At 45.2% G+C, this 71,588-nt stretch overlaps 4 protein-coding genes and 1 long non-coding RNA gene across 16 annotated transcripts; 1 reads left to right on the forward strand and 4 right to left on the reverse strand.

The window, feature by feature from the left end:
* Positions 1-28,193: 28,193 nt before the first annotated feature.
* On the reverse strand, positions 28,194-33,241 carry LOC125512899 (protein neprosin-like). The gene is made up of 7 exons (XM_048677967.2): positions 30,494-33,241; positions 30,301-30,387; positions 29,876-30,088; positions 29,515-29,712; positions 29,342-29,389; positions 29,058-29,204; positions 28,194-28,962 (listed from the first exon to the last, which is right to left on the reverse strand). The coding sequence occupies exons 1-7, from the start codon at positions 30,611-30,613 to the stop codon at positions 28,591-28,593; spliced, it is 1,185 nt and encodes a 394-aa protein (XP_048533924.1). The 5' UTR covers positions 30,614-33,241; the 3' UTR covers positions 28,194-28,590.
* A 522-nt stretch (positions 33,242-33,763) lies between these two features.
* On the reverse strand, positions 33,764-38,187 carry LOC125515234 (uncharacterized). 12 transcript variants are annotated; one of them, XR_007286887.2, is made up of 9 exons: positions 37,556-38,187; positions 36,131-37,448; positions 35,974-36,042; positions 35,712-35,837; positions 35,337-35,638; positions 35,150-35,237; positions 34,653-34,831; positions 34,160-34,234; positions 33,764-33,988 (listed from the first exon to the last, which is right to left on the reverse strand). It is a non-coding gene; the product is annotated as an uncharacterized LOC125515234 (long non-coding RNA). The 12 variants fall into 12 exon arrangements; XR_007286884.2 differs by having other exon boundaries at positions 36,131-37,463; XR_015608962.1 differs by having other exon boundaries at positions 36,131-36,573; positions 37,323-38,187.
* Positions 38,188-41,498: 3,311 nt separating this feature from the next.
* Positions 41,499-44,285, reverse strand: LOC147966514 (F-box protein At5g03100-like). Its single transcript, XM_087530854.1, has 5 exons — positions 43,994-44,285; positions 43,327-43,912; positions 42,699-42,716; positions 41,643-41,851; positions 41,499-41,537 (listed from the first exon to the last, which is right to left on the reverse strand). The coding sequence occupies exons 1-5, from the start codon at positions 44,174-44,176 to the stop codon at positions 41,499-41,501; spliced, it is 1,035 nt and encodes a 344-aa protein (XP_087386980.1). The 5' UTR covers positions 44,177-44,285.
* Positions 44,286-49,409: 5,124 nt separating this feature from the next.
* LOC147966515 (F-box/LRR-repeat protein At4g14103-like) lies at positions 49,410-52,407 on the reverse strand. Its single transcript, XM_087530855.1, has 4 exons — positions 51,767-52,407; positions 50,074-50,494; positions 49,656-49,808; positions 49,410-49,571 (listed from the first exon to the last, which is right to left on the reverse strand). Exons 1-4 carry the CDS (start codon positions 52,405-52,407, stop codon positions 49,410-49,412), a joined length of 1,377 nt encoding a protein of 458 aa, XP_087386981.1.
* A 15,118-nt stretch (positions 52,408-67,525) lies between these two features.
* Positions 67,526-69,890, forward strand: LOC147966516 (uncharacterized). The gene is made up of 3 exons (XM_087530856.1): positions 67,526-67,621; positions 68,302-69,085; positions 69,331-69,890. The coding sequence occupies exons 1-3, from the start codon at positions 67,526-67,528 to the stop codon at positions 69,888-69,890; spliced, it is 1,440 nt and encodes a 479-aa protein (XP_087386982.1).
* The last annotated feature ends 1,698 nt before the right edge of the window (positions 69,891-71,588 follow it).

Here is a 71,588-nt window from a genome sequence, read left to right on the forward strand (position 1 = left end):
GGGGCGGCGGCCAAAGGGAGGACTCCCTCCTCCTCATGGCACCTAGGGGGTGCCTTCCCCCTTTGGGACTCTTCCCTTCCTTGAACCCTAGGCGCATGGGCCTCTCGGGGCTGGTGCCCTTGGCCCATATAGGCCAAGGCGCACCCCCTACAGCCCATGTGGCCCCCGAGGCAGGTGGCCCACCCGGTGGACCCCCGGGACCCTTCCGGTGGTCCCGGTACAATACCGGTGACCCTGAAACTTGTCCCGATGGCCGAAATAGCACTTCCTATATATAATTCTTTACCTCCGGACCATTCCGGAACTCCTCGTGACGTCCGAGATCTCATCCGGGACTCCGAACAACATTCGGGTTACTGCATATACATATCCCTACAACCCTAGCGTCACCGAACCTTAAGTGTGTAGACCCTACGGGTTCGGGAGACATGTAGACATGACCGAGACGACTCTCCGGCCAATAACCAACAGCGGGATCTGGATACCCATGTTGGCTCCCACATGCTCCTCGATGATCTCATCGGATGAACCACGATGTCGAGGATTCAAGCAACCCCGTATACAATTCCCTTTGTCAATCGGTATGTTACTTGCCCGAGATTCGATCGTCGGTATCCCAATACCTCGTTCAATCTCATTACCGGCAAGTCACTTTACTCATACCATAATGCATGATCCCGTGACCAGACACTTGGTCACTTTGAGCTCATTATGATGATGCATTACCGAGTGGGCCCAGTGATACCTCTCCGTCATACGGAGTGACAAATCCCAGTCTTGATCCGTGTCAACCCAACAGACACTTTCGGAGATACCCGTAGTATACCTTTATAGTCACCCAGTTACGTTGTGACATTTGGTACACCCAAAGCACTCCTACGGTATCCGGGAGTTACACGATCTCATGGTCTAAGGAAAAGATACTTGACATTGGAAAACTCTAGCAAACGAACTATACGATCTTGTGCTATGTTTAGGATTGGGTCTTGTCCATCACATCATTCTCCTAACGATGTGATCTCGTTATCAATGACATCCAATGTCCATAGTCAGGAAACCACGACTATCTGTTGATCAACGAGCTAGTCAACTAGAGGCTTACTAGGGACATGTTGGTGTCTATTATTCACACATGTATTACGATTTCGGATAACACAATTATAGCATGAATAAAGACAATTATCATGAAGAAGGAAATATAATAATAATTCTTTTATTATTGCCTCTAGGGCATATTTCCAACACGAACGTCCCTTGCTGCGCTGCTTCGATATCGTGCTTACGCCTCTTGACTGGTATTTCCATTTGCTCGTCCGTCCAAATGCACTTCCCTGATACAGGGTCCAAGGTTCCGCCAGCCCCGAAGAACCAAGTCTGGCAACGGTCTGGCCAGTTAATTGTCTCTGGTTCGATCCCTTTATCAACCAGATCATTCTCAGTCTTGGCCCACTTAGGCCGGGCTGCGAGGTAGCCACCTGACCCCGTGCGATGGTGATGCTTCTTCTTTGTAGCATTTTGCTTGTTTGTCACTGACATCTTCTTACTCTTTTCCGATGTCTTGTGGGCCACAAATGCGGGCCAATGATCTCTGATCTTCTCATATTTGCCCTTGAATTCTGGTGTCTCTTTATTTTCGACAAACTTATTCAGCTCTTTCTTCCACCTCCTGAATAGTTCTGCCATCCTCTTAAGAGCAAAAGACTTGATTAATTGCTCTTTAACTGGCTTCTCCGGATCATCCTCTGGCGGTAGGGTGAAATTTGACTTTAGCTGAGTCCAAAGATCATTTGTCTGCATATCGTTGACATAAGACACCTCAGGGTCTTTTGTAGCCGGCTTTAACCATTGCTGGATGCTGATCGGGATCTTGTTCCTAACCAGAACCCCGCACTGAGCAACAAATGCGCTCTTTGTCCGGATGGGTTCAATCGGTTGGCCGTCGGGCGCGATTGCTATGATCTCAAACCTTTCATCCGAGCTCAACTTTTTCTTCGGGCCTCGTCTCTTTACCGAAGTTGTGCTCGATCCTGAGGGCTAGAAAAAAGAACAAATGTAGAACTAATATTAATTAGTGGCCTCGACGCTGCTTCTCTAGGGTTTGGGGTGGCCTCGATGCTGCTTCTCTAGGGTTTGGGGTGGCCTCCACAACGCTTCAAGGAAAAAAAAAGAAGAGGAAGAAGAAAAAAAAGAGGAGAAGAAAGAATAGAGGAGTAAGATTACTCCTCTATTCTTTCTTCTCCTCTTTTTTTCTTCTTCTTCCTCTTTTTTTTATCGGGAACGAGGGTCGTCGAGGGTCGCCGAGCGGTAGAGGAAACCCTAAATAGCAAGTATCGTGGGTGTGAGATACATGTGGTCGTCGGTATCGGACACTACATCCACGTCCCACAAGTGATGTGGGCCACGTCACTTGTGGGACATGGATGTAGTGTCCGACACCGACGGCCACATGTATCTCACACCGACGGCCACATGTATCTCACACCGACGATACTTGCTATTTAGGGTTTCCTCTACCGCTCGGCGACCCTCGACGACCCTCGTTCCCGATAAAAAAAGAGGAAGAAGAAGAAAAAAAAGAGGAGAAGAAAGATTCTTTCTTCTCCTCTTTTTTTTCTTCCTCTTTTTTTTATCGGGAACGAGGGTCATCGAGGGTCAGGGTCACCGAGCGGTCGAGGAAACCCTAAATAGCAAGTATCGTGGGTGTGAGATACATGTGGCCGTCGGTGTCGGACACTACATCCACGTCCCACAAGTGACGCGGGTCGAAGCCCGCGTCACTTGTGGGACGTGGATGTAGTGTCCGACACCGACGATACTTGCTATTTAGGGTTTCCTCTACCGCTCGGTGACCCTCGACGACCCTCGTTCCCGATAAAAAAAAGAGGAAGAAAAATAAAAAAAGAGGATAAGAAAGAATAGAGGAGAAGAACTCCTCTATTCTTTCTTCTCCTCTTTTTTTTCTTCTTCCACTGCTTTTTTATCCTCTTCTTCTTCTCATGTTCGACGACCCTAGAGCCCCTCTCGACCCTCGACCCCCTCTCGACCCTCGACCCCTCGGCGACCCTCGACCCCCTCTCGACCCCTTGACGATCCTAGAACTTTTTTTCTCCCCGATAACATTTTTTTTCTCCGAGAGAGTTCATATGAATATACAAAAATTTGCATATTTACAATAATCAATATCACAAAAAAAATCTATGAACAGAAAAATACTATTTTTTCTAAAAATCTATCTTTTGCATATATACATGAACATATGTATATATACACAGAGAACATATAATCAGGAAAAAAACATCTATATATTTGCAAAAAAACAGGGGGAAGAGGGGGCGGTGCCGGCCCTGACCAAAGCGAGGCAGAGGCGACGGCGGCGCGGGGCAGCTGGGGCGCGGCGAGGCAGAGGCGACGGCGAGGCAGAGGCAGAGGCAGGGCGGCGACGGCGTCGGGGCACGACTACGCGTGGCGGCGACGGCGTCGGGTCGCGACTACGCATGGCGGCAACGGCGTCGGGGCGCGACTACGCATGGCGGCGACGGCGTCGGGGCGGCGCGGGGAGGCAGAGGCGGGGCGGGGAGGCGCGGCGAGGCAGAGGCGGGGCGGCAACGGCGTCGGGGCACGACGCGGGGCGGCGACGGCGTCGGGGCACGACGCGGGGCGGCGACGGCGTTGGGGCGGCGCGGGGAGGAAGAGGCGGGGCGGCGATAGCGTTGGGGCGCGACGCGGGGCGGCGACGGCATCAGGGCGGCGTGGGGTGGTGACAGCGTGGGGCGCGGGCGGCGACGGCGTCGGCGGGGTGTGAATCGGGCAGTCTGGCGGCGGCGTCGGCGCGGGCAACTGCAGAGATGAAATGAAAAACACAAAGTCTTTGCCTATATAGCAAAGCCATTGGTCCCGGTTCGTGGCACAAACCGGGACCAATGCACCCTTTAGTCCGGTTGGTGGCACCAGCCGGGACTAAAGGGGGGCATTGGTCCCGGTTTGTGCCACGAACCGGGACCAATGCCCCCCTTTAGTCCCGGTTGGTGCCACCAACCGGGACCAATGGCCTTGCGCTGGCACGGTGGTGGGAGTTTAGTCCCACCTCGCTAGCTGAAGAGCTCCCGCACCTGTTTATAAGCCCTGCTCTGTGTTCCCTTTCGAACTCCTCTGAACAGCAGGCTTACGGGCCTAATGAGACACTGCAATGCCTATGGGCCTACTGGGCCTGCTGCGGGCCTGAATCCTGGCCCATGGTTGGGTTTCTAGTCGTATTCAGGCCGTGCTGGCCCAGTAGGTGACATTGTTTTTTTGCAATTTATTTTTTCATTTCTACTTAGAACTAAATACTTATAGTTTTTTAGTGATTTCTTTTTTCTTTTAGGTCACAAAAATTATAAACTTTCTGTTAGTGCCATTAGTTTTAAAATTTGAATATTTTAAATTTGAATTTTTTAAAATTTGTGTGAATCACTAGTTTATGAATAACTTTATTATAAAAATTGATTTTTGAGTCATTCTTTTTCCTGCTATTTAATATTACTGTTTGTTATCATTATACTCAATTTGGTAATTTTAGTTAGTCATAACAAATATTATAGGCATTTTTTATTTTTTGCTATTTATTTTTTCATTTCTACTAAAAACTAACTACTTATAGTTTTTTATGATTTCTTTTTTCTTTTAGGTCACAAAAATTATAAACTTTCTGTTAGTACCATTAGTTTTCAAATTTGAAAACACTTTTTTAGTTTTTTTGCTTTTAGTGCCTATTTTTCCCAGTTTTTTGTTTTGTTTTCTGCATTATTTATTTTCTTTTGTTTTTTTGCTTTATTTTTTAATTCTTTTTGCTTTTAGTTTTAGAAAAATTATAAACTTTCTGTTAGTGCCATTAGTTTTCAAATTTGAAAACACTTTTTTAGTTTTTTGTTTTCTTTGTTGCTTTATTTATTTTGTTTTGTTTCTACTTACAACAAAATACTTATTGTTGCTATTTTTATTTTTTTCCAGTTTTTTTGTTTTGTTTCCTGCATTATTTATTTTCTTTTGTTTTTTCTTTATTTTTTAATTCTTTTTGCTTTTAGGTTAGCAAAATTATAAACTTTCTCTTAGTGCCATTAGTTTTAGAAAAATTATAAACTTTCTGTTAGTGCCATTAGTTTTCAAATTTGAATAGTTAAAATTTGAATTCTTTGAAATTTGTGTGAATCACAAGTTTGTGATTAACTTTACTAAAAAAATGAACATAGATGCACCTATAGAGAAAATTCGACCTAAATTCATAGTTTTCAAATGAACTCTGAAAAAGTTGGCATAGCATACTCGTGTGTTACAAAGTTGACATGGTATCATCATAATAGTTGCGGGAGAAAGTCTTCACTTTTTCTTTGCTTGTGTCGTTTGCTTATTGCGCCGTAACCATGGATAATCTTCATCGTTTATCAGGATGCTTGGATCAGCCTTGACATTGAAGGGAGGAATTTCATGAAACTTTTCATAATCTTCAGACATGTCTGTCTTGCCCTCCACTCCCAGGATGTCCCTTTTTTCTGAAAGAACTATGTGGCGCTTTGGCTCATCGTATGATGTATTCGCTTCCTTATCTTTTCTTTTTCTCAGTTTGGTAGACATGTCCTTCACATAGATAACCTGTGCCACATCATTGGCTAGGACGAACGGTTCGTCAGTGTACCCAAGATTTTTCAGATCCACTGTTATCATTCCGTACTGTGGGTCTACCTGTACCCCGCCTCCTGACAGATTGACCCATTTGCACTTAAACAAAAGGACCTTAAAATCATGTCCGTAGTTAAGTTCCCATATGTCCACTATGTAACCATAATATGTGTCCTTTCCGCTCTCGGTTGCTGCATCAAAGCGGACACCGCTGTTTTGGTTGGTGCTCTTTTGATCTTGGGCGATCGTGTAAAATGTATTCCCATTTATCTCGTATCCTTTGTAAGTCAATACAGTCAAAGATGGTCCCCTGGAAAACAAGTACAGCTCATCACAAACAATGTTGTCACCTCTGAGACGTGTTTCCAACCAACTGCTGAAAGTCCTGATGTGTTCACATGTAATCCAGTCATCGCACTGCTCCGGGTGTTTGGAGCGCAGATTGTTCTTGTGTTCATCGACATACGGGGTCACCAAGGTAGAGTTCTGTATAACTGTGTAGTGTGCTTGAGACCAAGAATATCCGTCCCTGCATATTATTGAGTCACTTCCAAGAGTGCCTTTTCCAGTCAGTCTCCCCTCATACCGCGATTTAGGGAGACCTATCTTCTTAAGGCCAGGAATGAAGTCAACACAAAACTCGATAACATCCTCTGTTTGATGGCCCATGGATATGCTTCCTTCTGGCCTAGCGTGGTTACGGACATATTTCTTTAGGACTCCCACGAACCTCTCAAAGGGGAACATATTGTGTAGAAATACGGGCCCCAGGATGACAATCTCGTCGACTAGATGAACTAGGACATGTGTCATGATATTGAAGAAGGATGGTGGGAACACCAGCTCGAAACTGACAAGACATTGCGCCACATCACTCCTTAGCCTTGGTACGATTTCTGGATCGATCACCTTCTGAGAGATTGCATTGAGGAATGCACATAGCTTCACAATGGCTAATCGGACGTTTTCCGGTAGAAGCCCCCTCAATGCAACCGGAAGCAGTTGCGTCATAATCACGTGGCAATCATGAGACTTTAGGTTCTGAAACTTTTTCTCTGGCATATTTATTATTCCATTTATATTCGACGAGAATCCAGTCGTGACCTTCATACTGAGCAGGCATTCAAAGAAGATTTATTTCCCTTCTTTCGTAAGAGTGTAGCTGGCAGGACCTTTATACTGCTTCGGAGGCATGCTGTCTTTTTCGTGCAAACGTTGCAGGTCCTCCTGTGCCTCAGGTGTATCTTTTGTCTTCTCATACACGCCCAAGAAGCCTAGCAGGTTCACGCAAAGGTTCTTCGTCACGTGCATCACGTCGATTGAAGAGCGGACCTCTAGGTCTTTCCAGTAGGGTAGGTCCCAAAATATAGATTTCTTCTTCCACATGGGTGCGTGTCCCTCACAGTCATTCGGAACAGTTAGTCCGTCGGGACCCTTTCCAAAGATTACGTGTAAATCATTGACCATAGCAAGTACGTGATCACCGGTACGCATGGCGGGCTTCTTCCGGTGATCTGCCTCACCTTTGAAATGCTTGCCTTTCTTTCGACATTGATGGTTGGTCGGAAGAAATTGACGATGGCCCAGGTACACATTCTTCCTGCATTTGTCCAGGTATATACTTTCAGTGTCATCTAAACAGTGCGTGCATGCGTGGTATCCTTTGTTTGTCTGTCCTGAAAGGTTACTGAGAGCGGGCCAATCGTTGATGGTCACGAACAACAACGCCTTTAGGTTAAATTCCTCCTGTCTGTGCTCATCCCACGTACGTACACCGTTTCCATTCCATAGTTGTAAAAGTTCTTCAACTAATGGCCTTAGGTACACATCAATGTCGTTGCCGGGTTGCTTAGGGCCTTGGATGAGAACTGGCATCATAATGAACTTCCGCTTCATGCACATCCAAGGAGGAAGGTTATACATACATAGAGTCACGGGCCAGGTGATGTTATTGCTGCTCTGCTCCCCGAAAGGATTAATGCCATCCGCGCTTAAAGCAAACCATACGTTCCTTGGGTCCTTTGCAAACTCATCCCAGTACTTTCTCTCGATTTTTCTCCACTACGACCCGTCAGCGGGTGCTCTCAACTTCCCGTCTTTCTTACGGTCCTCACTGTGCCATCGCATCAACTTGGCATGCTCTTCGTTTCTGAACAGATGTTTCAACCATGGTATTATAGGAGCATACCACATCACCTTCGCAGGAACCCTCTACCTGGGGGCTCGCCGTCAACATCACCAGGGTCATCTCGTCTGATCTTATACCGCAATGCACCGCATACCGGGCATGCGTTCAGATCCTTGTATGCACTGCGGTAGAGGATGCAGTCATTAGGGCATGCATGTATCTTATCCACCTCCAATCCTAGAGGGCATACGACCTTCTTTGCTGCGTATGTACTGTCGGGCAATTCGTTATCCTTTGGAAGCTTCTTCTTCAATATTTTCAGTAGCTTCTCAAATCCTTTGTCAGCCACAGGATTCTCTGCCTTCCACTGCAGCAATTCCAGTATGGTACCGAGCTTTGTGTTGCCATCTTCGCAATTGGGGTACAACCCTTTTTTGTGATCCTCTAACATGCGATCGAACTTCAGCTTCTCCTTTTGACTTTCGCATTGCGTCCTTGCATCGACAATGACCCGGTGGAGATCATCATCATCGGGCACATCATCTGGTTCCTCTTGATCTTCAGCAGCTTCACCCGTTGCAGCATCATTGGGCACATCGTCTGGTTCCTCTTGATCTTCACCAGCTCCCCCCGTTGCAGCATCACCGTATTCAGGGGGCACATAGTTGTCATCGTACTCTTCTTCTTCGTCATCTTCCATCATAACCCCTATTTCTCCGTGCCTCGTCCAAACATTATAGTGTGGCATGAAACCCTTGTAAAGCAGGTGGGAGTGAAGGATTTTCCGATTAGAGTAAGACCTCGTATTCCCACATTCAGTGCATGGACAACACATAAAACCATTCTGCTTGTTTGCCTCAGCCACATCGAGAAACTCATGCACGCCCTTAATGTACTCGGAGGTGTGTCTGTCACCGTACATCCATTGCCGGTTCATCTGCGTGCATTATATATAATTAAGTGTCCAAATTAATAGAAGTTCATCATCACATTAAAACCAAAGTACATACATAGTTCTCATCTAATAACATATAGCTCTCCAGAGCATCTAATTAATTAAACCATACATTGAAACTATGTAAAACATTTCAATGCGAAAACAAATGCGATCATAATCGCAACCAAGGTAACAATTGATCCAACGGCATAATGATACCAAGCCTCGGTATGAATGGCATATTTTCTAATCCTTCTAATCTTCAAGCGCATTGCATCCATCTTGATCTTGTGATCATCGACGACATCCGCAACATGCAACTCCAATATCATCTTCTCCTCCTCAATTTTTTTTATTTTTTCCTTCAACAAATTGTTTTCTTCTTCAACTAAATTTAACCTCTCGACAATAGGGTCGGTTGGAATTTCCGATTCACATACATCCTACATAAATAAAATCTATGTCACGTTGGTCGGCATAATTTTCATAAACAATAAATGAACCAATAGTTATAAAGATAATATATATATACCAGATCCGAATCATAGACAGGACGAGGGCCGACGGGGGGCGGATACCAAAACCATCGCACTATATAAGATGCAATAATAAAAGTAAGAAAATAATACAAGTATCTATGTAAACATACAAGTAAGAATATTTTTTTCCTTTCAGAAAGAAGATAAGAACAAGAGGCTCACCACGGTGGTGTCGGCGATGAGCTCGGCGCGGGTGATCGACGGCGGTGAAGACGGGGACGGGGCGTGACGGACCGCTAAACCTAGAAAAATATTGAGGAAAATGGAGCTTGGAGGAGAAAGCTTAAGTAGTGTGGCTCGGGCATTCCATCGAACACCTTGTGTGCATAGGAGGTGAGCTAGAGCACCACCAAGCCCTCTCCCCCTCGGCCAGAAAAAAACAGAGCGGTGTGCTCTGCTCTTACGCGAGGGGGTATATATAGGCACCTCATTGGTCCCGGTTGGTGGCATGAACCGGGACTAAAGGGGAGCCTTTGGTCCCGGTTCAAGCCACCAACCGGGACCAATGGTGGTGGGCTAGGAGTGAGGCCCATTGGTCCCGGTTCGTCCCACCAACCGAGACCAAAAGGTCTAGACGAACCGGGACCAATGGCCCACGTGGCCCAGCCGGCCCCCTGGGCTCACGAACTGGGTCCATTGCCCCCATTGGTCCCGGTTCTGGACTGAATCGGGACTAATGGGCTGACCCGGCCTGGACCTTTGCCCCCTTTTCTACTAGTGTGTGTGCAGGAGTTGTTCACTAGGATTTGTGTGATTCTCTTATTGATTCGATAACCCTGGTTCCCACTGAGAAGAATACTTATCAGCTACTATATTGCTTCACCCTTCCTCTTCGGGGGAAATTCTAACACAACTCACAAGTAGCAGCTCCTACGAACAGCGGGGAGAGGCATTGGTAGCGAGAGCGTGATGGTAAGGTCGGGTGCGAGGATGCCATGATGCTACATAGCCCATCCCAATAAATCCACGCATGTGATATTGGCTCCCATTACCTACCAGGATAGGCACGATGGAGTGGGTGAGGTCAAGGGCATGTGGTGCCCTGCTGCCATAGGGAGAGGCGGTGCGTCGTTTGACGGCCACGGGATAGTCGACACTTCTAATGCATAGGAAGGGGTGGTTCTAGACTGGGAGGAGGAAGAATAGAAGAAGACACTGTTGTGCCAGACCGATGTGAGAGAATAAAGCGATAGGGTGGGGCCTGTGCAGCTTGTGGAGTCCATGAGAAATATCTAATCTAGTCTAAACCAATGAAAAAAATAGTGCGCTATAGCAAAATAGCACCACCTTTAAAATACACTATTAGCGAGACATTAAACACTAATTTATTTGCATTGCTCAGAATGCTATGGCATGCTATTTGTCCCGTGGTCTAAACACGCTACAAAATCAGAAGTGAACTGTGTTCAAACATCAACAGTGAACCAGAGGAAAAACCTGACACGCATGTCGCTCATATACACTGATTTATTTAGTGAGGCAAGTGGGGTATTGCACAAAACACTATAGCATACTATTTGTGGTGCTATAGTGTGTTATTTCTTCCAGTGGTCTATGCATAATATAAAACAGGGAGTGAATTGTGTTAAATACCAAACTAAATGGGACACAGGTGTCATTCATAGAAGAGCTTATGGCTATAGCTCCAAACTCACCAAAGGCGCCGAAGCTTAACAGCTTTAATTCTCTTACTATCACAGTTAGTGTTTTTAAAATTTTGTTTGTACTTTCGTTTTCAAAATACATTTCATATGGAAATAATGTTAACAGGAAGCTTCTCGGATGTCATCTCAGCGTGAAAACTTACATAAACCTAGAAGGGTCTCTTGTCTTTGATGTGTAAAAATCTCAGTTTTTCTAAAATTTTGTTTATATTTTTTGTTTTCAAAATTACTTTTCATATGGAAATAATGTTAACAGAACATTACTATTCACCCATAATTACTATTTAACCACAAACCTTTACATGATTAATTTATTGACACAATTACTGTTCAGGGCACTGTTCATTGGCTGCCATATGTCAAATTGGTAGAGCCCTTGAAAAAAATCAAAAAAAGAAAGGAGGTCCTAGCTTAGCCGGTTTAATATAGTAGTATATATGCAGTGTTTTGGTAAAGCCCAAAAGATCAAAGCACGGAAGTCAAACTCAAAAGAAGAACCGCCGACGTCCGCCCGAGGGCCGCACTTGCTAGGATAAAAAAATCGTGACCTAAACTACTAGCCGGAGCAAAGACACCGCGATTATCCTCTCTGTCACCGGCCGCCGAAGCGGCAGCCAGAGGGAAGGCAAATTCACGGGTTCACTAGTGAAGTGTGAATGGAAAAGTTTGCCCTGGCCGCCTAAGATTAGGGAAGGAAACAAGAGTTAGTCCCAATCTGGGAGATTGCTCACGATTATGAGCGATGCAAGTACTGTGCAATGATCAAATATGAGCAAATAATATGTATTTTCCGTTTCAGTTTCTCCTCTAGTTTGTTAAAGCAACGACCATTGGGGATTCCCCCTCCTCCTTCATTCTCAGGAAAATATTTATTACTGTAATTTTATAAATATGTGTATGAGGGGTTATTATTTTCAAATTTCTCTATTCTGAATAATTCCGGTCTCCATGAATCCCAGGTGCCCACCATGAAAATTTTACTTGATCATCAAAAGGCCATAGAGCAACTCGCCAAACTGTCTTACTACGACGATAATTTTACCCTTACGTAAGTCTCTTCTACCTTCCGTACTGCCTACATACATTAGCGCAGACTAGCTGGCTTTGCAAATCCTGAAACATTCCTGAAACAACAGTAGGCAGTTCACTGAAACATCTTAACAAAATACAGGCATTCAGAGGGCAAACAAGTTCTTCAGGCTGCACCCCGAGTTTAGGAAATGGGCATATGGTGACCCTTGAACATGTCCTGGCTGAATCCAAGGCAACAACAACTATCAGTACACGAAAAGCAGCAACCACATGGACCATGGCCATAAAGACTGAACAACGAATTACAACATAGACCAGCTGTACTGAACACCTCCATCTCGAAAAGGAACCCTGCATAAACAGCCAAGTACACAGTGAGCATAGGGAAACTGGAAGAAATGCAGGGAATGTTAAAATCCAGTTGGTTAAACAAGCTGGAACGATCAGTTGGTTGATCTAGATATTTGATAGGCATCATCTTGGGTAGCACTTGCATTAAACAACCCATCGTCACTGTCCCATTACAACGAAAAATAATGTACACTTAAGTTCTCTACCTTCAGAACTCCCTACATTAGCACGGACTAGCTAGCTTTGCTAATAAGGTATACAGTTAAGGAACTTAATACTTTCTGTTGCAGTGCTAACTGCTAAGCTTTCGGCCTTTGCTCGTTGCCACCATAGGAATGCTGCTGCCTGTAGCTACAAAGCACTTGTTGCAGCTCTAGCTGTTTCCCCAGTGTTGCTGTTGGGTCTCATCTGCACCTATCGTGATGATAAGCAGCATCAATGGCGCCATTTAAGGCAATGTTGTGGGGCCAGGTATTGGCCGGTGTTATGGTGGGCTAGAAGGATGTAAAAAGTTGTGCAACAGGATATATCATGCTACTCTGCTTGGGTCTAAGCTTGGGATTTTTATCCAAGCATGTTATGTATAGGTTGACTACTGAAAGATAATAATCATGAAGAATGATAACAGATACTTACAGGCGAGCAGAAGATCTATTCTATCTCGATCCGCTCAGTGGGCACTCCATGGTTACATACGATCTTTAAAATATGGTGAACTATCACATCTTCCTGCGTGCCACGTATAATTTTGACTACCTTGAGATGTTCTGCTAGCAATGAATGTTCACTTGAGTTGAACCTTTCAGCAGTTTTGCTCAAATGATATTCCTATAGCAAACATAACATTTTTCTTAAGTCAAAAAAGGTAAATGGTAACTTTAAAGACAAAAGCTGTCATACTTGGAGAATATAGATACCTCAGAAGTTTCAAGATCAAGCTGAAGTGACAGCGTCTCAAGAATTGGTGAGTGCCGGAGAAAGTAAACCAATCTAGTGAAATCATCACCCACACACCAGTGGTTGAGCAATAAAGTTTTTAGCTTGCTAAACATAGGAAAACATGTCAAATCCTTTCTGAAAACAGATTACCGGATAAAACGAAGAGGGTTAAACAACAACTCAAGATCTAACTTCAGAAGTACATGATGCTTTTAGAGATACAGAAGTAAATGCTTTGAAAGCTTTCTGGTGGTTCTTAATTTTCCACAGTAATTAAGTGTTAGCAAATACCGAGATTTAGAACCCAAGCTGTACTTCAATCTCAATCCTACATGTATGAATAGTACACATTACTAGAGTATCTAGTGGCGGTATGCATAATAATAGCAAGAGTGTTCAAGAAACATCAAGATTCAAGTAAACCAAACCAGTGAAATCATCACCCACACACCATTTATTTAGAAACAACGTTTTTAGCTTGCTAAACATTCGGTCGACATGTCAAGTCCTTTCTGAAAACAGATAGCTGGATAAAAGATAGAGGGTTAAACAATTGAAGTATATGATGCTTTTAGATATACATAAGTACATGCTTTGAAAACAGAGATCTGGTGGTCCTTACTTTTCACAGTAATTAAGTGTGATCAGATGCTAAGGTTTATAACTGAAGCTGTACTTCTAATCTCAATCCTACATGTTTGAATAGTAAACATGACTCAAGTATCAAGTAGCGGTATGCATAATAGCAGAAACGTTCAAGAAACATCAAGATTCTAGTACTCCCTCCGTTTCTTTTTACTCCGCATATAAGATTTGGTCAAAGTCAAACTACACAAAGTTTGACCAAATTTATATAAAAAAAATATGAACATCTACAATACTAAAACTATATAGTATGAAAATACGTTTCATGGTGCATCTGATAATATTGATTTCATATTGTGAATGTTTATATTTTTTAATATAGAGTTAGTCAAACTCTACAAAGTTTGACTTTGACCAAACCTTATACGCGGACTAAAAAGAAACGGAGAGAGTATATGATTAGTGAAAACATGCAAGACATATAAGGAGCTTGTTGGATAAGCTTCTATTGACCGATAAATGAATACAAACATACATGTGATCCGGCGGATGACAAACACCAATCGGGGTTAGCAAAAGCGGGAGCTTACACTTCTTGGTTCAGATGTTGTCAACTTCAAATTCTTAGCACCTGACAAACCTTTGAGGACCGCAGGAATAGGATTGCATCCTTCTACCTCACATGATAGACTATCACAGTAACACACTTCGGGGCCTCCACTTCTACCCTCTCAAACACCTCTAGCACCTTACACCTCTACCATCTTCGGGTTTGATTCCTTGGTTCGGAGTCACTCACCCACCAGGGGAAAGAAACTCAAAGCACCTGAACTTGACACGATAGATCATACCAGAGCCACGGTTCCATGTATCGAGAAGCCTCATAGGCCCAAGTGAGGTAGGCCTGATGCTCATAGCACCATTGGAAGTCGTCATCCATGTCAACATCATCAGGGAAACATATGTCACATACATTCAGACGCGTCGGGTCGCGCAGGCGAAGCATCTCGTTGACAAACGTGTCGGAGTCGACGTTGTTGTAGCTGTGAGGGCCGTCGAGGCGCAGGGCAGGATAGATCAAGTTGGACGCTAACATCTGGTATCAGAGCCAGCATCGCCATGCCTTCCTGAGGGGCTTCTCAGGGGGATGGGATGTTAGGGCTGCTGTCCACCAGTAAAGGCTGGCTTGGTTTAGTCTCACCTCGCTTACGGGAGGAGGCCATGACCAACTTATAAGGGAGAGTATCCCTCCTCCTTTCAGTCCGGGCTTTTGGGATGGAGTGGGCTCTCTGCTGAATGTTGGCCCATGTGCGCATAAACGTCCAGAATGTAAGTAGTGCGGGATAGATCAAGTTGGACGCTAACATCTGGTATCAGAGTCAGCATCGCCATGCCTTCCTGAGGGGTTCTCAGGGGGATGGGATGTTAGGGCTGTTGTCCACCAGTGGAGGCTAGCTTGGTTTAGTCCCACCTCGCTTACGGGAGAAGGCCATAACCAACTTATAAGGGAGAGTATCCCTTCTCCTTTCAGTCCGGGCTTTTGGGATGGAGTGGGCTCTCCGCTGAATGTTGGCTCATGTGCGCATAAACGTCCAGAATGTAAGTAGTGTGGGATAGATCAAGTTGGACGCTAATAGCGGGCACAGACTTCCAGAGCGTGCGCCAGCACCAGGCAAGCACACACGTCTGCACGGCCTCGCGTGAGGGCGGGAAGGACATCAGGTACTGGAGGAGCTCGTCCGGGAGCGCGCCGATGCGGTCCTCGCCGCTGGCCATGGTCTTTACCATGTTTGCCCCGTTGTTCAGCCTCCTGAGCATTCCGTCGAACAGTTTGGCTGCGCCGAAGCTGCAAAGACTATCGGACAAATGTGAGCAGGGCAAGAGCATCCAGACAGATAGAGTCATGGAGAAGGAAGGTAGACAGATTACTCAAAGCTCGACAAGAATCCAAGATCATCACCTGTGTGCTGCTCCTCCTCGATGGTCTGAGCAGGCCACTACTCCGAGCAGCCCTCCCCTGCTCCACTCGTGAGAGTTTGTCACAACGACAACATCACCTTTCCAACGACGGCTAAATTTCGTGTTTTGACCCTTTTCTGAAACCTATTCGAGATTTGACCCTAGTTTGAAAAAAAATTGAGATCTGACCATTTTGCTACCACCAGGAACCATGGCGGTAGGGTATAACAGCCTACCGTCAAGGTCCCTGACGGTAGGGTTGCATGCCCTGCCGCCAAAAACCTCCTAAGTATTGAACACAGTGCGTGCTCGTGCCTATCGCCAAGCACCTTGGCGGTAGGGTTGTGCAGGCTACCGCCAGCCCGGTTGGCGGTAGCGATGTTTCCTACCGCCAAAGTCCCTGGCGGTAAGCTGTTAGACCCTACCGCCATGGACTCTGGCGGTAACAAAAGGGTCAAATCTAAAAAATATATTCAAACTAGCACTACTAGGGAAAACCCTAGCAGTAGCGCTGGTTTTGTGCTCACTAGTAGCGCGGGTAGGCGCACTACTAATAAGTCGCTACAGCTATTGCTTAGCAGTAACGCGTGCCCGCACGCGCTACTGCTAGGACAAATAGCTGCAGCGTTTGTTCACTCCCATGCTACTGCTAATGTAACTACTGGCAGCGTGTTTTCTCTCCATCGCTACTAGTATTCTTTTTTTATTTTTTATTTTTAGTGTATTTATGCGCCACCGTACAAATATTGGTACAATAACAGTTATGAGGTTTACATCATTATGTCCATAACAGTGTGTCAAATGAAGGTGGATTAGGTTCAAGTGGAGGCAATATGTGGTGCATGTCAAAAGTATACTACTAATCCAAACTTGATCAGTTTGGACTAGTAGTACTTTCGATGTGCACCACATGTTGCCTCCACTTGAATCTAATCCGCCAGCACAAGCTATTTAATCATCATCATAGTCCTTACCACCAACAGTATTTATTTAATCACCACTAACACTAGCTAATAATAATCATCATAGTCATTACCACCAACACTAGCTATTTTATCATCATAGTAATAGTGTAGCACATCATCATCCTCAAACTCATTTCTAGCTAGCTAATCACTCATGTTGCTCTCTCTTAGGTAAAATAACATAAAACATGTGTAGCTCTCCTCCTTGATCAAGTTGGAGCATGCAGATGAACCTGTCTCCTAATCGTGGGTAGCGCATCTGTTTGCTGCCCCCTAGTACTTCTTTGCGCTTCTCCATCACACATTTGGTCCAATCTTGCACTATTAAGCATCCGTCGCTAATCTTGAATGCACTAAAGTAATCTGTAGGATATCTTGGCTGTAAGCTAATAATACTCATGGTACCTTTAGTCTCGATCCCATAAGGCACAACATTCATCGGGAGTCCCTGTTGAAGAACATCGTACGGTAACATACTTAGCAATGAAGTTTAACTTCAAAAATAATGTATGGAAAAGATGCACTGAGGACAAATAGTAAAAATCTTACCATCCTTCCTAAATAGATGTGACCGTAGTTCATTACGAACACTATTGGTCGCACGTTTTCAGTACTAACATTTCTAAATGCAGGAAGAAAATTTGTCTTGACAGTATCAAGATTCTCAAGCCATGAAACATAATGACTTAGCTCCTCGCAGTTTAGTTCAGCCTCGGGACAGCAGTAGGTCCTGTCTACCAAGCGCTGGACATGTTTGCTTGCACCAAAATAAGCTGACAATACAAATTAGTTGTCAACTATTTTTGAATAAATAATATCAAAGACATAAATATGGTTGAGAAACTTACATAATGGTATAACTGGAGGCGTCTGCACATCGACCCAGATGTCGGTATTACCTTCAATATCATCTTCCGGACGAATATCAAAGGTGATAACCATATCAGGCTCAAATGTATAAGTCTTGCATAGTGCTCGCCATGTTTTACATCCAAAATAGGTGTAGTCATCTGAATTGTATAATTTTGCGTGGAAAATATAACCATGCTCGGTCTTCCAGTAAACTTTCTTTTCCTCCATAGTACGACTGAAACCTATCTTATCCAATACAAAAACTCTTGCATGGCAGGGGATACGCTAGTAGAATAGTAAAAAAAGACTTGTCATGCTTAAATTATAAGTTGAAGCAAATGTCATGCTTAATTACGAAAAAAGACTTGTCGTTGTGACTTACTGTATCCACTTCGAAGTTCTCGTCCAGCTTGATGCTGAAGCGCCTATCATCACCTAGGAAGATTCTGTCGCACAGGCCGCGCTCGTCTTCGCAGTATTTGCAAATACTGAAATCCTTTTCGTCGTCAGACATTTCCTATGTTCATAGTTAAAACATTAATTGCAAATCGATCGAAGACAACTACCAGGATACCCAACACACAAATCCGAGGCACTCGATATTTCCTACATCTTCTAGCACAAGTCATGCCAAAATTCACAGAAAAATCCGGCATGACCTTTGCTAAAATAGGACATATCGAGCGCCTGAAATTTGTCGGAACGGAGATGAATCAACACTCCGGCAAAACATAGGCCACTCGAAGGTGTAACCTGCAAACATGACCGGCCACTTGGGCAAGCACATATCCTATTTGAGAAACACAAGATATACATTTCAGAATATCTTATAGAACTCAAATTAGCATGCATTCAATAAGCAAAAGTAAATCATCTCATGCATTCATACATCGTCGAATATTATCACTAATACATCCCGAATAGTGTCATACATATAACATCACTAATACAACTAAAACCCTAGCACACGACGGGTATCGGCGCGGGCGGTGGACACACACAGAGAAGGAAGCATCACGGGATCATAGCTCTAGTGAGATCACTGGAGAACCTGCCAGGTACCGGAGAACCTGTGCTCCAACGCAAACAAGTAGTGACGGACGTGCGCGTCTTCCTCACTGACACGGTGACGCACCACCTCCGCGGGGTCCTCGAGCCTCTGGACCGTCACTGGCCCACGCGGCCGCCACCAAAGAAGGTTCGGGTCAACGACAGGCTGGCTCCTCACCAACCTGCGCCCCCCGGTAGGTAGCGCCTCCCAGTACCACCCTGTGATAGGCATCATCCACGTCGATGAGGGAAAATTTGCTTTAACTAAAAAAATAGCAACAAGTTCTTACTAACTAGTTCTATTAACTCAACTAGTTCTTATTAAAAATAAACTTACTATAAATAAAAATAAACTAGTACCTAATTAGTACCTAGTTCTTACTAACTAATTAGTACCTAGGAACTACTGCCCTAATTACCATCTAATTTAATGAAGCTAGGGGTGGAAAGTGGTAGCGGATATTCCAATTATCCAACTATAAAGTGAAATAAGTGGTCAAATTTTACTCGTTTTATGATTCATCTTAGAAATTTGATTCGTTTCCACCCTTACATGAACCCTAACTCATTTGAGCCGCATCCGCATCCGATTCGTTTCCACCCTTACATGAACTATAACTAATTTGATGCAACTAAAATATAAAGAAACCCTAGGCAGAGGTAGGGGAGAGGGAGGAGCAGGCGTGCTCACCTCGGGTGCCTGCGACGAGGGAGGGGCAGGCGGCGTCGAGGTCGGGGTCGGGGCTCGGGCGCGCGACGGATGGCGGCGTCGAGGTCGGGGTCGGGGGCGGCGTCCGGGGCGGCGTTGAGGTCAGGGGCGGGGGCGGCGTTGAATCTGGGGTCGGGGCAGCGTAGAGGGTGTGCGGAGAGCGCGCGGCGGCCGACGGGCGACAACGGCGCCGAGTGTGGAGAGCTGGATTTGGGGGAAGTGGTCGTGGGGAAGGACGAACCCCGTGATTAAGTCAGAAGTAGCAGTAGCGCGTTCCAGAAAGCGCGCTACTGCTATTCCTTTCTCTTTTTCCTCCTTTTTCATTTAGTTTTCTTCACATTTTATTTTTTTCCTTTCACCTTATTCTATTTCTTTCATTTTCAATTACCTTTCTATGTGCTTTCCATTTAATTTTATATCCTTTAGCAGTAGCGAGTTTAGATTAAAACGCGCTGCTACAAAGAAAGTAGCGGTAGCGCGGTTCGATATAGGTCGCTACTACTATGTGTAGCCTATCGGCTAAGCCGTGGGAATTTTAATAGTAACGTGTTTAGAACAAGATGCGCTACTGCTAAAACTTTATCTACAGCGCAGTTTGCACAGGCGCACTACTGCTACTTAGCACCAGCGGGCTTCTTTGACCCGCGCTACTGCTAAAATTCTGTGTATAAAGTTTTTCCTAATAGTGTAGGGTCAAATTTCGAATAGGTTTCAGAAAAGGGTCAAAACATAAAAATTTGCCTCCAACGACAGCTTCTGCAGCATGTGCTTCGCTGTCCTCATTTACCACTGCCTCAAGCAGGGAGCTAGAAATACTGCGTGAAATGTGTACATGACACGACACAAGACGAGCCGACGTGGAGGACTCTACTTTGAACTCCAAAACTTTTGCAACTGTTAATATAGTATATAAAAAAATTACATCCATATTCTAGATCAGCTACCGATGATTACAAGCATTGAAGCGCCGAAGGCACACCGTTGTCATTACTCGTGCCTCCGTCTCCGCCGCCACCCACCGCTACCACTACTCCTATCACTACTATCATGACCACTATTACTACCATTACTACTACCATCACTACTGCTGCTGTCATAATGCTTTCTTAGTATAATGCTTTCTCATTGTCATGAAAATCTCAATTTCTATTTTTCGTAACCTATGTTTCGCTAAATTCATTGCTAAATAAATAAGAGTTTCAATAGTATTGGTAATGAATCGATGTTACAACCCAAAATCATAGGATCGTAACCTATGTGACATCAGCTCAGGGGTGTAACCTAGACGAACGATCGCTCCCCCATGCAGGAAGGAACAAGTGATCATTTCAGAATTGCAAGGTGAAAATAGATAAAATTGTCGTGCTATCGTAAAGGATTTACCATGTTCTAAAGTAAAATTATCATCTTATATAAAAATATTGTCAGAGAAATTGTCATGCTGTAGAACTGTACTTGTCATGCGTTTTGCGACCATCATTGTAGCATGGAAAATTGGGAGGCTAAAAATGGAAAATGAGGAGGATTGCCCTGGTCAGGATTTGCCATGTTTTTGAAGGGAGTTTCCATGCTACAGCAATTTAAAAAGGTGAGAATTGCCATGCTCTAGCAACATAAGTTGCTATCCCAAATGGGTTCGCTGTGACACCCCCGATTCAATCGTACACTAATCATACACGCAAACGTGTACGATTAAGATCAGGGACTCACGGGAAGATATCACAACACAACTCTAATAATAAAATAAGTCATACAAGCATCATATTACAAGCCAGGGGCCTCGAGGGCTCGAATACAAGAGCTCGATCATAGACGAGTCAGCGGAAGCAACAATATCTGAGTACAGACATAAGTTAAACAAGTTCGCCTTAAGAAGGCTAGCACAAACTGGGATACAGATCGAAAGAGGCGCAGGCCTCCTGCCTGGGATCCTCCTAACTACTCCTGGTCGTCGTCAGCGGGCATCACGTAGTAGTAGGCACCTCCGGTGTAGTAGGGGTCGTCGTCGACGGTGGCGTCTGGCTCCTGGGCTCCAACATCTGGTTGCGACAACCAGGAAGAAGGAAAGGGGGAAAGGAGGGAGAAAGCAACCGTGAGTACTCATCCAAAATACTCGCAAGCAAGGAGCTACACTACATATGTATGCATTGGTATCAACTGGAATAAGGCTATTATATGTGGACTGGACTGCAGAAAGCCGGAATAAGGGGGGGATAGCTAGTCCTTTCGAAGACTACGCTTCTGGCAGCCTCCGTCTTGCAACATGTAGAAGAAGTAGACTGAAGTCCTCCAAGTAGCATCGCATAGCAATAATCCTACCCGGCGATCCCCTCCTCAATGCCCTGAGAGAGAGCGACCACCGGTTGTATCTGGCACTTGGAAGGGTGTGTTTTATTAAGTATCCGGTTCTAGTTGTCATAAGGTCAAGGTACAACTCCAAATCGTCCTGTTACCGAAGATCACGGCTATTCGAATAGATTAACTTCCCTGCAGGGGTGCACCACATACCCCAACACGCTCGATCCCATTTGGCCGGACACACTTTCCTGGGTCATGCCCGGCCTCGGAAGATCAACACGTCGCAGCCCCACCTAGACCAACAGAGAGGCCAGCACGCCGGTCTAAACCTAAGCGCCCAGGGGTCTGGGCCCATCGCCCTTAGCACACCTGCACGTTGCGAACGCGGCCGAAAGCAGACCTAGCCTAGTGGCCTTCCAGTCCAATCCGGCGCGCGCCACTCAGTCGCTGACGTCACGAAGGCTTCGGCTGATACCACGACGCCGGGATACCCATAACTACTCTCGTGTAGATGGTTAGTGCGTATAGACCAAATGGCCAGACTCAGATCAAATACCCAGATCTCGTTAAGCGTGTTAAGTATCCGCGAACGTTGACCAGGGCCAGGCCCACCTCTCTCCTAGGTGGTCGGAACCTGCCCTGTCGCTCCGCCTCAAAGATCCACTCGCGGGTGCTCCTCAAGCCGACCCGTCTTTAGTCACCACATGTATCATGTATAAAGTATATAGTATATACCCGTGATCAACTCCCGAGTGATCACGGCCCGATAGTATAGCAAGGCAGACGGACAAGAATGTAGGGCCACAGATGGAAATACTAGCATCCTATACTAAGCATTAGGATTGCAGGTAAAGGTAACAACAGTAGTAGCAAGGACAGGCTATGCATCAGTATAGGATTAACGGGAAGCAGTAACATGCTACACTACTCTAATGCAAGCAGTATAGAGAAGAGTAGGCGATATCTGGTGATCAAAGGGGGGGCTTGCCTGGTTGCTCTGGCGAGAGAGAGGGGTCGTCAACACCGTAGTCGTACGGGGTAGCAGCGGCGTCGGTCTCGGTGTCTAGAGAGGGAAGAGGGGGAAGAAACAATAAATATAATGCAAGCATATGCATAGTGATGCATGACATGACAAGTTACGACGTTAGAGGTGCCCTAACGCGGTAGTAGGTGATACCGGTGAAGGGGGATAACATCCGGGAAAGTATCCCCGGTGTTTCGCGTTTTCGGACCGGTGAACCGGAGGGGGAAAGTTGCGAGTTTGATAGGTTAGGGATGCGTGGCGGACGAACGGGCTGCGTATCCGAATTCGTCTCGTCGTTCTGAGCAACTTTCATGTACAAAGTATTTTCATCCGAATTACGGATTAAAAGATATGATTTCCTAAAGATTTAATTCATTTTCTGATTTTAATTATTTATTTAAATTAAATTCAAAAATAGATTAATGACATCAGCATGATGTCATGCTGATGTCAGCAGTCAATAGAGTTGACTGGTCAACCTGACCAATGGGTCCCACTGGTCAGTGACACATTTTAATTAACAGTTTAATTAAATTAATCATAATTAATTAGGGGGTGGGCCCCACTGTCATTGTTTGATTAATTATCTAACAGTTAATTAGGTTAATCTAATTGTGATTAATTAACTTAATTAATTCCTTAATTAATTAATTAATTAAATTATTATTATCTATTTATTTATTTTATTATTTTTCTATTATTATTATTTTTTACTAAAACGTTCTGGGGCTGTGCCCCACTTGTCATAGGGCCAAGGCCTTAGTGGATCGGGTGCTACGGGGAGGTTCGGGCGAACGGCCACAGGGCATGGCCCGCCCGAGTGGGACAAAGCCACCGGGCGTCGCGGCCAACCGTGAAGGGGAGCGGGCGCCGGCGCGACGCCGGCGAGGCCACCTCGAGGCGGGGCCGTGGCGAAGCGGGCAGTCGCCGAAGGAGGACGCCGAGGCCGTGGATGGTGCGGCCGGACCGAGCGGCGACGGTAGCAGGAGACGGCGCGGAGCAGGGCGGGGGGGAAAGCAGGGGCGCCACGGGGTCGGGCGCGGTGACCAACGGCGACGACAAGGCCGGAGCGGGGCGCGCCAGCCGTGGCCTGTGGAGAGGCGGCCGTGGGGAGGAGCGTTGAGGTCGGCGCCGTCGGCTGTGGCCGTGGCCGTGTGCAGAGTAGGCGGGGGCACGGGGGGGCGACAGAGGCGAGGGCAGTGGCTGGGGCGCGCCCTGGCACAGCCAGGCGTGGCCACTGGCGCAACCAAAGTGCGGCCGGGCGCGTGGCCTGGACGCGCGAGGGCTCGGGGAAGAGGAGGGAGCTCACGTCGGGGGGGTAGGGAAACTGGCAGCGGGCTCGGGGAAGGTCGGGGACGACTTGCGACGGGGAAGCAGACCGGCAGGGAGGAGGACGGGGTCGCGTCGACGACGGAGAGGCGAGCGACGGGGTCTAGGCGGCGATGGCGGCGGGGCCATGGCACGCAACGGCAGCGGGAGGGGTCGGGGGCGTCGGTTGCCCCCGATCCAGATCCGTTCGTGGGGGGGGGAGGAGCGAGGGAAGTGGGGGACGAGTGGGTGGCGGCTAGGGTTTCGGTTGACCAGGGTGGGGGTTATGGGGGTGTGGGGGGGCGGCTGGGCCGGGAGGGGGGGGGGGGCGGCCCGTTCGGGCGGCTGAGGCCAGCTGGGCCACTTGGCCCAGCGGGGCGGGGGGGCTTTCTCTTTTTTTTGTTAGTTTAGTTTTCTCTTTTGTATTTTCATTTTTTTTATTTCTTTTCCTTTCTGTTTTAATTCAATTTAAAATATTTATGCATTTTATAAAACGGTATCTTCTACACCATAATTATCTATGTAATATTTAGTACAAACCGACATTTTTATTTTAATGTTTGAAAACTTTTATTGTTTTCCTGTAATTAAATTTTGAATTTGTTTCAGTTTTGAATTATCTAGGGTTTATCAACAGTAACCGAGGTGACGTGGCATCATTAGCGGGGGATCACTGTAGCTTAATTATCCGGGCGTCACATTCGCTTAGATTGCCATCCCGAGCAAACCATTTAATGTCGTCAACTTCAATTTTCGGTGAGAGGGGGTGTGTGGGAGTCAAGGCTTTAGCATTCGCACATGGGATCCAAAATTGTCGGACGGCGTTCGTACGAAAAACCTAAAAAATCTGAAGTCAACTCTTTATCGTTCTTGAAATTATAAAGGAAAGAGAAAAGGAGGGAAGGAGCGAGCACCTGATGGAATAAAATGGCGATAAAGCCAACAGTTGTCGGTCGGCCAGTCTTGATCGCCCTAAACTACGTATGAAGTGCCGCCATGCGTTCCGGTGCACCCTACCGCTTGCTTGCAGCTGTCATCAGCTGTGCACCCTAATCTAGCCCTCATGTGATGTCGTCGCTGCTAGTATTGCCCGACTGGCCCTAAGCCATCACATATACTGAATGGGCCGATGAAATGAATGAGTGGTAGATAATATTTTTTGCGAGGCCAATTGGAGAGATAACTGCCTACGTATAAGCATCAAGCCTAGAGATGTTGGAGGCATCGGGCCTATATACCTCACTTAAAGCATCGCCCGCAACGCTCTCTCATGGGCCCAATAGAGTAGTGCTCTAGGAGGAAACACTCATCGGCTCATATGTTCATACAGGTGACCCAATGGAGCTGTTTTCTTACTTTTCTTTATATTACTGAAATACTCTATATATTTCAAAGTTCACTACTTTCACAACATTTGATTGTGGGTTTGAAAAATGTTCATGCAGTGTATCAAAATTGTGCACACAACTTCTAAAATATGTTGATAGCATAAAAAAATGTTCATAACATTTCAAAAATGGGTCACGCATTTCAAAAAATTATTTGTGGCATTTACAAAATATTTATACAATGTAAAAAAAGTTTACAAAATTGAAAAAATATGTTGTGCCATTCAAAAAAAGGTCTTGGCATATTTAGAAAATATTCACATTTTCAAAAATATGTTTGTGACATTTTTTGAAAGACGTTTGTATAATGTAAAAATTGTTTTGTACCATTCAAAAACATGTACAAATGTATTTGAAAAATGTTTATCATGTACTGGGAAAAATGTTCAAAACATGTATTTGAAAATATGTTCTTCATATATTTTACTGTTTATTTACCACTTTCGTACCACCTTGGAGATGTTGTAAATAGGAAAGATCTCAAGTCCGTGAACCCGATTTTCTACGTTGTGCGGCAAAGGTGGGCATCGGGCTACTGCTTGCCTTCCTAGGGCTTATGTTGAGACAAACATCGTCCCGTCGAGATGAAAGTATCACATCACAACCAATTGTCACCGGAAGACCTTGGGGTTAAAAGGCTAAATTTTCCTCATCTAAGTCCTTCAAAACAGATCTTCAAGTTCTCTTCAAGGCTTGCCCCCCCCCCCCCCCTAAAAGTACGTACCTCCGCCTTTGGACCTAAGAGCACTTGTGCACATAGAGTTGCAATGCAACCCATGCTTGTCTTGACAAGAACATGGCTAAGGCATGTTGAATTAGTACTCCCTCCATTTTTTTTTACTCCGCATATAAGATTTGGTCAAAGTCAAACTACACAAATTTTGACCAAATTTACATAAAAAAATATGAACATCTACAATACTCAAACTATATAATAAGAAAATACGTTTCATGGTGCATCTGATAATATTGATTTCATATTGTGAATGATTATATTTTTTAATATAAAGTTAGTAAAACTCTATAAAGTTTGACTTTGACCTAACCTTATATGCGGACTAAAAAGAAACGGATGGAGTATTAGTTAAAAAAATTAGTTTGATGCTTGCCACTTCTTTTTAAGGTTGACTCTATCAGCTTTTCTATCATTGTATGACATTGTTTTAATCTTTTAAATTTTTGTTTGGTAGCAAAAGCAACCGAGCGATGACCCTCCTCACTTCCTACAGGAATATGCATCCTATGGTCAAGGCGAGACGCGTGCACCGCTAAGTCTCATGGGTATGTCTTGACTTTTCTTAAGATGCATACCCGTAATGACGTTCTCTGGCAAATTTTATCCTAAGATTTTGATTATATTTGAATTCTAAATGTTGTGTGTGCACTCTTCATATTATGCTTCAATAGCTCTTAGCTTATATAATGAAGTGTTTGACTTATTATTATGTAAAAGATTATTAGACATGTTACTATTAATTTACTACTTTCAAACCAGCTTGAAAATGATGCCTTCTATAAACAGGATACGATCTCAAGTCCGTGGACCAGATTTTCAACGTTGTTGGCTCAACAATGGCCATCTGGCTGCTGCTTGTCTTCTTGGGGCTGACATTGACACAAACATCGTCCCTCCTGCATAGTGCTTCGAGATGAAGGTGTCGCGTCACCGTCGATGACATGGCACAATTGTGCACGCTGGTAGGCGTGAGGCTGGCGATCGCCATTACATAGTCCATTACTTCGCTATTTGGCGACAATGGAAAGGAGGAGATGGTACCGCGGTGGAGCCAAGAAGGCCGGCCATCCGCCGAGCATGCGCCATCGTTGTTTCTACGTCGCGGGTAGGTTTGACGATCTTCCTTCTGGAGCATGATCCTTGCGGTTTCACTGCGCATGGGTATGATACATTGTTGGACGCAAGTAACGAGGGGTTTGTTGCTGCTCGAGATCCGCATCTCCTCTAGCTTGAGCATGCACGCGGTGCGCATCAACTTGGCCTGTGTATTCAAGACCAACTAATGGTAGGTTTGTTCTAAATTTTTGTCCTAAAATGTGTATCTAATTAGAATAATGTGCATTGTATTGTGTATTAATCAAGCTTTGTCCTCCGTTAATGATATGTGCACGCGGGGGGGGGGGGGGGGGGGGGGCTTGAATACATAGCTCAGCTGTTGTCTCATGTATATAGTTTGGTTTCCTCGCTCTCAGTACTGCTCATTTGAATTTTGTGAAACTATCGAACTTCGAGTGCATGAAGCCATTGTCATTTATTCGTTTTTCACTTTGGTTGCGAAGGTCTGTGCCTTGTTTAAAGTCCCAACTTCTTTTGCAACATGAGGGAGGGTATGACTGAAACTTTGTCACTGCGGTTCATTATTTTAGAAGTAATGAACTTGGCGTGAACTATCTTTTCCAGGAAATAAAATAAAATCATGAGATATAAATGATGGGTTATAACTAGGGTGTTTTCTGTTTACCATTTTAGCTAATTTTTATTTTAGCAAAAGTTATATTTTAGACCCAATAGTGTGTATACCATGATGTTCAACCATGCTTTTCCCTTCAGCCTCCCGATCAGGCTTCTGGATTCAGGTATTTTTCATTTCCTTCTACTCCAACAAGCATCTTGTTGTCCAGGCCTGGACTCTTGGCCTTTTTTGTCCCTTTTCCTTGTATTTTGTTATGTACTGTCATAGAGCAGGGAAGAGTACATAAAACACTGGATGTCTCAAAACACAAAATAAAATGTAGACCATTTCTTATATACTAGAAAACACATTTAGGACGTGGATCTATGGCGCTCCAGCATAGATGCTTGCGTTATCTGTGACAAAGGTAAATGCTTGAGGATATGTGCCTCAGTGTATTCTGGGGAAATACGGCCGGTTATGAAGTCCGGTATTGTGAGCAGTACATGTGGGCCCGTTCTGTATGATGGATCGGGGAGAGGACAGAGTTATGCCGAAATCATGGAGTACTTCTTTCAAGGATCACTTTCACTTTGTGGGGTTACGACAAATGACGCGCTGCATATGCGCACTTGTCCTAGCCGAAAGTTTTTTTCATTTTCATACATATGTTATATTCAAAATGTTTTATCTCTTAAATTGTGCGTCTAATTCTTAAACGCACTGCCCACTAGCTAGGAAGCTTTTGTGCAGGCATGCAGGTAAACAGCGCTTTTAGCTAGCTTAGCTAGGCGGGTCGCTAAGCACAGTTGGCTCCACCGGATCCACCGAATGCAACGTTGATGCCTACAGTGTCGTTGTTTTGGCCGAGTATGTCGACATCATAGCAGTTGGGCGCAGCGTGGACAATGATGTCGGGAATGTCGTTGAAAGGGTTTCCGGCGAGGTTGACAGCCACATAACCCTTAGCAACAGCAGGCTTGTCGTCGCCGTGGGGCCGTCGTCCATTGCCCATGACGGTGTCGGTGTGCTTACCGCCGGGCCATCTGTTGAACACAGAGCCACCCACCAAGTTGGCTGCGGCCTCCGGGAACATCCATGGGAAGATGGGCCGAGGGTAGTAGCCCAGCTCCGTGTCGTTCACCAGCACGTGCCAAGGCCCAGCAGGGTCCTGCACATTCATTAGTGTAACTAGTGGTCAATCAACCTGTCCATCATTATCCCAAATGCAAACAATAATTCTTGCCAAACATTATGTACACGTACCTTGTGTATACTGACTAGCACGTACGGTACATGATCATTTACACCGGATGCACCATTGACGAGGCTAGCACCGAGGACGATGGCTCTATTTGTTTGAACGAACCCTCCGCAGTTCAAGTTGAAGCACACGGTCCTGCCGCCATCGGGCTATATACATCTCAAAAATGTCAAATAAGATCATGTAAGATTCAGATAACTATATATATATATATATATATATATATATATATATATATATATATATATATATATATATATATATAGTTCATACAGCGTACGCTCACCGTATAGTATATGCTTAACTCAGGATTATGGTCTCCTCCGGGATGAGCCTGGATGCGTACAGACACATACGTTCTTATTATCGATCATGTTAAGTCGTAACATATACTACTACCCTAAAAAACTTAATTATATGTATGTATGTATGCCATGGTGCCAGCCCACGTGTACGTACATAGAGGCCAATGGCTATCTGGTTGGTCATGTCCGGCGGTAACACGCCGGGTGAAGGGTTGAAATCAGGATTCACGGTGCCAGCCATGACTAGAAAGGTCGCGCTGCTTTCCAAGTCGCGGACGCGTGCCGGCTTCCACACCGGCAGCAGTACATAAGCTCCACTGTACGGCCCATTCGCAGCAATCGCTATAGCAATCTGCACCAAAATCAAAACCCAAGGCCACAACTTAACTTGTCTCGGGATCAACAAATTGCAAGTGCAAAATATACTTTCTTCGGTTCTTTTTACTTCGGGTATCAGATTTATGTCAAGTCAAACTCTATAAAGTGTATATACAAACTTAAAAGAAGAGAGAGACCTTGGGTCTGGGGCCCGGAGGAGCATTGTCATTGTCATGGAGCGGTGTTGGCAAAAGACCAGTGCGGTCAGGAATGGAGGGGTTCTCCCTTAGGATGGGGATACTCCCTATGGGGCACTGCCTTGTGCTTTTGTGCCATTCCTGCTCCACGGCCGCCGCATGCGTCTCCTCGTCTTGTTGCTCTGCCACGACCCTGGCTATATCTCTCATTATCTGCATGCATCCAGCTTTAGCGTCATGCGTACACAAGTTTGTAGATGAATTATAGATCCACTTCTTAATCTATACACTGCGTCACTTGTTTCAAAAGAAAAAAAGGTGTGTACTATGTATGCACAAAAAATTGGATAGGAAGGACAAAGGCAGAACGTTGCCAGAAAATTCACTGGCTAATTATTTAAATGCATTATTTAAGGATCATAAACCTCGTGTTTGATGTCCTTTAACAATGGGTTATTCAGGCTCGGTTGCTTGTAGATGTCAACGCAATCGATTGTTTCACCATTTTTGCTCTGCAACATGCATACATACAGGGGTATGCACATAGATACAATGGCATGTCAGAAACAGAACAAAATCAAAAGAGAAGGTAAATTATCAGATGGAGACCATATGTACCTGTATGGTCATCTTAATGTCTTTGGGATCGATTTGTACCGCGGCATCAGAAACCACGGCCAGTGCCAGCTCTGCTACAAAAACTAAGTGCAGAAATAAGGAGCACCACTGCAAGGTCATTGCCAGTGTCGCTGAATCTATATTATTTTTGTGTTCTGACTGAAACCTGAGATCAACCAATCGATGGATCCATCTTATATATAGGCCGGGAACAGTACTTCCTCAATTTCACACAACACCTGTTGGTCTTTTTTTTTTACCACTGAATATAGTTGGCTAGAAAATGTTTAATGACCAAAATGTCCCTATTAAAAGCAATTTATACCGCATATGTTGAGATATACAAATAACTCGGAGGGGTATACTATGGCAAATTGGGAGAGTATATATCATTATGAAATACACTCAAGAGACAAACTAGCATATTATCACATACTAGCTGCTAGCTAGGTATGATTTGTAATTTTGTACAATGCAGAATCTCTACTCCTAAAGGTGGACTTGGTATCGTCCCCTTCACGGTTTAATTTCGTCTGTGTTTTTCGCCTGACCTCTCACCATCATCTATTTTGTCTGTATTTTTGCATCACCTCCCACCACCACCCCTCCCACTGGATTTTTTTTCTTTCTCCCATTAAAAAACCAAATCTATACTTCTAAAGGAAAGAACCCAGAAGCAATCCTCTCTTTCTAAAATCAGATGCAATCTTATTAAATTGATTGGCTCTTTATGAGTCTCATGAGAAAATGCGTCAAATCTCTCCCGAGAGAAGGAATCCGGACGCAATCTCCTCTTTCCAAAAATTGGGACACAATCTGATTAAATTGATTGACTCTCCCTCGGTGCCATGCCAAGATGTAGTAAATCTCTCCCAAGGGAAATAATCCATAAGAAATTCTCGCTTTCTTAAAATTAGATGCAATCTTATAAATTAATTTACTCTTTATGAGTGTCATGAGCAAATGCATCAAATCTCTCTGGAGGAAAAGAATTCGGACGCAAACCCCTCTTTCCAAAAATCGGGACGCAATCTAATTAGATTGATTGACTCTCCCTTAGTGACATGCCAAGAGAAGACAAAAAGGAGCACCACATGTAAATTAACTAGTACAATGCCCGTGCGTTGCCACGGGCCTTTTAATTTTTTTATTGCATACATAAGCATAATGCACTTCCAATTTCACATGTATAGAAAGAAATTTACACTAACAATCGAACCTGAGAAACGGTTAGAGTTTGGAGAGGTACCTAGAGGGAGGAGGCCGGAGAGTCCTGGAGGTCATCAACATGCGGGTATTATGCGATCGTGGAATTGCTGGTGCCACGGCGACGAGCGACCTTTCCCCATCACAGATCCGTCATCGCCACCGCTGGCCTCCTCCGACTAATTGCGCTGCCAACATCGCATCAGGTCGTGATACTGAGGGAAATGGGAGATGGTGGTCGGGTGTGGGTATGGGTCGTAGGATACAAAGCAGCCCTCCCAACTGTTATTGTGGTTTTGTGCTTCAAAAATCAATTTATAATGTCCGTGCGTTGCCACGGGCACTTTAAAAATCTTCCTGGTTCATCATGATCATGTTTTACTAAAAAAAGATGATATTCCTCGTTGCAAGTAATGTCGCTAAATTTCTCGATCCATTAAACCATGGGTAAGTGCAAAAGTAAATGAATCTGAGTTGAGTGGAATAAGGAAGGATTAAATGAATGAACAAAGGAAAGGATAAAATGGATGAACAAACCAACCGTACACACATTGTTTATCAGTTCTTCTCCATCAGAAAATGGAACCCAATTGTTGCTGCAGCATTGCATTGCTCCACGAAATCCATCAGCCTCCTCGCTAGCGCTAAGGAACCCCATTTGGCCATTTCTTCCGCCACCGGCCTCAACATCGCCCCTGGCATGTCTCAGCTAACTCTGCCACGATGTCATGTCCTCCATGTTTCACTTCATTCTACATTACTCCCCGTGTAACATAAGTACTATTCAAACATGCATACCAGTCGTTAGATCGAGCACATCCAAACGGTTGCGATCCACCCTTTTCCACCCTTGCCTCCTATCGCGAGACGTCTCCTGCACTGCGTTAACAACGCTCCTCTCATGCACGTGCCCAGTGTGGGTCGTGGCCCCTCATGAGCCACCCTCACCAGCCACCGACCTCGCCGCAGGTCGCACCTTGCCACCCTCATCATCGTCGCAACTCTTCCCTCTTCCTCCTTTCCTGTTGCGTCATGTTGGCCATTTCAGATATGAAATATGCCGATGAAGTCGTTGCAGCACGCACAGGAGAAATGCCCCCTCCCACCGCCACTATAGAATCGCCGACGATGATTGTAGCTCCATTCCGTTGTCGCAACACCGCCGGTAGTGGTGACAGCTCCTACGCCCAAGGTCGCGACGTGGATGCAGCAAAATCCTTTGCCAGTTCCAGCATCCAGAAAGCATCTACGGTGGCAACTTCATCGACGAAGGTTCCAACATTCCGTAGCCTGGTTGCAACTCAGGTAGTAGTCGGTTCTAGCAAACTCGTTTGTTGGTTCCAGCATCCGCATCACCCTTCGCAACATTGCCCAGTCATGGTCACCATCGGGCCTCTCATCTGCAAGGGTCGTAGCAGCCACCAAACACGGTTCCAGCATGATAATTTTCCCGATGAAGTTACATGATAATTTATAAATCATCACTTGATTTTGGAGCGGTCTTCTTCTTCTTTTTCTTTCTTCATTGCTCATGTTGAACCCTCCTCAGACACCCCCCCCCCCCCCAAAACACACACACACACACACACACACACACACTTCTTCTCCGGCACCGACAACCCACCCAACACCCGGAACCATCAGGCCTCCACCTCGTCTCTGCTTGTCACGTTGTGGTGAGCCACTTCATCGCTTGCTCCAGCTCGTTCTTGATGATCCCTCATCAGGATGTCGGGGCCAACCGTGGCCTTCCCGTGTCAAGCTCGGTACTCTACCCCTCATATATTTATCTCTAGAAATTGACTTGCTCTACAATTGATTTCAAGCAACTACCAAATAGCAAACGTGCTTTCATTTTCCTCATCCATTTGCATATTGCAAGAAGACAGTAGCTTTCCTCATGTCTTCCTTTCTCTCTACATGACCAAACTCCAATATACAACACATGCAGACATGCTACACCTCGGTTACTATGCTAGACATGTATATTGTATGCTATTTATTTTTCGTACTTTCTTATTTCTTTTGTAAAAAGTATATCTGAGGCACCATTAGAACACAGTATAAAATCCAATATATTAAATAAGATCAAATTCACTAAATAATGCCAGTAAAGTATATACAAATTTGCACTTCCATTACACTGAACGAAAAATATACGTACATCAGCATTCGCTACTCCTTTCAGACAAGATCACTTGTCCGTCTTTCAACGAACAATCTTTGACTCCTCTAGTGACCGGGGAGCTGCTGGAGATCGCTCCTCAACTGGCCTAGCTGTTTGTTCATCTAAAAAATATAGCTTTTCGTTAATTTTAGTCTTGCAGAGTTGCAGTCAAGCAAGTATTTGGTCTCTGTATTTTCTTGTTTTTTCTCAGTTCCTTGTTTTCTAATTGTCCGATGTATTTTCTTATAGAGTCAGGCTTATTCTACACTAATTTCAGAACATCCGCGAGTTACCTGCCACCGTGGTAGCTCCTCCTCCCTTTTGCCGCTCCATGTGCTAGCCTTGAAAATGTGAATTTATATTGTATCCTGGCATTGTTATGTATGTAGTTCTGATCAATCATACAAATACCTAAAAGCAAAGAAGAAAACTAAAGTAGAATTGCTGGGAAACTGTCAAAAAATCACATACTCCTAGATAAACCATCAGAATATGTGTACCCCATTATGTCTCAAATCATCAGAATATAGTGATAGGCGATGTATTGGGTGATAAAAGACGTTAGCAATAATTAATAATCCTTACTGGTTAAAGAAAACAAATTGGTCATCTTAAGCTATGAATAATCCTTACTGGTTAAAGATAATGGACGCAAGAAGATACTAAGGATAAGAATTGTCCCTCCTTTCAATCTCCATCTTTAGAAAAGAGGATCACCCAAAATGAATAGGATATACTTTTAACAAAAATCTAAAAAAAATAAGGATATGCTCTAGAATATGTTACCATTAAAGTAGATGTTAATTGCAAGCACAACTTTGAGATCAATGCTACACTTTTGTCATGCATCAGGGTAACATGTGGCGCAACTTCTGGAGGATAACATGTGCTCATTGTCCGTGTGCATCCAGATCTCCAAGTATTAGCACAATAAATTGTTTAGTTGTAACACACTCTAGCCATGCCTGAAATAGGATTAGCGGAATGCTCTCAGCGGTAAATTATTACCCACAACATATTGTTTCACCTATTTTGAAAAAATGGATTGGATCTCTTATTAAGTATTTTTGAAGCTTTCATTTTAGGATACTATAGAAACTTGTCCCTCTCACATCTAGAGATGAACCTATTTCTGATAATGTTTATCCCAGCCATGTATATGTAAACACTGATTGAGATTTACTCAATAGGATAGCTAAAACCTTACAGTAGTGATTTTTTAAATGTTAGAGAAGTAATCCAGACCAAAAGAACAAGGTAAGTGAGTGAAAGAGTCAACTTGCCTTTAACAAAATTTCGTCAAATGCCAAACAAGTTTCCTCCCTGAATTTTTAATGAAGCTTCTGGGTCTTTTGGTTCCTCCATATCTCCCTGCAATGAACATATCCCACTGGAAAAATTAGATGTATAAAAAATTAAAATGGCAACAATTACTATTTAATATTGAATAATCAGGCTACTGGAACATACATTGTAATAGCCTATGTACATTGGTGTAGCACCATAAGAACATCCTAAATTGGGATAAAGCCAGCCAAAGTGCACGATCAATATACAATCAGCCTTCTGAACAATAACTGTCAGCAGCCTAGCAATATTAATGAAACGACATAAGACAAAGGAGATCGACTGGCTTCTCTCTGTCACCGATTTCATCGTCGAGTTCGCTCCTTCACGCCAGGTGGCCGAGGATGGCAGCACCATGGAGGTCAGAAACGAATCACCTACCCTTATTTTCATCACACATGGTTGGTTATGTTGCTTTGGAGGTCCTACAAAGAAAAATAAATTTGCTATTATAATGAAGGTGATGACTATTTCAATTGCGTGAGTTCATAGTGTTACCTTCATCACTGCCCCCTTAACCCTAACCAAGATAAAGATGTTAAAATAGATCGAAGTGGAACAAACACATTTCACCATGCCCATAGCAACCAATTTTCCAAACTCTTCATGCTGATTCATAATCAACTGGCACAACAAAACCACACTATCAGCTTTTGGGGTTATCCTCACTATAATATATAATGTCTATTTAAAATGTAATTAGTAATGTCTCTAGCATGGTCATCCTACAGGTATTCCAAGCATCTCTGAGAATTCTTACCAGGATCAACCCCAGATGACCGACCACTCTCCACATATATGTAGATTGTAGCAAACGACACGGATATGCCTGCAGGTTGTGTCATTTAAGCACTAAATATGAAAACAAAAGAAAAATGAAAGGTACAATGTATGAATAGTAAATAGGATGTGTTTACCTAAAACATTTACAGAAGATTTCCTCTGGTGTACATAGTCTCCTTAAAGAACAAAAAAATTTCCAACCTCCAAGTAAATGGCGGACAGTTTGATAAAGTATCTATCTAATATCCAAAACTTGAATTGCAAATATAAGAATCTTCGGCATAAACCTCTTGCATAGTTGCAGTTTCTTTTAGAATGAGAAACTCTGTAGAGAATACAACAGTGTCTGAGACCAGTACCTTGTATAAGAAAACTTGCATATTCCTGATCCAGGAAGCTAGCTGTTGTCAGAAATTAATGCTACAAAGAATGTTGAACAATGAAAAAAAAGGTGTTGGGTGTACTTGATGGACCATCTGTACAAGGTTGTCATAGCCGTCTGTGCCAAAATATTTCAGAAATGAGGTTGAGCTATCACCATGGAGTATAACCAATGACGAATTTTTCGTGTATCTATCTACAGAGGGGAAGTGTACAAATATGCAAAACCATTAAATTTGATCGCTCCATGGTACCCCCATGAACAATAAATAAATAGTAAAAAAACAAAAAGTCTTGCATGCTTGCAAAATTTGGTGCTATATGCACACAAGTTTGAGCACCAATTGTTTTTCTGTATGAGCTCCAAGAATTCTGATTCTCTTTTAGTTAGAAATACATTTAATTTCAGCTCATTGGTTTTTGAGTGTGTTTGTAGTGGAAAAGAACAAAAGATTTTTGAGTGTGTTTTATAACTAAGAGGAAAAGTGTAGCAGAATATGAAAGCAAATAAACAGGAAATCATAGAAACATTTATTTCTCTTTTCAACCAGGAAACTCCTTTTCTATTAATTTCTCAATGGCAATAACCAGTACCATTACGTAGCACAAGAGACATGAAAGTGAGATGCGATTTGAAGTATATACTCATTGGTTTGAGAAGGTGTTTCAACATCAGTTTAATATAGATGTATGACTAAAGATTTAGCAACATCAAGAGCAACTAAAATACAATGGAAAAAATGAGCAGTGCATTGTCTAATCCGGGAATGGCTGCGGATGAGGCTCCAGCTTGACTGCGTCAGGAAATCCGGGATACTACAATCAGCGAGTTCTGGGAGAAATGGGGTTAGCCTATGACGAGAATGATACTGTAGCTGGACAAAAATTGCAGCTCGAATCGGATACATACCAGAAGAAATACTGGATATGAAGATGAAGCAATACCTATCCTCCATGGGCACCGTAGTTGCCGGGATCGGGGAACGAGGCAGCGACCCTCGAACCGGGTTCGTCGTCCCGAATCGAGGGTCAGGGTCGACGAGTGGAATGTCGGGGACGCGATCCCGGTCGCTAGGATACGAACCACTTCAGCGACACCAAACTGAGTCTCGATTCCAATTTACCATCGCAAACAGAAACAGGAGGTACTGCTGATTCTTCGAGACGCTGAGATTTACCAGGAGTCAAACGCGTCCAGGCATTGTGGTTCTTCCTCACCGCGCCGCTGATCCTAAGCAAGTACGAGCTGCTGCAGCGCGCTTGGAGCCTTGGGCCCTCGGCGGCGAGGCGACGCGCTCGGGCAGGGTGAGGGCGACGCGTCCCAGATGTTGCTCCGCTCCGTGGTGTACCTTGGGCGTACAGGTCCTGCAGCCCGACGGGAGGGAGATGCTGTAGATGTCGCCGGCGTCGAGGTCCACCGCGGCAGCAAGCACCCCCATATGCCTTGCCCCGGCACCGAGAGCAGGGGTTGGATCCCGATGCTGACGGCTAGGGTAGGGTTCGTCGCCGGCCTCCATCCGGATGCTGCGGGTGCGGATCCGGCGCCGTCGTGGCCGTAACAGATCCGTGGCCATCTCTGCCGCCCCATCATCCAGATCCTCGTGATCCACGACGGTCGCGTCTGCCCGGATCGGCGTCGGCGGACGCTGCTGCGTATCCTCGGGAGAGGAGGAGCGGATGGAGTGGGGCGGCGAAGGGACGAAGGGAGGCGGCGGGCGAAGGAGGGCACAGAGTCTGGCGACTGTTTCTCGCTCGAGGGAACAAAACCTAGCTCAGGGCGCAGAGTGGGGCAATTTTTTTCGCTGGTTAATTTCCGCCGGCTTTCTTTTGCTGGTTTATTTTCGCTCGGGTCAGTTGGATGCGACGGGAGATTGGGCGCGTGGGGCGGGTGGGGTACTTGGCTGGAGGGTTTTTTTTGGTTAATTGCGGCTGAGCGGGAGGTGAGAGCAAGTACCAAAGAAGTACCAAAAAAAGACCATAATAGATGGGACGAAAATAAAACCCGGAACACGACCTACCAACTGAGACATTAGGAGTAGAGATTAGATTGATGCGGAGAACCACGGTGCCGGACGAATACTCCAATGCGAAGTCGTGCAAGGGCGCGCTTGTCGCCTCCTGGAAGGGGAAGCCCAGGGTTGCGGAGGAGCGGCACTACGGCCTCTGCCTCAACGCCCCGACATCAGAAGTTCAGCACGGGTCGGCGGCCGGTGGCTGAGCTTGGCCAAGAGGGCACATGGCACCGAATCCTGAAGGGGGACTTGGTAGGTTCCCCTCAATGGCTTAATTTTTTCTGGTTTTTAGCCTCACATCCCACCACCATCTTTTTCGTTTGTATTCTTTTGCCTCACCTCCCACCACCCCGTTCCACTAGATTTTTTATTCCTCCCACTAAAACCAAATCTCTACTACTAAAGGGAAAGAATCTAGAAGCAATACTCTCTTTTTAAAATTGGATGCAATCTTATTAATTGATGGGCTCTTTATGAGTGTTGTGAGAACATGCATCAAATCTCTCCCGAGGGAACGAATTTGAACGCAATCCCCTCTTTCCAAAAACCGGGACGCAATCTGATTAAATTGATTAACTCTCCCTCGGTGTCATGCCAAGATGCAACAAATCTCTCCTGAGGGAAAGAATCCGCAAGCGATCCGCTCTTTCATGAAATTGATGCAATCTTAATTGATTGACTCTTTATGAGTGTCATGAGCAAATGCGTCAAATCTCTCCTAATGTCAGGGTTATAAATACAGGGTATGCCCAAATATATAGAAGGCCCGCTGGAAGCCCATGAACTATACAAGATACGGCTCAGAAAACCATGGGCCAAGGGGCGTCATCATTAACCCATCAAGAGGACTAGGAGGGTTACTCAGGACCGCGCTAATTCCCGCTAGCCGAGCACTAGCAGTCGGTCGAAGACGAAAGGAGCAGCCGGCTGGACAACGAATCAGCGGCTACCTAGGATACCTCTTGGTCACAATGTCATAATGATGGAAGTTACACAACAATGGTATAATCTAGTTAAATACGGTAGTTACCAGTAGTAAATGTCATGAAACAGTCGGCCACACCTAAGGCCATGAATAACATTACTACCAGCCCATTATTTACCTTTCCTGGCGCACTCTATATAAGACAGGAGGAACCTTCGGACTAGAGGTTGAACATCCACACATTGTACCTTACGCCAAGAGTTAAGAGCACCACAGGAATAGGGTATTACCTCCACCGTAGAGGGCCTGAACCTATACAAACCTTAAGCATACTCCCAACTGCACAGTTCGGTAGATACGATTGCCTCTACATTCCTTCCCCCTAATATTGTCAGGATTATATTCATGACAGTTGGCGCCCACCGTGGGCAAGCGTATATCGATGATATGGTGCAGTTGGCTTTATCCTTAGTTCTGGCTGGCAACATCCGCTTTGGGGAGCTTGAGTTTCCCATCGATGGATCGGCGTGGCACCCGGATGCCTCGCTGAATAGCGTCGACCTGCCGACACGGGGTAGCATTCACTACACAGCCAATGCCCCAGTGGTGTTTAGCTTGCAACTCCCATCATCATAGCAGTCGGCGCACCTGGCGCCGCGTCGTCACCGAAAGCGATCCAACAAACCTCGTCCTCAGTTTTGTCGTTCCTTGAGCCGCCTCGTTGGGATATGAATTATGAGTCCATTTTTCCTCTCTTGGAGTTCGCCTCTGAGGGAGATGAGACCTGCGGATCACTGTCGTCCGTAGAAGAAGTCTTTATGTCTGGTACGCCACCGCCTGAGACAAGCCGTAGGCGGGCGGCAGCCGGCCCATTTGCTACAGTCGATGGGGACCCAGTGGATGAGCACCCCCTCACCCGGGAGCAGCGTGAGGTGGCCGAACGGCTCCATCACACCCCTATTCTGGGTGATTCGCCAGCTGATAAGGCCCTTGAAGCCGCGCCAGGAGACTCTAGCGGAATGTGACCGAGATCATACGATTTGGACACTGCTAGATATAAACGGTACCGGATCCAGCAAAATAAAGTCCGGATAACTGTGGATGAAGTAGACCAGCTGAACTACAAGCCCCAGCTCGGAAGGTAAGCCTGCATATAAGGCTGGTCATAGTGGGAGTAATTTAGCAAGTAACATAGCGCATTTCAAGACAAATTTGCTTATGTGATATGTAGTTAATGAGGAGATGGGTGTTTAGAGTAACATAATATGTTACTGTAACATAACGCAACCCAAAGCAAAATGAGTCTACAATCTAATAAATGCAATCGTCTATAATACTACTCCAATGCTACTTTACACTATGAAGGTAGTAGCATAGACTAGTGTCTTATGCATGACACTAGTCTAAATTACCCCCCACTATGACTAGCCTAACACCAAAGGACACGGTGATCACATGAAACTTCCAGAAGAAATGCAGTGCATACTTTTAGAAATTCACTCGGTTTGATGGATAGAAATGCAACTTGATCTTGCTATCAGAAAGCTAGGAGGGTGTGTTATTAACATGAAACTGAGCACAACTTTTAATTCATACTGTGGAGTGATTTGACAAGCTGCCTTTTGGTTAGCACTTAAACCACTTACTTGATCATCAAAAGGCCGTAGAGCAACTCGCCAAACTGTCCCACTGAAAATTTTACCCTTAGGTAAGCCTCTTCCACCTTCCGTACTGCCTACATACATTAGCACAGACTAGCTAGCTTTGCAAATCCAGCATGAAGTTCAGGAACTTATGCTTTCTATTGCAGTGCATGGGCATGTTGGATGTTGATATAGCTACAAGCACCTGTGGCAGATCTAGTTGGCTAGTTGTTTCCCCAGTGTTGATTAAATATCATGTGCACCTAATGGTGACGACGATGAAAAACAACATTAATGGCCCTGCTTAGGTTAGATTTTTATCTAAGTATGTTATGTATAGGCTGACTACCGAAATGTAATAATTATGAAATATTATAATGGTTACTTACATGAGAACAGAAGATTTATTTGATGTCAATTTAATCATAAGGTACTCCATGGGTATAAAGGATCTTTAAAATACGGTCAACTATTACATCTTTCTTGGCGCCACATATAATTTTGACTACCTTGAGATGTTGCGATAGAGATGATTGCCCCCTCAATTTATAGCTTTGTTCCCTTGAGCTACGGCTTTCATCTGTTTTTGTAAAATGATATTTCTGCAGCAAACAAAATGTCTTTTGTAAGTCAACAAAAGGTAACTTCAAAGACAAAAGCTATGATACTCAGAGAATGTGTATACCTCGGAAGTTCGAAGATCAAGCTGAAGCAGAAGCGTCTCTAGAATTGGTGAGTGCTGAAGAAAGTAAACCAATCCAGTGAAGTCATCAGCCACACACCATTTATTGAGCAACAGTGTTTTTAGCTTGCTAAACATAGGGCCCCATTTCAAATCCACTCTGAAAATAGATACCTGCACGAAATGAAGAGGGTTAGACAACAATTTAAGATCTAACTCCATAAGTACATGATGCTTTATGGAATACATAGGTACGTGCGATACACAGATATGTGCTCTTTGAAAACTTCTGCTGGTTCTCATTTTTCATAGTAATCAAGTGTTACGAGATACCGAGATTTACATCCCAATTTGTATGTTGCAAGTTTCTGTTCTACTCAGAAAGATGGCTCACAAATTAATCTTAGTCACCCCTTCTTCCGCGGGCGGCGGATCTAGGCGGCAGGCGGCGGTGTCCTGCGGCGGCAGGCCTCGGCGAGCGGTGGCGGGGCACGGGGCACGCGGCGGCGAGCCTCGGCAGGCGGTGACGACTGCGCGCGGGGCTGACTCCGGGGCGGCGGCGCGGGCTTGGATCCATCGCGGATCTGACCTGTGGGCGCGGCCTCGGCCTCCCCTGCTCGGCCGGCGGGTCTCGGTGGGGGGGCTTCTCCGTGCTGAGATCTGGCAAGCAGGATCATCCAGATCCCGGCAAGGACGGCGGCGACCCGTGCACGAGAGATGTAGATCTTCGATCTGATCTGGGTGAAAACCTGCTATTGGCTATTGCCAAGGCCGGCGATGGCGACGCTGTTTGCGTCGTTCCCTTCCTGAAGGCATCGCCGTGGAGATGTTCAAGGACACTCTCTGCTACCTCCGGGGGAAACCCTAGATCAGTAGATCGGATGACGGCGGCTCTCTGGTGTCGTTTCCCAGGGGCGTCATTCTTGGAGGTGCACACGGACTCGAGGGACTAGAGGACGGCGACTTTGGTGGAGCGGTGCTTCATCTTACACATTGATGGTGGCGGATCTCGGCGGCATGGTGCTGTGGAGACTCGGCGTCTGATGCGCGGAGATGGACTCGTGCAGGAGGAGGAAGCTGTCTGGCGTCATGGGGGCGTCGATGGCAGAGTGGCCAGATAAGGTAGAAGCCTCAATATGATCTGAAGACGGACATGTGGAAGATGGCAGCGACGACACACGAGTGCGTCTGACCGGATTGTGCCCCAGACCCGGTATGTGGCTCGGCTGGGGCTTCCGGCTTTATATGTTAGGCTTAGGTGAGTGGTTTGGGTAGTGGCCCAGCTAGCACCCCTTCATCATATGGATAGGAGTAATGGCATATGTTGCCAAGATGGTGGATTCAGGTATATTGTTTGTAATACTTTGTAAGGTCCTCGAGAATAATCAATAAAGTGGCCGTATGCATCTCCCAGATACAGAGGCCGGGGGTCATCCTCCTTTTTTTAAAAAAAATACATGTGTATATAGTATATACATGACTAAAGTATCAAGTAGCTGCATGCATGATGAGCAGACACGTTCGTAGAAACATCAAGGTTTAAGCATGTGAAATCGGTGAAAACATGCAATGCAAATAATGAGATTGTTCAATGTGCTTGTACTCACAGATAATGGGCCTACGTACCTGATAATTATGAGCTGCTATTAACAACAATAGGAGTTACCAAAAATGGGGGCATATATACCTGATAATGAGCTGCTGTTAACTTCAAATTCGGATAAGCCCTCCAGAACCACATCACAAGAGCATTCTTTACATGACTTATCGGTTACAGACTCGAACGACGCTGTTTGTAGTGATGGCATGCTATCAAGCAAAGGAGCCAGACCCCGATATAGCTCTAGTTTCAAGCTAATGAGATTTGGGGCAGCAATACGGAGGCGGGTATCATAGTCAAAAACCCCTCCTTTGATGCTAAGATGTCTCAATGATGGGCACAAGATACTAGCATAGATGCTACAACTTGTCATCCGTAACACATCTAGGACCTGGCAACCCGAAAAATCCAGAGGGCCTTGAAACTGCATGTAACAAAGCTCTACCCTCTTCAGGTGCGAGGAGATGAGAGCCATGTTGGTTGTCAACGAGGAGGCAACGACACGTAGCACCCGAACTTTATGCGACAAAGCATACTGGATCCACTGCTCGATGCGTCTGAAATTGGATGTGTCATTGTGTCGACAAGTATCCAGATCCTCGAAAACGGAACGGATGTCACATACGTTCAACGGCGTCGGGTCGCGGAGGCTGAGCAGGTCGTCAACGAAACGTGTTTGGGCGGGCCGTTCTCCAACATAGTCAAATTGATCCATGCCATCGTGGTCCGTCTCGTCCATGCACTCGCAGACGCGGTAGCCGTCCGGGTCGTCCTTGATGCGCAGCGTGGGCACGGACTTCCAGAGCGTGCGCCAGCGCTTGGCGAGCACGCACGTGCGCACGGCGTCCTGGGACGGAAGAAACGACATCAGGTGCAACAGGACGTCGTCGTGGAGCGCGCCGATGCGGTCCTCGCCGTCGCTAAACTTCCTGTGCATTGCGTCGAACAGGTTAGCCGCGCCGGAGCTGCAAGGTTGTTGGGCATGGTGAGGTGAGCAGAGCGAGAGGGCCCGGGAAGGAGAAGATAGGCAAGAATACAAGATTACCGTCTCACCTCCTGCCGCCGCCGGAAGTCCTGGGCTGGGCGGTCAGTTCTCCGAGCGAAGCAAGACGGCGACAAGCCCTGAAACCATCTCACTTCTCAGTGTTGCGGGAGAAGAAGACGAGATCGGGCAGGAAGATTGACAGATCGAAAGAGTTTAACGAAGGAGTAATTAGATAGTCAATTACGGGTGCACGTAATTCCATGCGTCAATGCAGGTCTACTCCAACAGAGTCAATTGTAAGAAACCATTACCCAGGTTTGCAGAAAACCACCAACTCGTTAATCCGTTGCAAAAAACACCGCAAAATCATTTAAGTCGTTGCAAAAAGCACTGATCGGGTGATTTAACCCGTTTGATCGTTTTGTGACAAGTGAGGCCTGATTGTAAGAAGCTGACCTGGTAACAAATTTACATACACACCCCTCAATGTAAAACAAAAATGCAAACACCCCCCTCCCTGAGCTTTCTGACAAGTGTGAGCGTCAATTGCATCTTTACTCGGCCGCCGATGAGATCCCGTTGAGCCCGCGGTAGCTCTTCCAGATTTAATCGGCAGTGTGTGTCGCTCCTGCTTGCATGCGTGCATGGGCATGCTTGTGCTGCTACTTCCTGCATCATCTTCCTTGGGTAGGAGCGCTGCTCACCAAGCTGGCCAAGGCTGCAAGATGGCCGCTGGCAACTAAGCAGGAGTGGCGGAGCCGAAGGTGGCCTGCGGGATGACACTGGCACGAGAAGGCCCTCGCCGAAGCTGCTCCCGCCGTCCCCACATCGCCCCCGTGGAGCCGCACCTCTGTCCTCGACACCCCCATCGCCGGCTGCTGCTCGGCCTGCCTCTCTTGCCGTCACCACGCCCCGTACAGCTCCTCTCGCAGCGCTCCGTCGATTTCCTCTGGAATCTACTTGTCGGCCCGTATCGAGGCTCGTCGATGACCTAGCTGGGTGCCTCGCTGGGTTGACAGGCACCACACCACCAATCATGTGGCGGCAGCAGCGCCCTCACGGCGGGGTCGACCTTGGGCTACTTGATGGCCCACGGCTGCGGAGGGAGTCATGAGGTCAAGCGAGGTTGGGGATCTGGGGACGCCACGGCGGCTGGCGGAGCAGGGCGGCGCCGGGAGGCAGCGGGAGGTTGTGGCGGCGGCTGCGGGACAGGGGGATTGGATTGCGTTTATTTATTCATTTCAGGGGTGTGTATATAAATTTGTTACCAGGTCAGCTTCTTACAATCAGGTCCCACTTGTCAGAAAGCGATCAAACGGGCTAAATCACCCGATCAGTGCTTTTTACAACGACTTACGTGATTTTGCGGTGTTTTTTGCAACGGATTAACGAGTTGGTGGTTTTCTGTAAACCTAGCCACAAATGTGGTGGTTTCTTGCAATTGACTCACTCCAACATTTTTACGTCTTCTTTGCATCACTACAGTTTCTAAGCTCCCAGGGAATACCGAGAGCAACCCTTGCGTTGTCGTTTTCCTCCTGTAACGAAACCTAGCCGCTGCGATCAGGAGAGCCGCTCATTCCCGCGCCATCTTCGGGCGGCTCTCCTCCGCCGGTGACCTTTTGGTCATCGGTGGTGAGGGGGGTCGCCGGATCCTGGCGTGTAGATCAATTTAGCTTTAGCTTTTAGGGTCCACGAAGATTAGGGTTTTGGATCGTTCGACGTCTTCGCTTCGGCGACGGTGCTGAATAAAGAAGCTCCGTATTCTTTTCCGGTGAGGTGATCGTCTCTATTGTCGGTGAAGGATCTGGGAACCAGCCTGTTCAAGCGGGAATGTTGTGGCGGCGGGGGCATCCTTTTGGTGGACATGTGTCCTCGGGCTCCGCCGTTGCGATGGCGTCTGCTCCAACGTCGGCACGGAGCTTGGGAGGTAGTCAAGGAGTGGGTGTAGATTATGGTCTGCATCGACAACATTTGGAAGACGGAGCGTGTGCTGGGCTCGTGGTGCGTGGATGGCGGGTATGGTTTCCTCCTCCAACGTCTTATGTGGGGGTGTCAAATATGAAGTTCGATGGCGTGTCCAGGGTGCTGCCCCGGTATGATTCGTTCAACGGTAATGATGTTGCCCCGGTCTATCACTTTATGACATGTTTTTTTTTCATTTTTGTTTGGTAAAATAAAGCAACAGAGCGATGGCCCTCCTCTCACTTCCTGTAGGAATAGACATCCTATGGTCAAGGCGAGAAGCGTGCACTGCTAAGTCTCATTGGTACAGTCCATATATACCGACACCTCAAAGAGGGGAACAACGCCTTCCGGCGTCGCCGTCAACGCAGCCAAACATGACCGGCTAGGTATTTCGTCCGAACTGCCCCCACACGCCCAGCCGCACCCTCTTGACCAAGAACCGCGCCCAAAGGAGTAAGGCCCGGCCAGAGGGTCCCGCACGCCAAACAGGGGAAGGGGATAGCCCCTGATCTCGCGCCGCCAACTACTGAAGCAACCATCAGTCGCCCGCCATAGGGGAATTGAATCCTCTAACATTGTGAAGGAAAGTCACCGTGCTATAGTGTTTGCCTAGTGTAAAATGAAGAAGGGAAGTTAGGGACCGTTAGTAGATAATTAGTTGGTTGTTTACTGTTGGTATTTACCATAGTTTTAAATAGCCGGCTATAGCCCCGCTATAGCTGTTTGAGGGTGTTGTCGCTAAATGATTTCATGTACAATTTGGCGCTATAGCCCCGCTATAGCCCATCTATAGCTGTTTTTAAGGGTCGCTGCTAAATGCCATAGCCCGCTATTTAAAACATTGGTATTTACTGTAAATATAGATAATTTAAAATTAATTTTATTTCATCATCAATTTGTTTGTATGTAATTACTATAAATGTACACAGTAGATCATCAATTTGCAAATTAATTTAAGTCGTTTTAGCCATAATTATATGGATAAAAAGAAGGAAAGTTAGAGTATTGTAGCTTCTCTAACTTTTCTTCACAATGTTAGAGGATCCGGTTCCCGCCATAGGATGGCATGCATGCAATCTGGCATCAGTCTGCTGATCAAACTTACAGCAGGCTATGGACAACATTGTAAACAATGAGAAATCAGCTTTGTCCTTGACGGGCGAGTGGATGCATTCTATCCACTATCAGTTGAGATTCTACCGAGTGGAACATAAAGTGGAAATAAACTGCATTTCCACAACATGAGACAAGATCTTTCAAAACAAACAACATGAGAACTAAATGTGGTTGAACGATTTCTCCAATTATGAGTAATTTCTGAGCTGATCTTTTTGTTCAATCGTGTCAAACATCAGCTGCCAGTATCGTAACAACCCCTGCCCTTATGTATCTGCAGATATCAAATTTGAGATGCAAATTCAGAAGCTGTATCCGCAGAGACCTCTATTTTTTAATATGTATCAGCAGACAGAGACTGACAAGGACAAGAACAAAGACACCAAGTTTCAGACCAAAGAATCTGAGGTGAAATTCAGGCATACGCCGAACATTCAAGCAGCAACATGACTATTTCTTTGGACCGAAATGACCACAATCCTTACATGGTCAGAACACAGTCCAGAGCTAAATACAAGAGAGCACCATCATTATGTCAAACAAGGCGGCCTAGTATGAGGTGAACTTAGTGACTGCCTTGATGCCGTCGGAGACGGCATGCTTGGCGAGCTCACCGGAGAGGACGAGGGAGACAGAGGTCTGAATCACGTGGGCTTCTTGTTGTTGCGTGGGAGCTTTGACGGGCTCACCACCGAGTTCACAAGTTACAATGTCAAGCCATGCATGGCCAGATTGCAATGGTCCTACATAGGGAACTACAAAAATATACAAGTCCCGTGTTATCCATGAATAACATCTATCTCGACTATTCCTCAAGAAAAAAGCTATCTCAGCTAGAGTGTCTTGTGATGATAACCCACCGATGCCACTGTACATACCAAGACTATTCTCTTATTAACAGCCAGGAAAGCAAGTGCAGTAGCACACATGCATGGACATCCATGATTTCTGGGTGGTGAGATCTAACGGAAAACACATGCACAAAAGCTAAAATTCTGCGAAGCACACAATTCAGTTATATATATATTTGTGATCTAAAGAATATAATATGAACACCATTTCAGTTACCAATATAATAACACAAATATGTCCATGCACTTCCAATTTCCATTAATAAAAACATAACAATGTTCTGACCATGATTTATTAACAACTTTCCCAGTTCAACACCAGTTTGCTTAGTTGCATCAAACAAACCAAAGACAGATATCCAGCCGTCTCTTTAGAGAAACTAAACTTCATGGTAACATGCAAACCGCCAACATCTCACCACCATTACAGATGGTTCTTTAGAGAAAGAGTAAGTCTTCAAACGAGCATCAGTACCGAGCACACATCTTGGTCGCTATCAGCGAATGGAAACTGCACAAGACAAGGCACAATAAGTTTGGTTCCAAATTGTCCTCAATTAGCATAGACAGAAATTTCAAATGCCCTAGACTGCAGTTTGATGTAGAGGAGCTATGCTGCAAGCTGACCAAATTTCTATAGTTGTTACAAAACAAGTATGGCAATTCAAAGAGGCCTCGAGACTCAAAATTTCACGTTCGAATCCATGCAATTTGGCTATCGATCTCTGTTAATCAAACCAACAACAGGCTCGGACAACAGTAAAATGTACATTCTAACCACTGTTAATTCTGTACATTCTGTTTCTACACATTAATTATGTGTACCTATACTGGATGGATGCGGAGCACTTCGCACTACACTGTACATTCTACCCACTAACGAGGAGCTAAACTAGTAAGAGCTACTATGTTCATTAGTAACTAAATATAGTAGCAGGACAATTGTAAACTTTTGAATTGAAAATAATAAAAAGGTAAGAGGACGAAAAAGACAACACTTTTGCATGGATGGTACAGATTTATGGGCACATCAGAAATATGTCTCTGCTAGTGCTACCTACTGTAGTGCCACCAGCAATTACCAAATACTAAATTGTGTTGAAATTAACAGAAAATATGGATGGATTCCGGTGTCATACATCCTAATTGATGTGTAGTTACAATGGATATATTAGAACAAGTAGTAAGGGAGTCATACATTCTTACTGACAATTGATACCAAATATGGATGAAGGTAACTTACAATCTAATTAAGTGTGATAGATGCTAATCTGCTTACGAAGTATGCCGCAAGCACGCAAGACCTTCAAAATTTTGTGAACACGCTTATCATCTTTTTTACATTCAATGGTAACAGCCAAGTGGGGCGCACACTCCAATGATTGTTCGGATCCTGTTGTTCCTACAAATTTCTACAAGATACAAAACATTTATGAAGCTAAAAAACATCCAAGATAATACCATTACTAATACACCAACATATTTTAGTTAAACACCTGACTGGATTCTAGCTCAAGAGTGAGCTCCTCAAGAATTGGAGAGTGTTTGAGAAGGCAAACTAGGTCAGTAGCCTTAAACCAATCATTGAGTACCAGAGTCTTTAGTTTGTCAAATTTAGGGCACCATTTCAAATCCCATCTGTAGATAAGCTGGAGAAATTGCAAATGAAAAAGAAACCATGAGATTCTAAGAGAAAATACAAGGACGACCTCAATTAACTATTTTAATTTCAAAACTAGGAAAAGGAAATAATTCACCATAGACCCCTAGACTCACATTTTATCCAATCAAGCTACTATATGTGAAGATAAAGTTAGCAAACTGTGGTGATGAAAATAAGGTATGCAGATCTAACGATCTATCTAAATAATACTCAAATAACAACAAGAGCTAGAAAGATGGTGCAAAGCATACCACTTCGGGCATAGAACTCAGTTCCAAATCAACAGCATTGGACAATCCATCCAGAAGCAAGCACACATTATCCTGGTTTCTTTTACTGGAATCATGGCTTGAATAGCCAAGCCTAACATATGCTCTTTTCAGTAATGGCATCATTCCAAGCGAAGGTGTCAAGCCGCCATCAATGAGAACTCCATCACATAGCAGCGAGATAGAGATAAGACACGGGGCATGAATATGAATGCGATCATCCTGAGAGAAGACACAATTCCCAGTAAAGCGCAGATACTCTAGTGATTTGGAATATATGCTTCTGTAAATGCCGCAATCTTCCATTGTTAGCTTCTCTAATACTGGGCAGCCCGAGAAATCCAGTGAGGAATCCTCCATCGTGACATAATAAAATTTGATGATCCTCAGGTGCGGAGTTATTTACCCAAAACCACCACATTTGGGGCTAGGGTAACAACTTAGTACCACTTTTCGGACAGGTAACAAAGAACCACCAACTATGCGCCTAATGAGTAACGGAGAGCACTGATTGCCTGATTTGCTAGCGAAAACAGCGAAACTGACAGGTTGGGCCCACCTGTCGGGCTGACATGGCATGCCTATGTGGACAAAATGCTGAGGTGGACGGGGGACCCACCTGTCAGCATCACATATCCCCCCCTTTTCTTCTTTATTCCTCATCTCCCGCTTCTGCATCTCTCTCTGCTCCGGCGACCATGCCGCCATCCTCCCCTTCTATCCTTGCCCGAGCGGCGGCGCCCAACTATCTCCCCCCACCGGCACTCCATGAAGAGACAGACTAGTCGCCGCCGCTCCTGAGATCCTCCGATGCCACCTCCCTGAGCTCGGGCGTGCGACCTTGCGTCGTCATCGCCATCGCCGGCGGATCCGCGGGCCACCTTCTGGACCGGCGCGAGAACGCCCACCGCGCTGATGCTCCATGGCTGCTCCACATACCCCGCCTGCGCTCGACGGAGAGGCAGACGAGCTACCGCTGCTATCCATGACCCCTCATGTGGACAGTCGCAGGGTGGTGACCACGGCGAGGTCGCTGCGGCGGAGAGGGGAAGGACCACCCGCAGGCAAGCAGCAGCCAACGACGGCAGAAGCAAGAACACACGGGGCGAGATCTCCTGCAGTCGCGCTCCTTTCAGACTCAGCGCTAGCGCCAGGCAGCGATCTGGGCGACATGGCAGATCCTCGCCAGATCTGGGCCGGACAAGTGCTGGAGGTGCGGCTAGGGATGGATCCGCGCAGGCCAGTGGCTTGTGGAGGCAGATGGTAGGTGGTTGGGGCGGCGGGGAGGCTCGTCGGGGTTGGGTGGCTCACCGGGGTAAGGCTCCGCTGGCGCTGGATATGTCTGTTTGTCTCGGGGCTGTTGAGGAAGAAGGTGACTTGGGGAGAGAGAGGGGGGAAATAAGAGAGAGGCCGACAGGTGGGTCCTCCAGCCACCTCAGCGAACTATCCACGTAGGCATGCCACATCAGCCCGACAGGTGGGCCCAACCGGTCAGATCCGCTGTTTTCGTGACCAAATTTGAGCATCAGTGCTCCGCGTTACAGATTAGGCGCAATTTTGATGGTTTTTTGTGCCCTGCCTCAAATATGGTACCGATCTGTTACCCTAGCCCATAATGTGGTGGTTTTGAGTAAATAACTCTCAGGTGCGGGGAGACAGACGTTTGCTGAGTTCCAACGGTTCGTCTTCGTCCTCATAATCACCGGCCCAAACATAGAGCTTCTCAACCCCGCACTTGAGAACGTACTGGATCAAGAGCTTGGTTTGTCTGAAATTGTAACCACCGTCCTCATCAACGCAGGGATTGATCTCGCAGTCGGTTAGAGGTGAGTTCCCCCGGAGTTGGATTACGAGCTTCGCCAACTGACAGAAACGCTCGGCATTGGAGATGGAACTGCCATCGTCGTTGCTTGACCAGTCTCCGTAGACGAAGCGCAGGCTGGTTGCGCGCCTCCAGAGGTCGCGCCACTGGGTGTCGAGCACGCATGTCTGCAGGGCATCATCCTCCGGCAGGAAGGACAGGATATGTTCGAACACGTCGTCGGGGAGGACGCGGAAGGGATTCTCGCCGGCGCCAGCAGAGTACTTCTTGCCCATTGTGTCGAACTGGTGGAGGGTGCTGCGGGAGCGGGAATGAAAATCAGCAGAAACACGAGAAAAGTGATAGTGGCAGAGATGATCGGGGTCTAGAGAAAAAGAAAGAGATTGCAACTTCACCGGAGTACGACCCGTCGTCACGCTCCGCGGAAGCTCCGGCTGCCGGCAGTAGCGGGGAAGAAGTGGGAGAGGAACACGCCTCCTCCCATTCCATCCCATCCTACGGTATTTGAACCACGAGGGGAGAGCAGAGGGTTGGGCGCTGTCGCTCGATCTCAATTCCCGGCGCGCATTATCGCCCCGTTCATTCCCAAGAGAAATCATACGGGTGTGGAATACGGGAAGACCGCTGCCACGAATGCGATTCCTCTGCTGGGTGCTGGGATGGGTTGGGAACTTGGGATACAACCACAGTCCTAGTCACCCAAAACGATGACTTTTAAAAAATATTACTCTCTTTGTCTAGGTGTGTAAGTCATCTTACGTTGTGCACCGCGATCAAGATGGAGAGGAAAACGAGAAAACTTAATGTATTTTTGCTAATTAATAGCATTGCATGCAATGAATTAATCACTATATGTCATGTTTGGTAGTCTCAAGTCATTGAAAACTTGCACGGCCCACATCTCCTATTGATTGATATGTCACAAAACAAAAAATGAGAAGGAAGTTAATATATCGTGCCTAAGTATTTTAGAATTATTTGATTTTCGTAAGGTGACTTACACGCCTAGACGGAGGGAGTATTAAAAAGAAGGAAAACCACAACTAGGATAGGTCCACTCTTAATCCCATTTGGTGTAATATTCGAAAGCTTTCCTGCCCGGCAAAGATAAAAGAATTTATTTGACTATGTTGCATGGTAGAATACCGTGTCGTGTTTACTCTTGCCAATAGACATTTGAAAGTTTCATCCAATTGCCCCTCTTATTCTAGTCTAGAGCATACAAAACAGTTGTTGTTTCTACGTAATACTGTTTTTTTTCGAATACGCACGCGTGTGCGTACTATATTATAAAGAGAGGAATGGGGTAAAGAGCCCCTCCAAGTCAGTGTTTACATGAAGATTACATGCACATGACACCACCCTCACTTCCACCACCTACACACAACCTAAGGTGTTGTTGCTCCTTGCCTAGCCCACCATTCCACCTCATCAAAGAAATCGTCCGTGTTCCCTCTTAGCAACCCTGCTTGCTTCTATGTAATACTGCTACAGATGTTTAAAACGGAAAAAGGATGGACAAAATTATTAAGACAACATGTGAGGTTGATCGCGCTGGTGAGGCGGTGCTAGAATTCTTCCTTTTGTTGCCATACCAAGATTGTCTTCTGAAAGCTCGGGAGAAGATCGCCATTGCAGCCTGTTATCTCTGGTGGGTAAGATGTAAATTGGTTTATGAAGGGGTTGTTCAAGATGCCTATTAGGTTACGATGGGGATTCATGTTATAAAGGCAAAGTTTGTTACCGTGTCCTGTCCAAAGGCTACCATGAGGAAAGAGGGGTGAACCGTCCTCCTGTGGGTTTTGTCAAACTTAATGTTGATGCTTCTTTTGACCAAGATTTGCTTAGGGTACGACAGGGGCGGTTTTGAGGGATGATAAAGGAAACTTCACTGCTGGTGGAAATGTTATGATCGACGATTGTGCGGATGTCCTGACGGCCGAAGCGTTGGCGCTCAGATTCGGTCTTGCCTTGCACATACGATGGGATGCAATCGACTCATTATTAATTCCGACAACCCGAAGATCATTGAAATGATGTGAAGATGAGTGGTTATTATTTGGGGGCGACAACGGTGATTTTCGACGATTGCTACCATCTTGTTTGTGAATTTACAATATCTACGTTCGAACATGGTAATATGGAAGCAAATAAAGTTGCTCACGAGCTTGCTAGATTGACAAGATTTTCTTTGACGTTGGATTGGTTTGAGGAACCTCCAATTGAAATTGTACCTCTCCTCATAACGATGTAACTGTTATTTCCAATAAATAAAGTCTTTACTGTTTTGCTTAACAAAAAGCAACGAAAATGACCCATGCGTTGGTAGCTGGAATGAAAGGCTCGTTTCCCTACTAAGATATAAATCTTCCTCCGGTAGGTGGCTAGAAATATGACCCTAGCAGGGAACAACTGCTTAAGCTCCGTAGTCCGGGCAACGCGAAGTGCATATGGTTAGGGCTTGATGAGGACTGCGACCATATCCTCTATAGATTACTCCATGCTCAATTCTCGTGGCCCGTGATCAAGGAGACCACCGAGTGTTCATGGGACCCCACAAATGATACCGTCCTTATGGGTACCTTGGATCAGGATAGAAACTTGGTGTGGACAAATTATGTGGTCTTAGCATGGACTTTGTGTAATGTTAGAAACAAAGCACCTTTTCCAGTGCACCTTTTTAAGCACTCGGTTGATGTTCTTCATGGAATGACCATATCGTCCTACTGGTATGGAGACCGTTGGGTTGGCGATAGTTACGGAACTAAATCCGTCAGATTTTGAGTAGGGGGTCCCGAGCTAAGAATCTTGACATGATGGTAACAAGGGTGCACTTTTTTATCTAGGTTCGGGCTCTCCGCCGAGATATCTTTTGGGTGGAGTAAAAAGTACATGTGATCTACCTCAAGAGCGTTGTGAGTCATCTAAGAGACCTACCACTCGGTTTATATAGATATAAGGGAGTGTAGGGTTACATTCTAATCGGTTATTTACAAACAAAACTAGTTGTGGACGACTTCTAACATCTTGGAGTATACAGCAAGTCTTTAGGAGCCTTCCATACACCATGGGCTGTTCGACGTGCCTTACTGATAAAACGACATAGGGGTCCACAGCCCGGGCCACCTAGTCATGAGTGCACCAAAACCATTGGCAAGTCTCCAACAATTATAGATCCAATCGCAAGAAGTCACGCCAAACTAATAAGCGACCAGGTGAACGCTAAATTAAGTTTATCTTGTAACCTTGATGACAGAACTATGCTTTCTTCCGCATTGTTGTTGGCTGAATTTAGGTATCACATGGAAGAAATCCAACAACCTATGAGCTCTTGAAGAAACCAAGTTGAAGAAACAAAGTAGGAGAAAACAAGTTTCATGTGAAGTTGTGGCTGTCAATTCTTACCTCTGAACTTTTGTTGTGTCACACCCATTTGATGGAGAGACGGGGCCATAGGGTACATCAACAGAAACTACATCAAGTTTACTTTCCAACACAAAAAATGATGCGTCATTTGGAATTGTCAGCCAAAAGTTCTAGTCATTCTTGTGGAAGGTGTCCACGCTGTCAAGGCTTCGTGAATTTTTAGGAGCTCTCCAACAACTCTCATAGTTGTATGCTATTATGTTGAGAACGTAAAATTTCAAAAAAAAAATCCTACGATCACGCAAGATCTATCTAGGAGAAGAATAGCAACAAGCGGGGAGAGTGTGTCCACGTACCCTCATAGGCCGAAAGCGGAAGCGTTTAGTAACGCGGTTGATGTAGTCGAATGTCTTCGTGATCCAACCGATCGAAGCACCGAACGTACGGCACCTCCGTGTTCAGCACACGTTTAGCACGATGACGTCCCTCGAGCTCTTGATCCAGTTGAGGACAAGAGAGAGTTCTATCAGCACGACGGCGTGGCGATGGTGATGATGAAGTTACCGGCGCAGGGCTTCGCCTAAGCACTACGACGATATGACCGAGGTGTGTAACTGTGGAGGGGGCACCGCACATGGCTAAGAGAAGACTTGGTGTCTCTTTGGGGTGCCCCGTGCCCACATATATAAAGGAGGGAGGGAGAGAGGCCGGCCCTCCTAGGGGCGCGCCAAGTGTAGGGAGTCCTACTAGGACTCCCAAGTCCTAGTAGGATTACCTTTCCTTTTCGGAGTGGAAAAGAAGGAAAGAAGGGAGAGGGAGAAGGAAAAGGGGGGGGCGCCCCCACCCCTTGTCCAATTCGGTTTGGGTAGGGGGGAGGCGCGCGCCACCTTGTGGCCCTTCTTCTCTCTCTCCACTAAAGCCCAATAAGGCCTATTAACTTCTCCCGACGAATTCCCGTAACTCTCCGGTACTCCGAAAAATACCCGAATCACTCGGAACCATTCCGATGTCCGAATATAGCCTTCCAATATATGAATCTTTACCTCTCGACCATTTCGAGACTCCTCGTCATGTCCGTGATCTCATCCGGGACTCCGAACAAACTTCGGTCATCAAATCACATAACTCATAATACAAATCGTCACCGAACGTTAAGCGTGCGGACCCTACGGGTTCGAGAACTATGTAGACATGACCGAGACACATCTCCGGTCAATAACCAATAGCGGAACCTGGATGCTCATATTGGCTCCTACATATTCTACGAAGATCTTTATCAGTCAAACCGCATAACAACATACATTATTCCCTTTGTCATCGGTATGTTACTTGCCTGAGATTCGATCGTCGGTATCATCATACCTAGTTCAATCTCGTTACCGGCAAGTCTCTTTACTCGTTCCGTAATGCATCATCCCGCAACTAATTCATTAGTCACATTGCTTGCAAGGCTTATAGTGATATGCATTACCAAGAGGGCCCAGAGATACCTCTTCAATACACGGAGTGACAAATCCTAATCTCGATCTATGCCAACCCAACAAACACCTTCGGAGACACCTGTAGAGCATCTTTATAATCACCCAGTTACGTTGTGACGTTTGATAGCACACAAGGTGTTCCTCCGGTATTCGGGAGTTGCATAATCTCATAGTCAAAGAAACATGTATAAGTCATGAAGAAAGCAATAGCAATAAAACTTAACGATCATAATGCTAAGCTAACGGATGGGTCTTGTCCATCACATCATTCTCTAATGATGTGATCCCGTTCATCAAATGACAACACATTTCTATGGTCAAGAAACTTAACCATCTTTGATTAACGAGCTAGTCTAGGAGGCATACTAGGGACACTTTGTTTTGTCTATGTATTCACACATGTATCAAGTTTCCGGTTAATACAATTCTAGCATGAATAATAAACATTTATCATGATATAAGGAAATAAAATAATAACTTTATTATTGCCTTTAGGGCATATTTCCTTCAGTCTCCCACTTGCACTAGAGTCAATAATCTAGTTCACATCGCCATGTGACCAATACTTAAAGGGTTTACTAGAGTCAATAATCTAGTTCACATCGCTATGTGATTAACACCCAAGAGTAAGAAGGTGTGATCATGTTTTGCTTGTGAGAGAAGTTTTAGTCTACAGGTCTGCCACATTCAGATCCATATATATTTTGCAAATTTCAATGCTCTGCACGGAGCTACTCTAACTAATTGCTCCTACTTTCAATATGTATCCAGATCGAGACTCAGAGTCATCCAGATTGGTGTCAAAGCTTGCATCAACGTAGCTCTTTATGACGAACTCTTTTATCCCCTCCATAACCAAGAAATATTTCCTTAGTCCTCTAAGGATAATTTTAACCGCTGTCCAGTGATCTACTCCTAGATCACTATTGTACTCCCTTGCCAAAAACATGCTAAGGTATACAGTAGGTCTGGTACATAGCATAGCATACTTTATAAAACATATGACTAAGGCATAGGGAATGACTTCTCATTCTCTTTCTATTTTCTGTCGTGGTCGCGTTTTGAGTCTTTACTCAACTTCACACCTTGCAACACAGGCAAGAAATCCTTCTTTGACTGTTCCATTTTGAACTACTTTAAAAACTTGTCAAGGTATGTACTCATTGAAAAAACTTATCAAGCGTCTTGATCTATCTCTATAGATCTTGACGCTCAATATGTAAGCAGCTTTACCGAGGTCTTTCTTTGAAAAATTCCTTTCAAACACTCCTTTATGCTTTCCAGAAAATTCTACATCATTTCCGATCAACAATATGTCATTCACATATACTTATCAGAAATGAAGGAAATATGCCCTAGAGACAACAATAAAGTTGTTATTTATATTTCCTTATATCATGATAAATGTTTATTATTCATGCTAGATTTGTATTAACCGGAAACTTAGTACATGTGTGAATACATAGACAAACAGAGTGTCCCTAGTATGCCGCTACTAGACTAGCTCGTTAATCAAAGATGGTTGAGTTTACTAGCCATAGACATGTGTTGTCATTTGATGAACGGGATCACATCATTAGAGAATGATGTGATGGAAAAGATCCATCCGTTAGCTTAGCACTATGATCGTTTAGTTTATTGCTATTGCTTTCTTCATGACTTATACATGTTCCTATGACTATGAGATTATACAACTCCCGAATACCGGAGGAACACTTAGTGTGCTATCAAACGTCACAACGTAACTGGGTGATTATAAAGATGCTCTACAGGTGTCTCCGATGGTGTTTGTTGAGTTGGCATAGATCAAGATTAGGATTTGTCACTCCGATTGTCGGGGAGGTATCTCTGGGCCCTCTCGGTAATGCACATCACTATAAGCCTTGCAAGCAATGTGACTAATGAGTTAGTTGTGGGATGATGCATTATGGAACGAGTAAAGAGACTTGCCGGTAACGAGATTGAACTAGGTATGATGATACCGACGATCGAATCTCGGGAAAGTAAGATACCGATGACAAAGGGAACAACGTATGTTGTTGTGCGGTTTGACCGATAAAGATCTTCGTAGAATATATAGGAGCCAATATGAGCATCTAGGTTCCGCTATTGGTTATTGACCGGAGATGTGTCTCGGTCATGTCTACATAGTTCTCGAACTCATAGGGTCCGCATGCTTAACGTTCGATGACGATTTGTATTATGAGTTTATGTGATTTGATGACCTAATGTTGTTCGGAGTCCCGGATGAGATCATGGACATGACGAGGAGTCTCGAAATGGTCAAGAAATTAAGATTGATATATTGGACCATCTTATTCGGACACCAGAAGTGTTCCAGATAGTTTTGGATAAAACTGGAGTGCCGGAGGGGTTACCGGAACCCCCCGGGGAAGTAATGGGCCTTAGTGGGCCTTAGGGGAGAGAGAGGGCAGCAGCCAGGAGGTGGCGCCCCCAAGGGGAGTCCGAATAGGACTAGGGGAGGGGGGCGCAACCGCTCTTTCCCTCTCCCTCTCCCTCTCCTTCCTTCTTCTCCTACATGGACTAGGAAAGGGAGAGTCGATTCCTACTTGGAGTAGGACTCCCCCTCCCCCTTGGGCGTGCCTCAAGGGGCCGGCCGGCCTCCTCCCTCCCTCCTTTATATACGGGGGAGGGGGGCACCCCGTAGACACACAAGTTGATCTTTAGCCGTGTGCGGTGCCCCCCTCCATAGTTTTACACCTCGGTCACATTGTCGTAGTGCTTAGGCGAAGCCCTGCGTCGGTAACTTCATCATCACTATCACCACGCCGTCGTGCTGACGAAACTCTCCCTCGACCTCAACTGGATCAAGAGTTCGAGGGACGTCACCGAGCTAAACTTGTGCAGATCACGAAGGTGCCGTGCATTCGGTACTTGATCGGTTGGATCGCGAAGACGTTCGACTACATCAACCGCGTTACTAAACGCTTCCGCTTTCGGTCTACGAGGGTATGTGGACACACTCTCCCCGCTCGTTGCTATGCATCTCCTAGGTGGATCTTGCGTCATGATAGGTAATTTTTTTGAAATACTGTGTTCCCCAACAAGAAAGGTTTTAGTGCTCCCACTCACTTTCTTGTAAATACAGACTTCTCCAAAAGTTTGTATAAAACCATATACTTTGATCACACTATCAAAACATATATTCCAACTCCGAGAGGCTTGTACCAGTCCATAAATGGATCACTGGAGCTTGCACACTTTGTTAGCACCTTTAGGATCGACAAAACCTTCTGGTTGCATCATATACAACTCTTCTTTAAGATATCCATTAAGGAATGCAGTTTTGATATCCATTTGCCAAATTTCATAAAATGTGGTAATTTCTAACATGATTCGGACAGACTTAAGCATCGCTACGAGTGAGAAAATCTCATAGTAGTCAACACCTTTAACTTTTCAAAAATCTTTTGCGATAAGTCGAGCTTTTTAGATAGTAACACTACCATCAGCGTCCGTCTTCCTCTTGAAAATCCATTTATTCTCTATGGCTTGCCGGTCATCGGGAAAGTCAACCAAAGTCCACACTTTGTTCTCATACATGTATCTCATGTCAAATTTCATGGCCTCAAGCCATTTCGCGGAATTTGGGCTCATCATCACTTCCTCATAGTTCGTAGGTTCGTCATGGTCTAGTAACATGACTTCCAGAACAGGATTATCGTACCACTCTAGTGTGGAACGTACTTTGATTAACCTACGAGGTTCAGTAGTAACTTGATCTGAAGTTTCATGATCATCATCATTAGCTTCCTCACTAATTGGTGTAGGCATCCCTGGAAACGATTTCTGTGATGAACTACTTTCCAATTCAAGAGAAGGTACAATTACCTCATCAAGTTCTACTTTCCTCCCACTCACTTCTTTCAAGAGAAACTCATTCTCTAGAAAGGATCCATTCTTAGCAACAAAGATCTTGCCTTCGGATCTGTGATAGAAGTTGTACCCAACAGTTTCTTTTTGGGTATCCTATGAAGACACACTTCTCCGATTTGGGTTCAAGCTTATCAGGTTGAAGTTTTTCACATAAGCATCGCAGTCCCAAACTTTAAGAAACGACAGCTTAGGTTTCTTGCCAAACCATAGTTCATACAGTGTCGCCTCAACGGATTTAGATGGTTGCCTATTTAACGTGAATGCAGCTGTCTCTAATGCATAACCTCCAAAACAATAACGGTAAATCAATAAGAGACATCATAGATCATACCATATCTAATAAAGTACGGTTACGACGTTCGGACACACCATTACGCTGTGGTGTTCCAGGTGGCGTGAGTTGCGAAACTATTCCACATTGTTTCAAATGAAGACCAAATTCATAACTCAAATATTCACCTCCACGATCAGATCGTAGAAACTTTATTTTCTTGTTATGATGATTTTCCACTTCACTCTGAAATTCTTTGAACTTTCAAATGTTTCAGACTTATGTTTCATTAAGTAGATATACCCATATCTGCTCAAATCATCTGTGAAGGTCAGAAATAATGATACCCGCCGCAAGCCTCAACACTCATCGGACCGCATACATCAATATGTATTATTTCCAATAAGTCAGTTGATCGCTCCATTGTTCCGGAGAACGGAGTCTTAGCCATCTTGCCCATGAGGCATGGTTCGCAAGCATCAAGTGATTCGTAATCAAGTGATTTCAAAAGCCCATCACCATGGGGTTTCTTCATGCGCTTTACACCAATATGACCTAAACGGCAGTGCCACAAATAAGTTGCACTATCATTATTAACTTTGCATCTTTTGGTTTCAATATTATGAATATGTGTATCATTTCAATCGAGATTCAGTAAACCATTCACCTTGGGTGTATGACCACAGAAGGTTTTATTCATCTAAACAGAATAACAATTATTCTTTGACCTAAATGAATAACCGTATTGCAATAAACATGATCCAATCATATTATGCTCAATGCAAACACCAAATAACTTTATTTTAGGTTCAAAACTAATCCCGAAGGTAAAGGGAGTGTGCGATGGTGATCTTATCAACCTTGGAATCACTTCCAACACAGATCGTCACCTCGCCCTCAACTAGTCTTTGTTCATTTTGTAACTCCTGTTTCAAGTTACTAATCATAGCAACTGAACCAGTATCAAATACCCAGGGGCTACTATGAACACTAGTAAGTACACACATCAATAACATGTATATTATATATACTTTTGTTTACTTTGCCATCCTTTTTATCCGCCAAGTATTTGTGGCAGTTCCGCTTCCAGTGGCCATTTTCCTTTGCAGTAGAAGCACTCAGTTTTAGGCTTGGGTCTAGTTTTGGGCTTCTTCATGGGAGTGGCAACTTGCTTACCGTTCTTCTTGAAGTTCACTTTCTTTCCCTTGCCCTTTTACTTGAAACTAGTGGTCTTGTCAATCATCAACACTTGATGCTTTTCTTGATTTTTACCTTCGCCAATTTTAGCATCCCGAAGAGCCCGGGGAATCCTTTTCGTCATCCCTTGCATATTATAGTTCATCACGAAGTTCTAGTAACTTGGTGATAGTGACTAGAGAACTCTATCAGTCACTATCTTATCTGGAAGATTAACTCCCACTTGATTCAAGAGATTGTAGTACTCAGACATTCTGAGCACATGCTCACTGGTTGAGCTATTCTCCTCCATCTTGTAGGCAAAATACTTGTCAGAGGTCTCATACCTCTCGACTCGGGCATGAGTTTGAAATACCAATTTCAGCTCTTGGAACATCTCATATGCTCCATGGCGTTCAAAACATTTTTGAAGTCCCGGTTCTAAGCCATAAAGCATGGTGCACTAAACTATCAAGTAGTCATCATACCGAGCTTGTCAAACGTTCATAACGTCTGCATCTGCTCCTACAATAGGTCTGTCACCTAGCGGTGCATCAAGGACATAATTCTTCTGTGCAGCAATGACGATAATCCTTTAATCACGGACCCAGTCCGCATCATTGCTACTATCATCTTTCAACTCAGTTTTCTCTAGGAACATATCAAAAATAAAACAGGGGAGCTATACACGTGAGCTATTGATCTACAACATAGATATGCAAATACTATCAGGACTAAGTTCATGATCAATTTAAGTTCAATTAATCATATTATTTAAGAACTCCCACTTAGATAGACATTCATCCAGTCATCTAAATGATCACGTGATCCATATCAACTAAACCATGTCCGATCATCACGTGAGATGGAGTAGTTTTCAATGGTGATCATCTCTATGTTGATCATATCTACTATATGATTCACGTTCGACCTTTCGGTCTCAGTGTTCCGAGGCCATATCTGCATATACTAGTCTCGTCATGTTTAACCCGAGTATTCTACACGTGGAAAACTGGCTTGCACCCGCTGTATGTGAACGTAGAGCTTATAACACTCGATCATCACGTGGTGTCTCGGTACGATGAACTGTAGCAATGGTGCATACTCAAGGAGAACACTTATACCTTGAAATTTAGCGAGGGATCATCTTATAATGCTACCGCCGTACTAAGCAAAATAAGATGCATAAAGGATAAACATCACATGCAATCAAAATATGTGACATGATATGGCCATCATCATCTTGTGCCTTTGATCTCCATCTTCAAAGCACCATCATTATCTCCATCTTCACCGGCTTGAAACCTTGATCTCCATCGTAGCATCATTGTCGTCTCGCCAACTATTGCTTCTACGACTACCGCTACCGCTTAGTGATAAAGTAAAGCAATTACATGGCGATTGCATTTCATACAATAAAGGGACAACCATAAGGCTCCTGCCAGTTGCCGATAACTTTTACAAAACATGATCATCTCATACAACAATTTATATATCATCACGTCTTGACCATATCACATCACAACATGCCCTGCAAAAACAAGTTAGACATCCTCTACTTTGTTGTTGCAAGTTTTACGTGGCTGCTACGGGCTTTTAGCAAGAACCGTTCTTACCTACGCATCCACAATGATTTTTTGTAAAGTGTGATGTTTTAACCTTCAACAAGGACCGGGCGTAGTCAAACTCGATTCAACTAAAGTTGGAGAAAAAGACACCTGCCTGCCACCTGTGTGCGAAGCACGTCGGTAGAACCAGTCTCATGAACGTGGTCATGTAATGTCGGTCTGGGCCGCTTCGTCCAACAATACCGCTGAATCAAAGTAAGATGTTGGTGTGGTAAGCAGTATGACTATTATCGCCCACAACTCTTTGTGTTCTACTCGTGCATATAACATCTACGCAAAGACCTGGCTTGGATGCCATTGTTGGGGAACGTAGTATTTCAAAAAAAAATTCCTATGATCACGCAAGATCTATCTAGGAGAAGCATAGAAACGAGCTGGGAGAGTGTGTCCATGCACCCTTGTAGACTGAAAGCGGAAGCGTTTAGTAACGCGGTTGATGCAGTCGCACGTCTTCGCGATCCAACTGATCCAAGCACCGAATGTACGGCACCTCCATGTTTAGCACACGTTCAGCACGATGACGTCCCTCGAGCTCTTGATCCAGTTGAGGACGAGGGAGAGTTCCGTCAGCACAACGGTGTGGCGATGGTGATGATGAGGTAGGGCTTCATCTAAGCACTATGACGATATAACCGAGGTGTGTAACTGTGGAGGGGGCACCGCACACGGCTAAGAGAAGACTTGGTGTCTCTTTGGGGTGCCCCCTTCCCACGTATATAAAGGAGGGAGGGAGAGAGGCCGGCCCTCCTAGGGGCGCGCCAAGTGTAGGGAGTCCTACTAGGACTCCCAAGTCCTAGTAGGATTCCCTTTCCTTTTCGGAGTGGGAAAGAAGGAAAGGAGGGAGAGGGAGATGGAAAAGGGGGGCCGCGCCCCCACCCCTTGTCCAATTCGGTTTGGGTAGGGGGACGCGCGCGCCACCTCGTGGCCTTTCTTCCCTCTCTCCACTAAAGCCCAATAAGGCCCATTAACTTCCCCCGACGAATTCCCGTATCCGGTACTCCGAAAAATACCCGAATCACTCGGAACCATTCCGATGTCCGAATATAGCCTTACAATATATGAATCTTTACCTCTCGACCATTTCGAGACTCCTTGTCATGTCCGTCATCGGGACTCCGAACAAACTTCGGTCATCAAATCACATAACTCATAATACAAATCGTCATCGAACGTTAAGCGTGCGGACCCTACGAGTTCGAGAACTATGTAGACATGACCGAGACACATCTCCGGTCAATAAACAATAGCAGAACCTGGATGCTCATAATGGCTCCTACATATTCTATGAAGTTCTTTATCGGTCAAATCGCATAACAACATACGTTATTCCCTTTGTCATCGGTATGTTACTTGCCCGAGATTCGATTGTCGGTATCATCTTACCTAGTTCAATGTCATGACCGGAAAGTCTCTTTACTCGTTCCGTAATGCATCATCCCACAAATAACTCATTAGTCACATTGCTTGCAAGGCTTATAGTGATGTGCATTACCGAGAGGGCCCAGAGATACCTCTCCAATACACGGAGTGACAAATCCTAATCACGATCTATGCCAACCCAACAAACACCTTCGGAGACACCTGTAGAGCATCTTTATAATCACCCAGTTACGTTGTGACGTTTGATAGCACACAAGGTGTTCCTCCGGTATTCGGGAGTTGCATAATCTCATAGTCATATGAACATGTATAAGCAATAGCAATAAAACTTAACGATCATAATGCTAAGCTAACGGATGGGTCTTGTCCATCACATCATTCTCTAATGATGTAATCCCGTCCATCAAATGACAACACATGTCTATGGTCAGGAAACTTAACCATCTTGGATTAACGAGCTAGTCTAGTAGAGGCATACTAGGGACACTTTGTTTTGTCTATGTATTCACACATGTATCAAGTTTCTGGTTAATACAATTCTAGTATGAATAATAAACATTTATCATGATATAAGAAAATAAAATAATAACTTTATTATTGCCACTAGGGCATATTTCCTTCATATTATCCCAAGGAAGCCATGCAAAGTTGGTTACTTTTGAAACATTTTCACACCTAGCTAAGAGGTTTTGTCCCTGCTATAAACCCCATCACACCCATCCTTTTAGAGACATTTTGTTAAACCATTCAGCTACAAGCTTATGTAGCAAGATTGCTAGAGTTCCGAGAGATCCTTAATAACTTTGCTCTTGTGAGTTCATCCGGATTCGCGAGAAGGAGTCTTTGGTACTCCCTAATTCTTGTTCCACGGTTCTAGTCGTTTTGTGGGTTAGACCCAGTTTGTGGTTCTTCGATTCTTCGGACATCAGGTTAGAGTTCTTACAACTTCGGTCAGCCATCCCAAACCTACGAGTCACATCCGACCTGGACAGGTATAAATCTAGTTATCACGGCTGCATGTAGCTAGTTATCCCTCCCGATTCAATCCTACAATGTGATGATCGGGCGATCGTCGGGTGTGAACTCGTTCAATGAGTTTGCCCCTATCACGTGGCTGGGAGACGGCATGATGAGAGACCCCCTATCCAAGACACTGTAAGTAGCCCCTGAACCGGTCTTCAAGTTTGAATGTACCTCGGTTCCTCCGACTAGATCTTCTTCTTCGGTCTTGAACGTTGGTTCAACGAACCCTTCCCGCGTAACCAAGCCCTTGGTTGTCGTATCACATCCCAGGAGTTTCAAGACCACCTCGGTCTTGGATAAGCACCTCTTCATCTCCGTGCCGATCGAAACGTTGGAAATCTTCCCACATAATCATTCCTAACTGCGAAGTATTCCCGCGCTCGGTTTACAATGATGGTCAGGTTCAATTATGACAGCGTAGGCCGATCCCATCTGTCAGCCCATGTGTTTGGAAGGTGCCTTTGTCTCAACGGTCAATATAACTTGTGTACGTGGGTCGGGGCCCCATCATCATCACGCCTTACCAGAAAAGCGATTGTGCGCCTTGATACATATGGTAATTAATCAAGTGCTCTCTTGATTCGTGTGCGTGATCAGCAGACAATGTATGGGAAAATGGAGGAATTATTACCACGCGGCGTCGTAATCCTGTAGTCGTTTCGTGTATTACTCCGCCTATAAAAGGCCATAGGCGAGGACGAGCAAAGTTTAGGCTCCCAATCCTACCGGTCTTTGTCTTCTTTCTCGAGCCCCCAAGCCCAACCGTCCTTCACGTGCCCGAGCGCAAAATCTCTGCCCGCTCCTTCTCCATCCTAATCTGACTATGGCCGGAAAGGGGAAGACGACGATAGGGCCCTCGACTGCCTCCTAGACAAGGGGGGGAGGGGTGTGGAGGACCGCCACGGTGACACGGGAAACAGTCCTAGCTATACAAGAAATAAAAACTCTACTCCATAGTGAGGACTAAAGTTTTGACAGTGTTAGAGCATCTCTAATAAATCCCACATATCATTGTCCCGCAAAACCACTTTACAGCTCCCTTTAAAACTGATTTGCGGTACCGCACAGGCTACGGTAGAATAGATACCACAAATTCCTACAGTAAAAACAAACATTCCATCTATCGGTGCGTTTATTTTTTTCCTTTCTCTTTTTTCCATGGTCTTCTTTTTCTCCAAATCACCCGCACAAGCAGCTGCCCTAGCCTCCACCACTTTCGCTGCTCGATGGCCGTCTGACCCTGGCTGCGACCTTGAGCCCACATCCATGGCAAAGCTGTTGCGGCCACCCAGGAGCTCGAGGGGCACGACAGCTGTCGGGCCCAGGTGGCGACCACGAGCCCTCATCCATGGTGGAGCTACCACGGCCAACCATGAGCTTGAGGGGAGCAATGGCCTATGAGGCAAGGAAGTGTAGGGACGTGGACCGGCTGGTCGGTGACGTTGGGGACAGACGGAATCGGGAGCTGGCCACAACGGTGGTGGAGGTTGACGTGAAACTTCTCTCCCGCCAACAATTTTCTGGTATAGAGGGAGATCTAAAATTTGCGTCCAAAACTCCATATCATTAGGATGAGTTTCTTTCAGGGGAGCTGTATAAATTTTATAGGACGAGTTTGTTTTGTCGGATATGAAATGGACGGTCTTTTCCCCGATCAAATAAAATGGCAGTTGTATAGTTCGGGGTCTGCTAGAGATGCTCTTATACAAGTCCCTTGGTTAATGACAAAATAAAATAGGGAATACGACAAACTGTGGTCGGTGGACCAGTCTTGATGGCCCTAAATGTGTGTGGACTGGCCAGGCATAATGTGAATGTCGTGTTTGCTTGGTGTCCTGCCTTAAAGAACTAGCACTCCATTTTAAATTGCAATGCCACATATTACAATGAAAAATAAGCCGTGAATCATGTGATTAAAATAGATAACGACAAGATTAGATAGGAAGAAGGAGTTGCCTGGTGCACAAGCGTCTGTTTCGGATTTCCTGGCCCTAGTGCATGGTGCCTGGACCATGGAGAAACTAGGCATGGTGTCACATGCCTCAACTAGGGAGAAAACCAGAGTATCTACCAAACATACCCAGGCATGCAAGCATATGTCCATGCCAGGTTAGCGTTGTCCAGTGTGATTCCTATTTAGCTTTAAGCGCCCATTCCTGCAAACAGGCCGATACAAGGTCGAAGGGCTGTGGAGGGCTCGGGTTTAGGGATATCCACGACTTCAACATAGCCATGCTAGCTCGGCAGGTGTGGCGCTTGCTCCAGCAACCGGACAGCTTGTGTGCACGGCTAATGAAGGCAAGATACTACCCAAACAGCAACGTGTTAGAGGCAGAACAAATGACTAATATGTCCTATGCGTGGCGGAGCATTACTCATGGCATCGAGTTGATCAAGCAGGGGGTCATTTGGCGTGTGGGCGATGGACAGCATATTCGGATATGGGAGGACCCGTGGATCCCCAGAGCCTGGTCGCGAAGGATAATCACTCCAAGGGGTGGTAGTTTGTTAACTAGAGTTTCGGAGTTAGTCGACCCTACTACAGCCAACTGGGACGAGGATCTGGTCCGGGACACATTTTGGGAGGAGGACGCGAAGCTTATTCTTCAAATGTCGTTGCGGGATGGAGCCGAGGATTTCATGGCCTGGCACTTTGACCCCAAGGGCATTTTCTCCGTCCGTCAGGCCTATAAACTGAAGCGGGCTCTATCCGAGGCTGCTACGGGGGGTAGTGAAGGTGCCCCACAAGTGATTGGCAACCTAACTGAAGGAGGAGATGGCAAGTGGAAGAGGCTCTGGAAGATGCCATGTCCAGGGAAAATCAGTCATTTTATGTGGAGGATGGCGCATAATACACTTGCCACGAAGGACATATTGAGCAGGAGGGGTGTGAAGATTGAGGACCACCGGTGCTTTCTTTGCAACTTGAGACCTGAGTCTGGAAACACCTGTTCGTTGAGTGCCATGAAATCAAGCAAGTGTGGAGGGGACTGAACCTCGAACAGGTTAGACAGCAGTTGGTGGACTATAACTCCGTTGCTGAGGCTCTGGACAAGCTATGGGAACAGACAAAGAATGTCCGTTTGCAAATAATTGTCATGTGGTGGCAGTGGTGGACTCAGCGGAATAAGGTGCGAGAGGGCGAGAAGCCGTTGGAAGCTGACCAATTCGCTACTAAAGTGGCTTGTACTGCAGCAGAGTACCAGCAATGCTTCTACAAGGCGCCCAAACATGATGTGCAGAGACAAACCTGGAGTCCACCACCCCCTGATGTGATAAAAATCAATGTTGATGGAGCCTTTTCTCCTGGAAGCCAGCATGGTGCATGGGGGGTTCTGGCACGTGACTGCGACGACACAGTTGTGGCTGCAAGGGCAGGGCGTGTGGAGCATGTGGCCGAGGCGTTCGATTCAGAACTACATGCAGTAGAGCAGGCTGTGGAATTGGCGGCGGAGCTTGGGATGACACGGTTGATAATTGAGACGGATGCAATCCTTGTTGAGCAAGCAATCAATAGGAGTACACCAGATTTCTCACGCCATGCTCATGTGATTGCTGATGTGAGAGTTCAGGCTAGCCTTTGGTTTTCTTCCTGTGAGTTTGTCCACTGTAAGCGGGAGGCAAATATGCCTGCTCACCATCTAGCCCAGCTGGGCTTGTTACTCCCTCAGGGAGGAATTGCTGTGTTTGATGATGATATTCCAGCTCATGTAGCTGCATCTATAATGGGCGATTTAGCCCAAAACGTTGCGTAATAAAGCTGTATGCTTACTCTAAAAAAAACAGGTCGCCCATATATGGTATATCTGAGAGAGTTGTTCCTGGTTTTGGGAAGCTTCCAGAAGCTTTCCTAGCCGATTTTGGGAAGCTTCTATAAACTTTCGGTTGGTTTTTCTGGAAAGGTTATGTGCGCGTTTCTTTCCTTTTTTGCTTTTGCTTTTCTTTTCCTTTTCATATTTTTTGTTCGTTTTTCATTTTTTTTGTTTTTCTATTTTGTTCTTTTTCATTTTTGTTTTTAAAATTCGATAAATTTTTAGAATTTTGATTAAACTTTTCAAATTTAATTAACATTTTTTTAAAATTGATGAAAAAATTAAAACGCGGTGAACTTTTTTTCAATTCGGTGAACTTTTTTCAAAATCCATGAACCTTTTTTTCGAATTTGATGAATTTTCAAAAAAAACGATGAACTTTTTTCAATATCATTGATTTTTTTCAAACTTGTGAACGCTTTTGAAAATTTTGTATACATCACGGATTTTTGTGAACTTTTTTGGACCAAGCGACAGTCAAAGGCCACCCAGCGAACCAGCGTGTTTTGGGCTGGGCCCAATAGCGTGCATGTGTGAGCGCCAGGATGCCTGGCGCCGAAGGCGCTGACTAGGAGCTCCCATTGTCCAGGACGCAACCTAAACACACTGATACTCACTGTGAGGAATGGGACAATAAATTAATGATTGGGAGGTAAAAAAATTGCTGGGCCGATTTGGGCCATCCATTCCTCGGACAAGTATTTCCGGACGGAGGGAGTACAATGTAAAAAATGTTTGGTAGCATTAAAAAATGGTTGAACTGTATATGTTAAATGCTTAACATGTACTCAACAGAATTTTCAAAATTGGTATTTGAAAACATGTTCTGAGAGCTTAAATGAGAAAAATATTTGTGAAAATTTCAGCATGTATCAGGAAAATATTCCACGTGTACAAAAAATGTATAACATGTATTGAAAACAGTAGACATGTATTGAATAAAAGGAAAAGGAAAAAACGAGTAATCGAATAAACCAACTAAGAAACAGATAAAAACATGAAAAAAAACGCATGGATGGTTCTAAAACCAGTCCGTACTAGTCTATAGAACCATCCTGAAACTGGTTTAATGGGTCAGCCCACTAAAAACGTGAGCACCCCAGCACTAGAGGCGAGGCCAGGCTACATCTCGCAATAGTGGGGCGGATCCAATTTTTATAGTATATACTAGCACATATGCCCGTGCGTTGCAACGGAAGATATTTTTTTGCGAGAAGCATCAGGAGAGTTTATTGATGTGTCCATCAAAACGTTCTCCACAACAGTGGCACGACAGAGCGGAGAGATGTGGTGTTCCCGTGGGTCATGTTTGGTCCGCGAGATGTTTATAGTAGTGGGGTTGGTCCGAGTGACGGCCACTACCCAACTCGTGCCTTTTTCCCTTCAGGTCCACCTCCTTGTCGAGGTTGTGGTGACCTCCACATTTTTTTTAAAAACATATGAGCACTTTTTTTTGGAAAAAGCATTAATTTCTGGAAAAGGCAAAAAAACTTGAAATAGGAAGATTTTTTTAAATTCACAAACATTTTTTGAAAACAAGACCATTTTTAAGGCAGAGAAACGGACATTTTTCGAATTTGTGAAGCATTTTTTTAAAATGGAAACTTGTTTTGAACTTTCAAAACCATTTTGGAAAATGTG

This window comes from Triticum urartu, chromosome 6A (assembly GCF_056163025.1).
Source record: "Triticum urartu cultivar PI428250 chromosome 6A, HENAU_Tu73, whole genome shotgun sequence".
NCBI classification, from domain to species: domain Eukaryota; kingdom Viridiplantae; phylum Streptophyta; class Magnoliopsida; order Poales; family Poaceae; genus Triticum; species Triticum urartu.

Coding starts and splice junctions, on each gene's coding strand:
- LOC125512899 (XM_048677967.2), bottom strand. CDS start 30,613: ATGACCTTGCAGTGGTGCTCCTTATTTCTGCACTTAGTTTTTGTAGCA. Junction 30,388..30,493: donor ACATTAAGATGACCATACAG/GTACATATGGTC, acceptor TGCATGTTGCAG/AGCAAAAATGGTGAAACAAT. Junction 30,089..30,300: donor TAAAGGACATCAAACACGAG/GTTTATGATCCT, acceptor GGATGCATGCAG/ATAATGAGAGATATAGCCAG.
- LOC147966514 (XM_087530854.1), bottom strand. CDS start 44,176: ATGCACAGGAAGTTTAGCGACGGCGAGGACCGCATCGGCGCGCTCCAC. Junction 43,913..43,993: donor AGGACGACCCGGACGGCTAC/CGCGTCTGCGAG, acceptor CCCGCCCAAACA/CGTTTCGTTGACGACCTGCT. Junction 41,538..41,642: donor TTGATCTTCGAACTTCCGAG/GTATACACATTC, acceptor TTACAAAAACAG/ATGAAAGCCGTAGCTCAAGG.
- LOC147966515 (XM_087530855.1), bottom strand. CDS start 52,407: ATGGGATGGAATGGGAGGAGGCGTGTTCCTCTCCCACTTCTTCCCCGC. Junction 50,495..51,766: donor GAGGACGAAGACGAACCGTT/GGAACTCAGCAA, acceptor TGGTTTTGGGTA/AATAACTCCGCACCTGAGGA. Junction 49,572..49,655: donor TTGAGCTAGAATCCAGTCAG/GTGTTTAACTAA, acceptor TGTATCTTGTAG/AAATTTGTAGGAACAACAGG.
- LOC147966516 (XM_087530856.1), top strand. CDS start 67,526: ATGGCCTATGAGGCAAGGAAGTGTAGGGACGTGGACCGGCTGGTCGGT. Junction 67,622..68,301: donor TGGCCACAACGGTGGTGGAG/GTTGACGTGAAA, acceptor TCCTGCAAACAG/GCCGATACAAGGTCGAAGGG. Junction 69,086..69,330: donor ACCTGAGTCTGGAAACACCT/GTTCGTTGAGTG, acceptor CTTGTACTGCAG/CAGAGTACCAGCAATGCTTC.